Source organism: Sarcophilus harrisii, chromosome 6 (assembly GCF_902635505.1).
Source record: "Sarcophilus harrisii chromosome 6, mSarHar1.11, whole genome shotgun sequence".
Lineage (NCBI taxonomy): Eukaryota > Metazoa > Chordata > Mammalia > Dasyuromorphia > Dasyuridae > Sarcophilus > Sarcophilus harrisii.
The window spans coordinates 206,839,179-206,911,267 of record NC_045431.1 but is presented as its reverse complement, the minus strand read 5'-3'; the positions used below and the strand labels follow the sequence as shown (position 1 = coordinate 206,911,267).

Below are 72,089 nucleotides of genomic sequence, written 5' to 3'. Positions count from 1 at the left end.
ATGTATTTACATTATATTTCAAAGAGTATATCTAATCAAGTATTTTATCATATTATGAGAAGCAATGCCTTATAGTGTCAGGCCTTTGGAGTAAGGTATACTTCTGTTATATACTGACTAAACCACTTTATCAGAGTAGCAATGAAATCATAGATCTTGGGAAGTATTTTAAAGTAGATGAGGTTCACATATCTAGAACTAAAAATGACTTCAAAGACCATTTAGTATAAACCCGTTATTTTCCAAATAAGGAAGCTGAGGCTCAGGAAGTTTAAGTGATATAATTATGGTCACACAACTAACCACTGTCTAAGAAAAAATTTGAACTCAGGTCTTCCTCACTTCAAATCCAGTTTTCTACCATACTGCCTTTCATGAGTGCAACATATGGGCTATCCATTTTTTAAATAGCTGGAACTTAAATCATCCCTTGTTTTCATTCCATAATTGAACAAATTACTTTTCTGGTAGCAAAACTTCTTGATGATATCTTTTGTTAAGGCTAGTAATTTTTTAAAATATGTGATTCAGAAATATTTAATTAAATAAATAGTTTTTTTTAATGGGTTTTTGTTTGAGAGAGAAGTTTGGAGTCATGAAATATATTGCACAATTTCTCAAATCCAATTCAGCTTGCTTGATTTCTCCTATTCATTTCTGGGTCCAGCTAATTATCCATCTAGATTGTTCATTCTTATAAAATTCATGTAAATAATGAGAATAATAGCAACAAAACTCAGATAAATAGGCAAAAAAAAAAAAGTTCAGAACAAGATACAGAAACAAATGGAATGGTTTTCTTACCACTTCATTAAAATAAATAGAAAAATTTTGAAAACAAACTATAAATAATGGAAGCTTACTATTCCAGGCATGATTTTTTTAAACTTTACTTTTGTTTATGTAAGTGAATATTTATAATTTTGAAGAGATATTCTTACTAATTTTTTTAAAGTAACTGAATTGTAACAGCTGTGCTTATTTCTTATTTCCTATGCTTAGAGAAAGGCAAAATCCTGAAAGGGAAAGCTTGGGAGCAGTTTAGAAAGGGAAGTGGAGTTCACTATGAGTCTACATAGAATCAATAAGTCATGCCAAACTAACCTCATTTCCTTCTTTTAAGACAGATGGGGGAATGCAATAAACATTACATGCCTATATTTCAGTGAGGCCTTTGACAGCATCTTGTGAACAAGATGGAGAGCTATGAACTATACAAAAAATGGGAATCATTTTTTGGTAAAAAAAAAAAAAAAAAAAAAAAAACTTTACACCCCACACCCCATGATAGTAGTTGTACTATTAATATCCACTGATTGAGAATATACATTATATCCTCATACATTATGACCAAAGAAATCGCTAAGAATTCAACCAATGCTTTTATCTGAATTTATATTTTATTGATCCCAACACTAGCCTAAATGCATTGAAATAAATAATAATACATACATATGAGGCATGATTTATTCAATTCTGGGAAAGTTTGGTAGTTATTTACTGGTCTACCTAATGATTTATGATAAATATGTGATTGTATGATTAATGGGATTTGTGATTAATGAAGGAAGGCAAGGATAAGTGAATAAAATAGTTGATATAAAGAACAAAAATTCTAAGTGCAAAGTCTATGGTTTAAAATTGGGAATCATGAGACTAGCTGATCGAACAAGATAGAATTAGAGTTAATTGGGACTCTTAACTTAACTCTTAACTTAACTCTTAACTCTTAACTCTTAATTTTAGTGCTTTCTCTCTGTTTAATACTTTTTATTTATCCTGTATATAGTTTGCTTTGTATAAATTTGTATGTTTTCTCCCTCATTGGATTGTAAGCTCTTTGAGGGCAGGGGCTATCTTTTGCCTTTCTTTGTATTCTCAGCACTTAGCACAGAGGGAGAAAATGTCCAAAGCTAAGAGATAGGGTGTCTTAATCATGTAACAAGTAGGAGACCAGACATTGGGGATACAAAGAAATATGTATATTGAATGAATGAATGACATAATGAAATTATTTCCCTGCTCTATGAAATAATCCCTGCTCTATTACAGTGTGTAGTAGGCACTTAATATATGTTTATTGATTGATTGGCATAAAATATATACACTTGACAGATACTTGTTTGATTGTTAAGAGAAACTGTTGAGAGCATAATTGCCAGTATGTGCTCTATTTACTAATAAATGTCAGTCTGTTCATGTAGCCCTTAAAACACTTAAGTAAATAAATATTTAAACCATTTATCCTTGGAAGAAGAACAGAAAAAGAATCTGAAGGCCTGGAAGAATGAGGTAAAGTTTCCAAGAAAGGACCAAAGGTAAACTTTTACACTGCTTCACTTCTCATGGTCAAAGTACCTTGAAGTTTAAATTTCCATGATTATATACCCCTGGCTAGTACCCCCACTAAGATTAATGTCTCAGAGATGAATCTCAGAGTGACAAGGATGCTGTCAACTAAGATTCTGTCCTTGCTCTTCAACCAGGACAATTGGCAGCTCTATTAATCACAAAGAAGGCGTGAAATGAACAACTTCTAGCAACGAGGACAGGCTGATGACTCTGTGTCCTCTCCTTTTTCCTTCTGAGTCTATTAATTGTACTTGGGATCCTTATTAAATGATGTAGAAAAAAGATGAACAAATCAGTCTCTGTTTGTTGCTTTTTAAATCAGCAAATGGCAGCAAGTCAAAATGGATTTGCTGAGCTCTAATCAGTGATTGTTTTCTCTCCAGAAGAAAACCTCCCTGTGATCCTAAGTATGATTTTAGCTTTTATAGAAGAGAGATGGCATAATGAAAGAATATTGAATTTGGCGTTCCAGGACCTGGGTTTAAATTCTGCCTCTATGATTATCTGTATGATCTTGGGCCAAGCCAGTTAAGTTTTCTGGGCCTCCATTTCTTCAAGCGTACAATGAGGAAGTTGGACTAGATGGCCTCTTGCATAACTTTCAGCTTAATTGTAAATCTCTAATCTTAGAAAGTGAAGCCTTTTACCAGAACAGATTGTAAACCATTCATGCTTTTCCATCTTATTCAATCCTTGCTTAATTCATCCCTTTCATAATAGGTTGGAGGCCTTTTTAGTATGTCTTTTGATATTTCACGGATGCCATATTGATGAAAAGAAAGGTATAACATTTACTAAAATACATTTACTTTGTTTTGGGAGGCAATCAGGGTTAAATGACTTTCCTAAGGTCACCCAGCTTATAAGTGTCAAGTTTCTGAGACTGGATTTGAACTTAGGCTCTCCTGATTCCAGGGAGTCTATATCAAAGCTTCCTAAACTGTGGGTCATGACTTCATTTGGGGTCATGTAACTGGATGTGGAAGTCATGAAATTGTGATTTGTTATCAGTAAATATTTGATTTGTACACCTATTTTATATACCCATATGCCCAAGGCTGCATAAAAATTTCTCAGATAAAAAGGGGTCACAAGTGGAAAAAGTTTAAGAACCCCTGGTCTTTATATAGTCTATATATTTATAGAAGCTCTTTTTGTTATTTAAAAGAAAGAATTATAACTAAAGTAGATGCTTATCAACTTGAGGAATGGCTAAACAAATTGTGGTACATGAGTGGAATGGTATACCACTTGCTGTACTGTATGAAATGATGAATGTGATAAATACAGGGAAGCATGGAAAGATATATATGAAGTGATACAAAATGAAATAAGCAGAGCCAGGAAAATAGTCCATGCAATGCCTATAACAATATATATATATATATATATATATATATATATATATATATATACAGAACCAAAAATAATTGAAATTAAATGCTGTAAAATTATAACAGGGGCCACTAAGTGACTCAGTGGAAGAAGTGCTGAACCTGAAATCAGGAAGACATCATTTTCCTGAGTTCAAATCTGGCCTCAGATACTTAAACTAGATACTTCATATTAGCTGTGCAACTCTGAGAAAGATACTTATTAACAACTTAATAAATGCTTGTTGACTTACTTGACCAAATTCATGTGGGAAATAGGTAGTAGAAATGGTATTTGACTCCCAATCCACTGCTTGTTCCACAAAAGTAATAGGGGTGTCTTCTCATGGATAGGAGAATATCATTTCTATGACCAGCTAACTTGCCTATTTCTCTGTATATCCATTTATCTATCAATCCTTTTTTCCATCCATCTATCCTTTTTTCTATCTTTTTTTTAACATAAATATTCTCCAAGTGATAATATAGCAGCAATTTTTGATTGTTAATGAATGAACTTGGGGTAAGAAACCAATTCAATACAGTGAAAAGTAGGCTGGTTTTAGCATCACAGAACCTGCATTCAAATCCATAAGGAGATTATAGTTTATGTCATTAACATTCTGTGCTATGGAAGGGGGTGTCTAAAAAGACAAAATGAAATCCTTGCTCTCAAGAACCTCTTGATCTAGTTGGAAGAGAGAGTAACAATCCTTACACCCTCTGAACCTCTCCACAGTGATCAGATCTAGCAATTTCTCTCAAATGAGTAACAATTTGGTTCTGCATTTTTAGGACTAGAGTTCCCATCCCTCCAAAAAAGTATCCTAAAATACATGTACAGTGACTGGCAAACCAAATAGCAATGAGGAAGTCATGATATTGTGGAAAGAACCCTTTTTTCTGTATTTATATTTCCAGCATGTAGCATGATGCCCGTCATATAATAAGTTTAATTTATTTAATAATATGCTTTAATAAATGCTTGCTGCCTTGCTTTGGGATGAGCAAATCTGGGTTCAAATTTTATCTCCTGCAGGATTCTGGAAAAGTCACTCCCCATCTAATTTTCCTTCTCTCTAAAATTAAGGGTATTGTATTAGACTTGGGATGCTTGGGTATCATCGACCCCAGGGGAAGTCAATTGGAATCTATGGACCCCTTCTCTCAGTGAAATTTTTAAAAGCACAAAATACATGGCATGATAAAGAAAACCAATTATATCAAAATTGTTATTAAAATTTTAAAAAACCCAAAATGATAAATTCAGACTTCAGGATTAAGAACCCCTGTATTGAGATGATTTTAAAATTCCATTCCGGCTGGATTAAATCCTAAATGAGGGTGATATTTGTGATTTCATTGCACCAAACAATAGAAAGCATAAAAAATATATATTGCTCTCCATGGCACGGAACAAGCACCCCAATGAGTTCATTTATCAGTAAACTTAAGCTGGGGTAATAGCGGCTTGTTGTTAAAATCCCCTAGTACTCTAGTTTCATTTTAACCTACCCTTCCTGGAGACAGATTGCCTTATTAGCCCAAAGTAATTATTCAAAAAGTAGAATTTCAGGCACCCCAGCTTTTCAGGCCTTGAGCTATTTTGGGGGGCCTTTCTGTGCTCCTCAATTCACATGCCCATGTGGAGGAGCAGCCCTTGCTAGCTGCCTATGGTTTCAGAGAATTGGGCTGTTATAAAGCTGGTGTTTAGATGACTAACCGACCTCCTCCAGTATAAGGTAACAATAGCAGAGTAGGAGTGTTTGGGTATTTTTCCCCCGAATGGCCAAATCTTCACTGAAAATACCCCAGCCATGAAAGTTCTTATTTTCTCTATTTTATGGTGTGACTGCATACTTGAGTGTCTGCCCAGCCCTCTGTCACTTTAATAGACAACTTTCCATTGAACCTAAGTGCTTTGAAGCTCCTTTAGGGAAAAGAGAACAGCAACTACAGAATCTCCTCCTCCCTCCCTTTTCTCCCTTCTCTGTGTGTGTGTGTGTGTGTGTGTGTGTGTGTGTGTGTCTTTCTCTCTCTCTCTCTCTCTCTCTCTCTCTCTCTCTCTCTCTCTCTCTCTCTCTGCATGTACCTGCATGAAAGACTGCCTCCTGGACCAAAGCCAGAGAAATGTTCACTAGATAAATGTACAGTTAATCATAATCTTGGGCAGCTGTAACATTATTCCAAAAAGGCTGGAGTGGGAGGTGGGGTTGCTGTTAGAAAGTTGGACACTTTCTTCTATTCTTACAGAAAAGGGGAAAAAAAAGAAAACAACTAAAGATTGATGGCATAGAAAAGAATAGCCATAGATTGTATTCTGATTTTTTTTCTTTTCCATCAAATAGGAATTTGTTTTGAGGAAAGCCTGTGGAAGCAGTTGGAACTCTATTATACTTAATCAGCAATTTAGCAAGGCACTTTATGCTTATCTCCATTGACCATCACATCAACCCAGGCGAATGTTATGGGAATATTATTGTCCTCATTTAAAAGATGAGGAAGTGTGACTTGCCCACAGTCACATAGCTAGTTAGTTTCAAGGCAAGACCTATTGATTTCTACATGTGTTGACCCGTCTTAGGAATACTTAGCTATCTCTTAGAACCTCATTTTATAAATGAGGAACCAAGGTACTTAAAGTGTGAGTGATTTGCCTAAAAATATCTAGGTAGTGATTGGCAAAGTTGAGTTTTTAATTTAGATTCCACTATTCTGCCCTGTTTCTAGAACTAAAGTAGAAAGTCTGTGAATCAATTACTAGGTTGGTAAAGAAAACCTAAGTAGACGTTCATTATGCTATAATCACTGCTGATATAAGATCCCATTAAATTGTTGATTTGGGGGGAGAAAGAGAACTGTCCTCAGCCTAGATATTCATAGTAAGGGAGTTACCTTGTAAAGACAAGGTTCTGTTCTGGCCACAGAAACCACTGACCAATCCAGGTCCTTTTCTGAGCATGTGCCAGTTTGTTATTGTCCTTCCTCAAATGTGGAATCCACTTTGTGTGACCTCATGTCATATTAAGAATCATTGAAGGACCTTGGGGCTATTTAACTTGAAGAAGAGAGAATTTGGAGGGTCATGGTAGATGTTTGCAAATATCCAAATGGTGGTCAACTAAAAGGTTTTTGCTGAAGTTACCAAATGGTAGAATGATGACCAATGTATAAAAGTTACAGGGAGTCAGATTTTAGTCCATTACAAGGAAGAACTGCCTTGGAAATAGAATTGTCCCTCAACTCAAAAGAGAATTCACCAACATGAAAGACAGCAGTGGAAACATTTGAGCAGAGGATAGATGGTGTACCTTCTGTCAGTCTTGTCAACTGGAAACTTACTCTCATAAGAGTGTTGATCTAGGTCCCAATTTCCAATCATGAGATTCTATGATTCTAATTTGTAAGGGACACATGAAAGGCCAAAATAAAATAGATTATTTCCAAAGTAAGAAGCCATTGAAGAACATTTTATTGTATTTAGGTGTAACTTGTAAAAGAGCCATAGAACCTTCTACATCTTATGCTATTGAATTTATTCTAAAAGTTATTTAAGACATAGATAAAATTTTAAATTGAATGTAAGTCGATTGGTGGAATGTTTCAATTTGTAGTAAGGAAAAAGACAAAAGTTTTAGTAGCTCTCTGGGCTCTCTCTCAAATATGTGAAATATTACTGTGACAAGATCAGAGCACTTTAAAAAAATTTAAGATGGTTCCTCTTTAACTCACATAGGCTGAAAATACAGGGCTTATTCGGGGGACTGATTCCACTCAGATTAGCACAGGAAGTTTGACCTGCTCAGTTTCAGATCTGCACCAGTTCAGTTCTCCTTAGAAAACCTGGTGACCTGCATTTAAGGGAAAGGAGTCACCATATTAATACTGAAATTAGTGTGATCATCTGACCACAGCTTAGTGTAGCTCAATATCAGGAGCTCAACAGATCAACTAGCTTCAGTCTTCTGGATAATCTCTGACTCAGTTTCCTCATTTGTAAAATGGGAATAATAATAGCATTTATCTTCCAGGGTTCTTGTGAGAATAAAATAATGCTTATAAAGTACTTAGCACAGCCTGTAGCAGGATTTATATAAATTTAACTATTATTATTATCATTATTATTTGAGACTACAGGAATGCACAACCACACCCAATCCACTAACTTAATTTTCACACATTTGCAGCAGCAGAACAAAATGCCACTCCCCAAATTGTTCTTTGCATCTTCAGTATTTAGCACAGGACCGGATACAAACAAATGCTTGTTGACTGATTGATGTGGAGTTAGAGAACCTGAGTTCAGATACTAGTCTTTCTACTTTCTATTTGTGTGACTTCATAAAGGTGTCTTTATCTCTCTGAGCCTGTCTACCAATTTGTAAAATAAAGAAGCTGGATCTAAGAGTTTTTCTTTTTTTTTTTTTTTTTTCTTTGCAAGACAATCAGGGCTAAATGACTTGCCCACGGTCAAGCAGCTACCAACATCAAAATCTAATGTTGAATTTGAACTTGAGACCTCCTGCTTCCAGGGCTGATTCTCCCCCCCCCCCCCCCCCCAGATGCACTTTTCCAAAGTCCCTTTTAGCTCTGAATCTATGAATCCCTGGCAAGAAACTTTTTGTGAAGAAGAGCAAATCAGCCCTGACTATGCCTAATCCTGAATCTTGTGACCTGGCTAAAATGACAGTTATGAACAGGAGGGTTTGTTTTAACAGAGACAGTGCTACAAATGGAAGTGACAGGTGCAAATAAACTTAATTTGGGTCCTGTGAGTTTTACAATGGGAGATTTATTACAGCTGAGTGAATGAGTCTTTAAGGAAAAAGGAAAAAAAGAGAAGCCTGAATCACAATATCTTATTGAATATCTAGGGAAGAACGAAAATATCTAGGGAGAAAAGGTGGTATAAAGACAATTTTAAAAGTCACTGATTGGCAACCTGGTCAAAAGGTATTAAGAAAATGTTATATTGGCTTGCACCAATATGCTATTTCCCAAATGAGGTGGTCCACAAAAATGCCCGAGGTGTTCCCTAGACTAGAACTTCTGAAAGTTTTCCCACTCTCGATTACTTTTCACCCAGAAATTTTTACATGATCCCAGGTGTGTGTGTGTGCACGCATACGCACGCACACACACACACACACATATAGGAATACAAATCAAACATTTATTGATAATAAATCATAATTTCATGCCTCCCCCCCATGGGGGTTATGAGACCCCATTTGGGATCAAGACTCATAATTTAAGAAGCTTTGCCTTAAGCAAACCTTCCTTAGTGCCATTGTTATATTTCAAAACCAAATGGTTTACAATGGCCAAATTATTTGAATAAACATGACCCTAAGGAATTAGGATTAAAATATGAGAGAGAAATTAATTGTCTGAGGTAAAAAAAAAAAAATTAACTAACAGAAGCAATAATTTCAAAAAAATTAAGGATAGATGGATGATGCCTTGGTAGATAGAACAGAATTACATATGGCTGCTATTATTATTTCCGGGTTAAATATCATCCGAGGCTGATGAAAGATATCTGCCCTTTAAATCCAAGCCCTTGTCACCCTGTAGGCTGTAGGAGCAGTGTACAACAGTCCCGTGGTATCTTTCAGCTTGGTTTCCCCATTGCCAACAAAGGCCCGAAGTCTGACAACTCAGATTGAATGTAAATCACAATCATTTCTGTTTTGGTCAGAAACACTGAGGGTCTTCCCCTCTCAGATTTATTTAATTTAGATTTTAGGTTTTTTGGACTAGGTGAAAGAGGCTATTCTTTGCTTTGATTGCTACCTATCCTTAATCACTGAATGGGTTTTGCCTCAGTCAAACTGAGACCTGTTGAAGACCTGTGCTTAAAAAGGCTGGGGTCTCCTATTGCATCCAGGGCCATTTCCAATTATCCTAATCTATGGTCACTGGACCCAGATGGTTCTGGAGGGAAAAGTGAGGCAGGTGACCTTTGCACATCCTCCCTCACTTAAATCCAAATCACTTGCATATCATGGCATCATCTCCCTGATGTCATAATCCTCTTGGAGAACAAAGGACAAATAACAATAAAACTATCATTTTGCCCAATTTGCTTTTTGTTTTCTTACTCATAATAAGAAATCTATTTGGACAGGCAGGATCTGGTGGTGTGTGATTCCCATCAAAGTCCTTACCTCTGCAAAATACTTTATTGTTTACAAAATATTTTATATACATCATTTCTTGGAACCTCTCGGCATCCCAATGAACTAAGCTAGGTTTTTATCTTTATTTCAAGATGGCAAAACCAAGGCTTAGGGAGAAACGACTTATTTAAGGTCACATAGCAAGCTGGTGACAAATTCGGATGTGGAACTCAGTTATTCTGATATTCTGTCCAGTCTTCTCTTCCCCATCACCAGCTGCCTTCTGTAACAGCACTAAATTTCCTCGAACACCAATGATGTCTCAGTAAGACAAAAATTGAATCTTCCCTTGAAAGTTCCTTCTGCTCTATTTGATATATTATTACAAAAATATCTCAGCAACCCATTACATACACTGCCTCTATTACCTGATCAGCTGCTGACCTGCTCTTCTTTTCATTTTGTAGTTCTCTTCCCCTATCATGTTAGAAAATGTGCAACGGTAAGGAAAAGGAAAATGAGTTTTGATGGGAACCTCTACAGTCTTTTCCTGATATAAAATGATGATCCTATGATAATCATAAAATGATTATCCTATGAAGATGATGTTTATAATAATTTTTTCCTAATAATTAGGACACTGTTTGGGTTCCTTAAGAAAGGAAAGGGGAGGAAAAAAGGAGAACAGAAGAGAATAAAGGAGAGAAGGGAAGGGGAGGAAGAAAGAAGAAAAAAGATAATAGAAAGAAAGGAGGAAAGAAAGAAGGAAGAAAGGAAGGATAGTGGATGGGAAGGAAGGAAAGAAACAAAGAGGAGGATGGGAGGGTAAGAGGGAGAAAGGGAAAGAGACAGAGGGAGAAAAAAAGGAGAGAAAGAATAAGAGAGGGTGAGAAGGGAGGGAATATTAATTAGTCACATGGGTTATGAAACCAATGAAAGAAAGAAAAAAAAACATTTTTAAAGGAGAAAGTAAAGTAAAATTAGCAGCTCCCTATGTCTCCAGGTTGGTCTGGAAGGGCTAAATTTTAGGGAGCCGATCCTTTTCACTGGCTGTCCCCCATGCTTGGAATGTGCATCCTACTTTGCTTTGTCTTCCCTGGCCTCCTCCAAGATTCAGCTCAAATTTCACCTTCTATAAAGGATCATTTCCTTTTCCCAACTCTCTCACTATCACTGTTTTCCTTCTGAGCTTATCTCCCATTTGCACTGTATATACTTGTGTATACCACTTGCTTGCATATAGACTCATTGAGAACAGGGATCTTGCTTTTCATTTCCTTTGTATTCTCTGGGTTTGGCAAGTGCCTGGCACTTATTTAAAAGGGCTTAAAAATGCCTAATTTACTGATTGTACAGGATCACAGGTTCCAATGCCTTTTTTTTTAACCCACCTTGCAAAGAATTTATGGGGATGACTCTCATAGTATAGGAACTCTAGAGGACTTTATGCAGTGAAGAAAGGGTTAAAAGGCTGATTCCTTGATTTTCCTTTCCCATTCTCCCAGTCCAGTTTCTGTGTTTGTACTAACTTTTAATTAGCATTTCCTCTGGAAAAAAAAAAAAGCTAGAATCCTATTACTAACCACTGGAGGTGTTAATTTGCTTAGGAATCTCAAATATTAGAATGTATTTTTCTCTTGTATCAGAAAGCCTCAACACAAATTGATTTAATCTGACCATTTTCAGAAGAGCATGTAACAATTAAAGGTAAATAAATGGAATTAAAATAAAATTGAATCCTGCCTTTCAATAATATGACTTCTGATTTAATTTTAAGTGACCTAATGAATAAAAAATGAAGCCTCAGTGGCTGACTGACACCAAATGAGGCTGAGAGCGCCACTTACTGGTCAAAAGTTGCTATTTATCCATCTTCAGTCTTTTGGAAGTTTTCTTTTTGCTTTCTTATTTGTAATTATTGATTATTTTAAAAATAATTATAATATATTATGATATACTACATATGATCTTTATCATTAGCTAATTTTTTCTACCTTGTTTCCCAAATCATCTTGAAAATATGATAATCTTTGGCTCAGGTAAAATCCCCTTTATTGTAATAATCCTCCAAGTAAATAGCTGTTAGAGTCCACAATTAAAACTCAAACTCAAATATGTTTTTCATGGACTCCTATGCCAGATTTTGACTAAAAAGCAACCTAAAATGGGTTTATCACTTCTCTAGGCTGACCAGTCACTTCAAAGGTTCAGAGAAAATAATAATATGTCACACACCCATATTGGAGTCATCATTCCAAAATAATGGGGATATTGGCTAGATGGTCTCTATGGTGTCTTTCTACTATAAATCTATGAACCTATGATCGTTATCAATATTTTAAAAATGATAAGTGCCTACTAGGTGCAGAGCCTTGTGATATACTCAGGCAGATCTTTAGAGCTTTGTGAAGTTGGAAAAGTCACTCGTTCCTCTAGGTATCCATTTTGTTGTTGTTCAGTCATTTCAGTCATATCTGATCCTTCATGTCCCCATTTGGGGTTTTCTTGGCAAAGATACTAGGGTGGTTTGCCATTTTCTTCTCCAGCTCATTTTACAGATGAGGAAACTGAGCCAAGCAGAGTTAAGTGACTGTATCTGAGTACCAGTATCTGAGGTCAAATTTGAACTCAGATCCTCTTGATTCCAGGTCTACAGGATACACTCAATCCACCACATCATCTTGATGTCCTTTTATTTTTAACATAAAGGGATTGAACATTATAACATAAGGATTCTAAAACATCTATACCAATGGAATGAAAACCAGAATATCTTTTTTTTTTATTTTAATAACCTTTTATTTATAGGTTATATGTATGGGTAACTTTACAGCATTGACAATTGCCAAATCTCTTGTTCCAGTTTTTCCCCTCCTTCCCCCCACTCCCTCCCCCAGATGTCAGGATGGCCAGTAGATGTTAAATATATTAAAATATAAATTAACTACACAATAAGTATACATGACCAAACCGTTATTTTGCTGTACAAAAAGAATCGGACTCTGAAATATTGTACAATTAGCCTGTGAAGGAAATCCAAAATGCAGGTGGGCAAAAATATAGGGATTGGGAATTCAATGTAATGGTTCTTAGTCATCTCCCAGAGTTCTTTCACTGGGCATAGCTGGTTCAGTTCATTACTGCTCCATTGGAACTGATTTGGTTCATCTCATTGCTGAAGATGGCCAGGTCCATCAGAATTGATTATCATATAGTATTGTTGTTGAAGTATATAATGATCTCCTGGTCCTGCTCGGAAAACCAGAATATCAAGCTCACTTATCAAGTATGTTGTAGGGGAGGATTCCAGTTCAGATATGAATTGACTCTCTGAAGTCCCTTCCAACTGAGATTCAGTGACTGGATGATCTCTAATATACAAGGCTAGGATCAAATAGCATATTATCCTGGTGAGGAAATAAAAATTGTGTAGATGAAGAAGTGTGGTAGAAAGTAGTACTCCTCTGAAGTAGAAAAAGTACTTGCTCTAGAGTCAGTCAATAACATTTATTGAGGAACCTAGAGGAGACTTTGGGTATCAGGATTGTTCAAGGAGAAGTTGCTTCTCTGGTGTGAGGGCTGCTCATAGGCCTTTGGAGTCCACTCGATTCATCCAACTCTCACCTGTGGCTCCAAGAAGCTGTAGCATGCCCAGTGGCCACAAACCTCTCTCAGAAGATGGGATAAACTCAAACACTTCAGTGGGTTATTAGGGGAAGATCTACTCCAAGCCCGTGAAAACTTCCCCAGCAGAATGGGCAGATGAGAACAACTTGTTCCAATGGCCACGAAGGCAGCTGAAGCAGACCTGTGGAGGATTAGGGCTTGGTCAGACATGGTGGATGCCAAAGTCATTCACTGCATCCTGGACCATCACCAATCATCCTGGCTTTTGCCTCACGATTACACTTGAATGACTCTGGAAGAGAGAGGTTGATGACCTTGTACAACTCTGCTTCACTTAAATACAATTCATGAGGAAGTCAAGATATCACCTGTGAAGTCATTGGTCCTCTTAGAAAAGGAAGGATAAACCACTCCAACTAGATCCTAGACACTTGGCTAAAACTAGGCAAAAGTCAGGCCCTGCCCTCAGGGAGCTCATAATCTAAGGGGGAACAGGAAGCAAACAACTATGTACAACAAGCTACATAAAGAATTGATTAGAGATAATTCTAAGGGGGAAGGAACTGGAATTAAAAGGACTTGGGAGTCCTTAAAAGTTCTCAGGGGAAGGTGGGGTTTTAAATGAGACTGGAAGGAAGCCAAGGAAGGCTGGAGATGGAGATGAGGTGAGAGAACACTTCAAGCATGAGGGATAGCCAGGAAACATGCCTGGAGTCCAGAGATGGAATGTCTTATTTGAAAAATAGCCAGGAGGCCAGTGTCACTCGATCCAAATATATGTTGGAGGGAGCTTGGTGTAGACTGTTAGAAGATTGGAAAGGTGTATGGGGAGGTTATGAAGGAATAAAAAGATATGGGTTCAAATTTCACTTCTGATACTTATATCTGGATGCCCTTAGATAGATCTGTTTTCTTATCTATAAAAGAGCTAGATTAGATGGCTTTAGAGCCCCTTCCAAGTCTACACTAATAATCCCTTGTAAAACAAAATAAAACAAAACATAATACAGCTTGTCCCAAGTAAGTATAACTATAGGCTTTAATAGCTTGATATTATTTATGTTTATTTACTAATATTAATTTTCAAGTATGCTTTATGAAACTGCACTAAAGCATTTGAGAAAGTCTATATAGTGTAATAAAATGCCAAATATGGGTGCACCTCAACAAGAACTGGAAGAAATATCATGTTAGGAAGAAAAATTGATGCTATTATCAAATTTATTTTAACATAATACATAATGCATATGATATAATATATAAAATACATATGATGTCTATGAAATAATATATATAATATGTATGATGTCTATGAAATACATATGATGTCTGTGAAAGCAACAGTACCAAAAGTGTCTACTTTAGCAATCATGTTAGCCCGACTGGAGAGGTGGTTTTTAAGAGGCAGCTAGATGTCACAATGCATAGAGCACCAACCTTGGAGTCAGGAGGCGGTTTTCAGTCATATTTGTCCATTGCTGGTTTTTGAACAGCTTCATTTTAGAAAAAGGCCATTTGCAAAAGTGGTTTGTGATCATTCAAGTGCAGCAAGTCTTTCAGAGCTGTTCCTATGTTAGGAAAAGTTACTTGCACATTATTTGTCAAGGTGGCTGGCTGTGAGAGAAATTGGATCCTGTGAACCTGTCAGTTGTTGGCAGGTCTTGACAGATATCATGTCAGCCTTTCTATTTTATACCATGTTAAGGTACTTCCATGATGGGCCCCCTGTTATGTGGAAAGCCCAGGGCAGCTGCCCCTGTTTTCTCCCAGATGAATTTCCCCAGAATGGCTTAGCCTCTGGCAAGACTCTATCCACAGAGATGCCCCCCTCCTTCAGTCTCTGTAAAGAAGCATAGCTTCAGGCTTGCTCATGCAACCCTCTCTCTTTACAGAAGAGGCATGTTAGCCAGAAAAAAAGCCCTAGATTTGGAATCAAAGAAAAGTGAATTTGAATCTGACACTGCCACTCATTATCTGAATGACCTTAGATATTTCTCTGGTCCTGTTTCCTTGTCTGTAAAATGAAAGAGTGGACTGGAGGACCTTTATGGTTACTTGATTTTATTTCTAGTGATTAAGAGGAATAATGTATTATATTATAAATTTTAAAAATAGGTCCCTTAAAGTGCTATGTGATCAAGTAGTTTCAGAGCAGAATTATATATGTGCTACATATATAATTGTAATATTCTTCATAATTGCAAAAAAACAATAATAATCACCTAGAATTGATGATAGGGGAATAATGAGATAAATTACATTGCACTAATGTAACAGAATTTTATAATGCAATTAAGATCTACAAGAAATCTAGAAAAACCTTCATAAAATAATGTAAAGCAAAACAAGACAGGATTAAAAGAATGGAGTACATACTCACTACAACAATATTAAATGAAAAATGAATGAGAATGGCTGGATAAAGAAGCCTGATGAAGTCTGAGTGAGAGTGATTGAAAAAAGCATACACTCACTTCATTGTTGAAATTAATTAACTTAAATCTGAATGGTAATTGAGTTTAGTTGATTGTATCAATATTTGATGTTGAATTTTTAATAAAATGCTTATTGAAATATACTCCCATGGTTTTGGCAAAATTACAGAAGCACTTAGCAAACCAAATACAGTAGCTTTAAAATCAAAATTCTTGAAATTTTAAAATATAAATATGATGAACTGAAATGATCTCCGTAAGTGCTGGCTTATATAAATGTGGGGGGGGGGGGAATGAAAATTGTTTTTGAAGCATCTCACAAGCGTGCCCTTCACAATATAGCCCCAGTCTATCTTTCCAAGAAAACTACATATTACTCCTCCTAACACACTCAGGGCCCAGCTAAGTTGGCTTAATTGCTATTTCCCAAATATGACATTCCATCTTCTGCTTTGGAGCTTTTGTTTGCAGAGGTTATCCTAGTTTAGAATACTATCCTTCTTTAGCTTTATCTCTTAGAATACTGATTTCCTTTTAAAACTTAGTTCAATTACCCTATTTTTTAAGAGGCCATTTCTGATTTGGCAGTGTTGAGCCCTGTCAATCACCTTGTATGTATTTTATGCATCTTGTCTTTATGTATCTGTGAGCATACTGTATTTTTCCTAGTACCTCCAATTATAATGGAACTTTTTTGAGAAAACCTTATTGTATTTGCACCCCCTATCTTGGTACATAGTAACTGCTTCATAAATGTTTGCTGACTAATTGATAATATTATTTCTAAGTACCTTTTCATTATTTAACTTGTTTATATGAATGCTAGATTTGACATTGATCTAAAAATATTTTTTAAAAAGTCAATCTCATTATTTAGTGCTATGAAATGACAAATTTTCAAAGTAGTTAATGCAAATGTTCAACCAAAGTTTTATTGAATTTTCATTTTTAAGTGAAAGTTTCTGCCAGGTATGTGGTACATGCCTATAATACCTACTGCTGTGGAGATAGAAGCTGGTAGATTGCTTAATTTCAGGAGTTTTGAGGTACAGTGGGGTTAAAGTTGATACTGTGTCTATAGTAATTACGGCAATAATATGGTACTTGGGGAACTGGAAGTTACCGGACTGCCTAAGGAGGAGAAAACAAGGCGTGGTCTAGAATACTATCCTTCTTTAGCTTTACCTCTTGGAACACTGATTTCCTTTTAAAACTTAGTTTACTTGCCCTATTTTTTAAGAGGCTATTTCTGATTTGGTAGTGCTGACCTCTGTCAATCACCTTGTATGTATTTTATGCATCTTGTCTTGTCAGAAAATCAAAGTTAAAGTTTTGTGCTGATCAATATCTACATTTCTGGCTTGAACAAGCTAGAGCGACCCAGTCTCAAAAATCCTATTCCCTGAGAAATACAAAGGAGGCACCATCTTTTTCCCTGACTGATGACGATACAACCTCTCCACTTGAACCACTTAATGATGAGGAGTGCTGTAGTCCATTTTATTGAAAATGTTCATTCTTTAATATATGGATCTAAAATAGGGAGGGGAAAACTTTTTTTTTTAATTAATCACTTACTATGTACCAGACATTGTATTAAGTGATTTACAAATTCACAAAAATTGTAAATTTACAAATTTACAAAATTGTCTCCTTTGATCTTTACAACAATCCTGAGAGATAAGTGCTATTCTTATTTCCATTTTACAGATGAGGAATAGTCCAGGAATGAGAGGATAGGGCTTGTACCAAGATGGCAGCTATATGAGTGGTATAATTATAGTTGGGCAAGAGTATGGGAATATAGATGAAGATCCAGCAAGGAGTTTGAGAAAGAATGTCTTGGACAAGCAGAAAGGGTAAAAGGAGAATAGAATATTACTAAAACCCAGAGATTAGAGGACAGCCAGGAGGTAGTTATAGTTAACAGTATCAAATTCTGCAGAAGTCAAGAAGAATGAAGAATGAGAAATCCACTGGTTTTGACATTTGAAAGATCACATAAAAATAATTTCAGTTGAATGATGAGGTTGGAAGTCAGATCACAAAGATTACTGAGGAAGAGAAAGGAAAAGAAGATGAAACTTCATTTTTCTCATCTGTACCATGGAAAAACTTGGGTATGTTTTTAGCATATATTCCTTTTGGGTATGTGTTGGATTAAACGGCCTTTAAGGTCCCCTTCAATTCTCAAATTCTTTGTTTCTGTGAAGATTTAACTTAAAAGCCTGTATAAAGTTTCAGCTCCAACCTTCCATGATTTTAAAGCCATGCACGAATCATTATAAGATTTAATGTACAAAAACAAACTGCATAAACATGAACGTATGAAGTCTGCCATCTGATGATTAAATTCAAAATAACTTGTGCAATTAGCCAAGGATGTTGATCATAAAATATGTGACTCGTCGGGGCACACTTGAATCTTCGCTAAATTAGATAAATATGGACTGCTATCACTGAAATGCGCAGATTGAATTATAAAGTTAAGGAAAATATAAAAGTTAATTATAAAACAGAAATGGTAATATAGTTTATGAATGCTAGACTGATTATAATTATTGCCAAAATAATCACATATCTCGAAAAATTATAGTGTTAGGCGTATTCTAATCCACAAACTCATGGATGCTGGTAGGTCAGGAAGAGGTATGATGGCACCAGCTAGTATATTGGAACGTGGCAGAGAGTAAGGGGTCACATAGAACTATCATAAAAAATCAAGGCCAGGTGAGATCAGTGACATCGGATATGTAATCATTTCACTAGCTCTCAAGGTAGCATTCTCCTATCCAGTTTAGCCCTCCTGGATTCTAAATCTTTGCATCAATCCATGGTTTTTTCACTTTCATTTCAGTCCCTTATATAATTCTGAAAAATCTTCTCTCTTGGTGTGACCTTGCCCTTACATGCTTAAATCCAGATTTTAAATACCGATGCACTTTTCCTCAGAAGAATCTACACTCATTCTGAGTGACCATCCTTTAAATCACCCTCTTGTCCTATCCCCACCCTCAGGAAAACTTTCAGATGCAGAATCATAATTAAGAATTACAGCACTTTGGGCCAATTCAGTTGAGGAGCTAGAGGTGTGAGAATATCCTCCTATTCATGATTACCATCTCTTAATCATCTCTTAATAATAAAGTTTAATGACTTGCCCTATATTACATAGTTAATAAGTGCTAAATCAGGATCTGAACCCAGTCCTTTCTTACCCCAAGTTCTCTTTTTTCAAGAACTTTAAGTACCTTATTTATAGTTTCCTTCTCTGTTCCAATTACTGCTCTCAAACTGGAGCAAATGTGGAAAGGAAGCAAAAGCCTCTGTTACTGTTACTGTAAACATTCAGTCTTCTCTTTGACACACTACCCTGACTGGCTGGCTCTCTTATCTTCAGCTTCCTCCTCTTGTCACTCTAGGCTGCTATCTGAAAGTTGGAGAAATTTAGCAGAGGGAAAGTAAAGGCCCCCATGGGAGGAACAGAGGCATCCACAGGGAGGTATGGCCTGAAGCTCTCTTTCTCTTCCCCAACTTTGCTTTAGCTGAAAGACTCTGATCTGGCCTCAGATAGTTGCAAGGCAGTTCCTGAAGGACCTCTGTCTCTGGGGATAGATTTGGGTGGGTGGGCTGCTCTCCAGATCCCTATTGGTGCCTAGGCTACCTAAGAACTGGGCAGCTCTTGTCTCCCAGAATCACCTAATCTAATGAAGTCCTTACTCCATCTTAAGAAAGCCAGCTCTCATTTTCTGGAATCCCAAGCACCTTGAGAAACAAGTGTTTCTTGTCCTCTTCCTCTTTCCCTCTTACATCCAAACCTTCCCTTCCATTGATTAATATCCTTGACCTCTGCCTAGAGAAGACCTCTGTCTTCTTCTTAACCATATTGGGTGGTAGCAACAGTTGTCTTCCCCACCCAACTTTCTATTAAACCTGCCTTTTAGGGATATCTTCTTCATAAATTCCCCTGGAAGTAAATCAGAGGTCAGTTTTCTAACACTCCTGTCCCAGTTGCCACCAGAAAACTTGAAAGGAGCTGGCCTTCTTGGGTCTGGTTATATTTTGAGGTGAATTTGAAATAGTATGGGGGAGGGAAGTAATGGCTTGGGATCTGTCTTAACCTAAGCACTGAGACCCTCTCCATTTTTTTTTCATTAAGAGGACCTCATACTCTAGTTCATGGACATCAGCCCCCAGACTCTCCACAACCCAAATCAAAATTGCCTTGATATGATATACATTGTGGGATTGGTTGCCTTTCAACCTTTATCTCATAGGAAATAGCCTGCCTGGTGACATGGAGACTTTTGACAATCTCTTTAATAGCTAAGGTTGTCAACCAATTAATTTGTTGGCTTCAGGAAGGGCAAGAGGCTGTGATGGGATCTACCAGCTCCTTCAGGATTATGTCAAGATTTGGCATGAATTTAGGGTTAGGGTTAGTGAACTGGTTTTTTTTTTAATTTATTTTTTATTTATTTAATAGCCTTTTATTTACAGGATATATACATGGGTAACTTTACAGCATTAACAATTGCCAAACCTCTTGTTCCAATTTTTCACCTCTTAACCCCCCCACCCCTTCCCCTAGATGGCAGGATGACCAGTAGATGTTAAATATATTAAAATAAATTAGATACACAATAAGTATACCTGACCAAAACGTTATTTTGCTGTACAAAAAGAATCAGACTCTGAAATATTGTACAATTAGCTTGTGAAGGAAATCAAAAATGCAGGTGTGCATAAATATAGGGATTGGGAATTCAATGTAATGGTTTTTAGTCATCTCCCAGAGTTCTTTTTCTGGGCATAGCTAGTTCAGTTCATTACTGCTCCATTAGAAATGATTTGGTTGATCTCGTTGCTGAGGATGGCCTGATCCATCAGAACTGGTCATCATATAGTATTGTTGTTGAAGTATATAATGATCTCCTGGTCCTGCTCATTTCACTCAGCATCAGTTCGTGTAAGTCTCTCCAGGCCTTTCTGAAATTATCCTGTTGGAGTGAACTGGTTTTTAAAGGGATTAATTACACTTCATAATGATAAATTCATTTAGGCAAACATGGCTAGTGATCTGCCCAAGTTGGTATGAAAGGTGAATATCCTAAGACCCATCTTCAATTAGAGCTGAAGAGAGTACACAAGGGTGGATCCTCTTCCTTCCATTCATCTATCTATAAGGGAGGAACTGGTTCCATCTAGGGTAGTTAGATCAAGCCCACCTTTTTTTACTTCATCATGGAGTTCTATCTGAGTAAGAAGTCACCTTGAACTCAACTCTATCATATACAGATGTTCTCTTTGTCATGCATTTCTAGACCCTCCAATTGTCACACTCCATTTCATACCCTGCCTATTCATAAACCTTGAAATCAATTTGCCAGATTCACTTATTCACTATGAAATACTTAGGATTTTTTTGAAAATTTCATGAAATTGATGAAAGGGAAATAACCCTCCAGAAAGTCCATGCTGCTCCAATGGGAGTCAAAACCACTAAGAGGTACCCATTTGACCCAGACCAATGACTTGGGACATCAAGCCCTTATAGGTCTGAATGATGAAACATAAAAAGATATTGAGCCTGATAATAAACCCATCCTTTCTCTTCTTAGTGCTGAGATTAGCTGACTGGTTTTATACAATCCTCCAGTTGTGCTCCCTGGTACTTCTGCAGGGTGCAACAGATAGATACATGCCATATTCATAAAGTGAAAAATTTCCTGTTCCATTTCAATACTATTGGAACATGGTTAGCATAGCCAAGGTTAAAAAAACATATCCTCACTAAACCATAAGTTTATGTTATTCCTCATTTTGTAAGTTAAAATCCCAACTAACTAGATGTAAATAATGGTCAAACTAAGGAAGGTCATCCTGGGGAACTTCTTGGAAGAGAACCAAAGTCTAGAGACATCAAACACATAGCCTGCAACAGATTAAAATGTAATTGAGAATTTTTTGACAAAATAAAATTGAAACTTGGATGTTACATTTTAAAACTAAATCAATATGTAGTGAACCTGTATATGGATTGGTGGCCCCCATTTCAATTTATTCTTCTAGCTTTTAACTTCAATTTATTCAATTATATTATTAAATTTTGAATTCAATTTATTCTACACTATTCTTCTAGCTTTTGACTTTCTTTACCATAGTATTGCTGCTAGTCATTAAAAAAGCAAGGAAGGATAGTTCTGACATATCTGTAAGAGCCTTGAATACCATTACCACTCATTGATGAACCAGGCAATAGAGTCATTATTCACCATTCTGAACCAATATGAAGTATAGAAACTAATCCAGATTTAAAAAAAAAAAAAAACTATCTGAAAGGTGTAAATAGAAGACTAATTTTGAGATTAGGAAGGCCATGTTATAGGATTAGAGGCAGCAAGATGGCACAGTAGAAAGAGTACGGACCCACAGTCAGAAAGCCAAGATTTCAAGAAACCACCTCATTCACTTACTGGCTGTAGCTGTGTGACCCTAGAAAAGTCACTTAACTTCTGTCTGTCTCAGTTTCCTCAACTGTAAAATGGGAATAATAGCACATCTTTCATAGAGTTGTTGTGAGAATGACTGTGCCTGACACTTAGTAGGTCTTTAATAAATGCTTATTCCCTTTTATAAGCACATTAGATTGTGAATTCCATGAGACTGAGGACTGTCTCTTTCCTTTGTAGCTCTAGCACTTAGCCCAGAGCCTAACACATAGTATGTGCTTAACTAAATGTTTCTTGACTATGCAAGTACCAGGTTGTACTGTTTGGTTTGTCAAATATTCTTATGCTGGATTTCCTTTTATATTTCTGCTGTTTATACAGTGTCCCAATAATTTTAATCTATCAAAGTTTCCATATATCGGTCTTCTTGATTAGAATGTAAATCTAACAGAAAGAAGGGTTTCTTTCCCAGGGTCTGGTAGAGTGCCAGTGCATTGTGGGTGTTTATCAAATTTTTATTGGTTGTCTGCTCCAGAAGGCAATTTTCTGCTCCAGTCTCCTTTCTCACACTATGTCTAATTAGGATCCTTTAATATTTTCACATTTCTGGACTGTACTCCCTCTAGTTAAATATTTACTTTTTTGTGTTGCATTACCTTAAATCTGAAGGCTAGAGTATACAAACTAAACCCTGGAACAGCATCCTTAGTAACATTGCTCCATCACCAGAATGACCATTTTCCTGGTGCAACCCATAGAATGTTGTCATAACCCAATTTAGCTTGACTAGGTAACCAGATTTATTGAACAGGGCTTCTTAATTTTTTTTTCCACTCGTGACTCCTTTTCACCCAAGACATTTTTATGTGACCCCAGGTATATGGATATATAAAGCAGGTATACAAAACAAACATTTACTGATAATAAATCATAATTTTATGACCCCCCCCCCCCACATTCAGTTATGTGATTCCAAATGGTCACAAATCACAGTTTAAGAAGCTTTACATAATATTCAATCTTTCCTCTCTGTGCTTATACTGAGATATCCCCAGGGCCAGTAAGGTACTCCACCTCTCAGGTCCCCTAGCTCCTACCAGAGCTCAGCCCATGTAAGCTCCTCCTACATGAGTCAGTCTTTCCTCAAGCTCCCTCCATCCAGCTGCTAGCACTTCCTGAAATTACTCGTATGCATTTTTGCACTTACTTATCGGTTCCCTCCCTCTTCTGGGGATAGAAACTGTTTTTATTTTGTGTCCTTAGCATCTACCACAATGCTTTGGTACAATCACTATTGTCCTTGTAATTGTCATCAATGAACATTTATAAGGTCTTTAACAACTGCAAAGCACTTTACTTGTGTTTTCCCCTCCATTATTTAGTACTCTTATTTCCCCCCCAGTTACATGTAAAAACAATTTTTAACATTAGTTTTTAAAATGTTTTAGTTCTAGATTCTTTCCTTTCCTCCCTCTCTACTCCCCCCCCCCCCCCCCCCCCCCCCCCCACTGAGAAGTCAAGCAAAATGTTTGCATAATAGTGTTTACTTTCTCAAAAATACTAGTAAGTAGGGGATATAGGTGCTATTGACAGGAAAATTATGGCTGAGAAGAGGTTAGAAATTTGCCCGGGGGTTATCCAGCTATTGGCAGAAGCTGCTGGTCTGGCAGAGGCTGCTAGTCCTGCGTGTTACACACCATCCCACCTACTAGCCTCAGAAATGTTTCTTGCTTGATTAGTTGATAAAGAGCTGAATTTTGATTGTGTTCAGCCCCTCCTGTAATTTCCACTGCCTAACACCAGAGGGCAGTTTGGGGGTAACCACCAATATTCTCTGTTACCTGTCTCATTGCTCTCAGAGCACATCTATCGCTCATTTTGGCTCTGCTTCCTGTTGGATAGTATCACTTTCTCACATTGTCCAGGGATGTCATGGGTTGACATCTACTCCCATTAAATCTCATAATTTAGCCCCATCCTGTTTAGAACTTTCCTGATGTACTTAATGTCGATTATAAGACATACTATTTAAAATTTAAACCAAATGGTAAAAATAAATCAAAACTGGCTGATATCAATATACTCCACCTAAGGAGCCTCAATCAGAACTGGATCCAACTACTCTAGAGGGAATAAAACCTAGAATCCAGGAGCTAGGTAAAGAGAATTTTGCTATTTAAAGCACAAGAAGCTAGACTTCTCTCTTGAAGTTCTAAGAACTACAGGGAATCTAATTCTATGGAGAGACTTCTTTTTCACAGGGCTGAATGGAACCTCCCTCAATGGGCTAACTGGGGGAGGGGGGGTTGGTTTGTTTCGTTTTTTACTCACTTCCACTAGGATCGATCAGGAATCCAAAACAGTGTCTCATTTCTGGCTGTCCCCCACCACTCTTAGCATTGAAATGGGAAGCAGGTAAAATATTCTAAAGGTCATGCCCAGTTGCCCTAGGATGCCAGTCAAGTCAGGAAGAGAGCTGGGATCTCAAAAGCCATCACTCCCCTCCACTCCCTCCTTTCACCTTGTACCTTCTCTCTGACATTAGCCATATGGGTGAGTCACAGAGGGCAACATCTCAGCCTAGCACACACCCACTGCATCTCCCATCAGAGTCAGCACTTATTCTTTGTTCCTTTGTCACACTCCTGACTCACTGGGTTGGTACTCCCCTAAAATCTCATTACCTTTTTCATTCATATAGAGAACATAATGAGGTAGCTGATTTTTTAAAATTCAAGTGTAGGGTTTTATAATTATGAATTTCACAGAGTTCTAGCTGATTTTTATGACACTTTCACATTTTACAGATGTTTTATTGTTTTTGTTTTTACATCACAGTTGTTTTTGAGGAAAAAACCCTCCCCCCCATTTGAAATTATAATGAAAAACAATTAAAATACAAGGTGCTATAGAAACCACATCTCCCAGTGGACCTAAGCACTGGCCCTTACAAATCCCTGCCTCTCAGTCATGAGAAATATCCTAGTTCATGATGAACCATAAATGGATTTTCAATACTGAGTTTGATTACCTTCAAGTTCTCAAAATATATCATTTCATTTGATTGTCATGAAGGCCTGTGAGGGATCTACATTATCTCCATTTTATTGATGAGGAAACTGGGTTTTCTGACTTCCTCAGATTCAGGAGCAGGATTTAAAGTCAAATCCTTTTTTGGATTTTGACTCTTCAGTTACTCATCTTTTCCACAGCTTCATGTCATCCATAAATTTGAGAAAACTGGCTCTTGAGCTTTCTCCTCACAGGCCTAGCAGCAGCATGATAGTGGGAGCAGGGGGGGATGGCTGCTGGGTAACATCACTCTCCTACTCAGCCATCAGTGAGCAGCAGGCTTTGCTCCTTGTCAAGAAGGAGGGGGAAATAGGCTAGGTGTCTGGACTCCTAGGTGGCAGAGATCCTTCTCTACGAACAAACAGTCACTTTTGGTAGAAGACTGCTGAAGGTTCTCAGGGAATCCTACAGGTTCCAAAGGAATCTTTTTCAAGCAACATAAACTTCTGGGAGGGACAAATCTCAGGTATACTAAAGACTCTGACCACAAATGGCAAGGCCGGACCCTACTGGCAATGTAGAACACTCCAGAGGCTTCCAGATTCACTCATCTGATTGAAAATCCCAACCACTCTCATAAAACAGTCCTCTGTTACACCTGAGGACCACACTAGTGGTGGCAGGCCAGATCCTATTTGAAAAGTCCTCCCTAACTTTCCAAGAGGATCCATATATCTATAGGATTCAACTATTTATGGTCAGGTCCTGTTGGCACTACAACCGGCAGCAATCTCTTTTTATGATTGTTATCTCTGAAAATCCTTTTTTTCTTCCTTTCATATAGCCCAGAGGAAGGGAGAGACCCGTGCATCTAGGAACTACTAATCTGTATTTCTGGTGCCCAGGAAATTGCAAAATGTATTTAGGATCCCAACAATTGTTTCTATTTTCCCACCTAACTTTATTTTGCGGCCTTGGAAATAAATATCCAATCATTAAACCCTTGCCATCCCTGGACTTTTTTTTTTTTTGCTGAGGCAATTGGGGTTAAGTGACTTGCCCAGGGTCACACAGCCAGACAGTGTTAAGTGTCTGAGGTCAAATTTGAACTCAGGTTCTCCAGACTTCAGGACTGGTACTCTATCTACTGCACCACCCAGATGCCTGGGACCTAATTTTAATCATCTCTCTCCCCTGTGGAGAATTATGTCTAGGTAGATAGACAGATATTCCATTAAAATAACATTTTTTGTAGTTTGTCAATTACTCCTTTGTCCAAGTTACTGATAAAAATTGGGAACAGAACAGGGTCCAAGACTAATTTTTGTGGAACTCTTGAAGAGACTTACCTCTACATGGGTTATCGTCAACCTGTTTATCACAATTTTTTAATATTGCCATTCAGTGAATTCCAAATTGAGGTGATTAAACTCATAGCCAACATCTCTCCAACTTGTCTGAAAGGAAATCGTGACGGATATTGTCAAATGCCTTGTTTAATCTTCTTATCAATGGCAGGACCAGGAGTACCCAAATCAGTGAAATTATGGGTTCAAAACATCTACCCATAAACCTCTCCTGAGTTAAAAATGCATTTTTCTATAAAAGGAAATGGAGTTTATCCAGAACAGTGAGTTCTTGATGAATGCAAACAGATGCTACAGTTCTCCAGTTCTCACAGCCCCCCGGGGGGAGGCCACTTGTCCAGGCCTGGTTTTGGAGTTCACTGAGAATAGGTTGGCATTCTCTTCCATCTTATCATGTGCCTGGGGTTTCCGATTTCTCAGCCATCTCTTTTCAGCCTGAAGTCCTTCTCCTTGAGTGGGGAGGCTAAGAATGAGAAGTTTAGTCATCTGCCATCCTGCAACTAGATTCCAAAAATTCAACTGCATAAATCCCAATGGGACTCATAGATAAGGTCACACACATTTGGGGTTGGGAGAGATTTTAGAAACCATCTAGTATGATCCAGAGCCCAATTTCAAGATCTAAGCCAAGGAAGATAATCCCCAGATAAAGAAACGCACACAAGATTTAAGACCCAGACTGACAAATTGATAAACATACATTAAACACATTCTATGAGCCCTAGACTTTACAGATACAAAAAAATAAAAAGTAAAAAATTTGAAAGGCAAAAGACAGTTCTTGCCCTCAAAGAGTTTATAATGTAAAGGGGAAGAAAACATCTAAAACAACTATATAAAAAGCAAATTATATGCAAGATAAATAGGAAATAATTAATAGAGGGAAGGCATTCAACAAAACAAACATGAATCATGTTAAGATTGGACCAGATTGGCCTCTTTAAAAATTCAAAACTGCCTTCTCCCAGAGCCTGAGCTAAATGTTCCTCCCAGGCCAGACATGCTTGTCAAATGCCAACATCCACTGCTTCCATGGGCTGATTCATCTATTCTTTTTGCTGTGCAAGAGAATCTAGGTTAAAGAGTGATTTTCTTTTGTTCCTGTACAACTCTGTAGTGTAAACATAACATTTTTGGATTATTAGCCTGGTTGCAAAGAGTAAGGTAGATCTGGGCAGAGATCAAAGGTGAGGAGATCAGTAAAAAGTCTATTATGGTAGTCTAATAGGGTAGCAGAAGAAAACTAAGAATAAAAAAAAAAAAAATTCACATGATATTGATATGGGTAAGGAAGGAATAGAATCATTATTCTATAGTTTGGGTTTTTAGGGTCACAGTCTGAGAACATAATATTCTTTATAAATCAAATATTCTGATTAATATAGTCACCAAATTATTTTTAAAAATGAAAATATAAGAAAAAAATTTCATCAATGCAAACTGATAGCTCATCTGTAATGTCAAGTCTTAGAGTGCAACCCAATGTCCTGAGAGGCTACTTGATTTTTGTCAGAGAGCTAGTCTTTTTTCAAGGTGAGATATGAACTCAGGTCTTCTTGCTTCTAAGGCCAGCCCTCTCTATGCTGCTGCCTCTCTGCAGTAAATATGCTCAGATGGTTTATAATTTCTCCCTCCAACAACTTAACTCATTCTTTCTGCCTACCTGGTTTGGGGAATTTACACAACATGCTGGAGGCCTTCTTGGCTTTCTTCTTACCTTGAGGGGACACTAGGACAACCCTCCCTGTCCATCTTTTCCTCTATATATGGAATACATACATATATATATATACACACACACACACACACACACACACACACACACATACATATATATGGGATGTATCTACACATACAAATATGTAAGTATGTGATCTCTGGTATATATGGAATATATACACATATATGGGATGTATATAGACACATGCACATATATGGAATATACACATACATATATAAATTTGTATGAAATCTGATATATATGGAATACACATCCATATGTGGAATGCACACACATACGCACATATGTATGGAATATACATGCACATGTATATTCCACAATACATATATGTGCATATATGTATATCACATATATGTGTGAGTGAAATATAGTACATATAGTATATAAACATCCATGTGTATATATATTCCATATATGTGTGAGTGTATATAGATAGATATATTAACTTATCACAGAGAATATATGTATACATATTTATATACATGTGAAATCATATATGTGGGATTATATCCATGCGTACACACATATATATATATATATATATAGAACACATATATGTGTATATACACACATACATATAGAACATATGTATACATATCCGTGTGTATTTCACATACGAAGTTTCAATCCAGGCTTACGACACTTAGTAGCTTTGTGACTCTGGGCAAATTACTTAACCTCTGTCTGCCTCAGTTTCGTCATCTGTATGATAAGGATAATAATAGCACCTAACTTCCAAGGATTTTGTGAGGGTCAAATGAGATATTTATAAAGCATCTGTTCATATACACTGAGATGTGGTAGACAAAATGTTTATTGGGTTAGAATGATGGATAGAATGCTGAACTGAGAGTCAGGAAGACTTGAGTTTCCTACTTCAGTTTCCTCATCTGTATTATAAGGATAATAATTGCTCCTATTCCCCAGAGTTGTTGTGAAGATCAAGTGAGATATTTATAAATGCTTTGTAAACCTTAAAGTGCTAAACAAAAGTTTGTTATTGTTCAGTAGTGTTTGACTCTGTGATCCCATTTAGGAATTTTTTGGCAAAGATACTGGAGTAGTATGCCATTTCTTTCTTCAGCTCATTTTACAGATGAGAAAACTGAGACAAACAGGGCTAAGTGACTTATCCAGGATCATACAGATAGTTCTGAGATCAGATTTGTATTCAGAAAGATGCTTCTTTCTGACTCCAGGCCCTGTACTGTATCCACTGTGCTACCTAACTGCTCCATATAAATGCTTGCTGTTATTTTTAGAGATAGCTAAATGGTATAGTAGAATGTTGGGCCTGGACTCAGGAATACAGGAGTTCAAATCCAACCTCAGTCACTTACTAGTCATGTGACCCTTGGCAAATAATTTGTCCACCTCAGATTCCTCTACTGTAGATAATAATACTGGGTCTCACAGAGACAACATATGGAGTGAAACAATATTTGTAAAGTGCTTAACATAGTATTAGGACATAATAGGTATCTAATAAATACTTATTCCCACCTTCTTCCTTCCCTCCTTTTTGTCCTCCATCCTTTAAAGTTTTCTAGAAACCAGAAGAAAGAAGTTTCAACTAAAAGGAAGACTGACTAATAGGAGCAAGAGAAAATACAATATCAATTTTCCTTAACATATTTTAATCTTTTGAAATGAAGCCAAAAGCATGTTAGGATTTCACAATACCTCTGCATCAGTTCTATGTTAATTATTCCTAGAATACAGATCACAGAATTTAAAAGTGGAGAAGGCTTTAAAAGGAAACTCTCCAGAGCTTCTGTTCTTTAATATTGCAGCACAGGAAACTGGTTCATTGAGAATGAGACTTGCCCTAAAGCACACAGGTTACCCATCAGCAGCAGTGCTGGGACTGGAACTCAGCTCCTCTGGCTCCAGATTCAGTTGTCTTAGATGGAAGTGCTGATTAGAAGAAACTCTGCTTTTTACAGAATATTGATTCCAAGAGTTTTTTTTTTTTTCCACAGGCCTCCTGAATCAGTGGGACCCAGGACCCCAGTTTTCTCATCAGTTAGACTTGCTTTTTCATGTCTCTTCATGCATTTGACCTCTGAAAGGTCAAGTTAGATTAAATTTTCCATAAAGTTGCCCCAAATTTACATCAGAAACCCTGATCCTGCTGGGATCTTTCCAATGGGATTTACTTTTTCTTCCAATTTTCATAGTCTGTTTCTTATTTCTGCCACTGTAGGATGGGGGCTAAAGATGAGAAGAGCTTAGTTCCAATAGATAAGACTGGGCTGCAAATCTGGGATTGACAGTCTAATTTCAAATGACTGTTCAAACTAACATTTACCAATTATACCCTCAGAGTAATAAAAAATTTTGCAATATTAGAATTCTGAAAACACAGGAGCAAAGACTTAGAGCTAGAAGAGATCAAGGAGGCCAACATCTAACCCTTTCATTTTATAGATAAGGAAAATGAGTCTTAGAAAGCTTAAGGGACTAGCTGGGGTCAGATAGCGTAAGGATCTGGGACAGATTTTGAACTCGGGTTTTTCCAAAGCCTTTGCCCTTTGTACTCGGTCATGTTGCCTTTCAAAAATCATCTCTTAGAGCAGGGCTTCTTAAACTTTTTCTACTTGAGAACCCTTTCATGACCCCAGTATGTAGGTATATAAAATAGCTATACAAATCAAACATTTACTGATAATAAATGATAATTTTGCAACCCCCACATTCAGTTCCAAGGCCCAATATAGGGTGGTGACCCACAGTATCAGAAAAGATGGGTCTTAAGAGCACTGGACTTTGTCCAAAGAAAATATAAAATGAAAGAACAAACCATATGGAGCTACTTATAACTTAAATAGTCTATTCACACTGAATCTGTCTTCCTGTGTAGATGGATCCCTGCTCCCAATGGTTTACTTATCATAGGCAAAATTGCTACACAGCAGAATTGTTTTTAGATTTCCTTTTTTTAAAAAAATTTTTTTTTCTGAGGCAATTGAGCTAGGATGTGTTGTGTCTAAGGGCAGATTTGAATTCAGGTCCTCTTGACTTAAGAGTTGGTGCTCTAACCACTGTACCACCTAGCTGCCCCTGTTTTAAGATTTAAAAGGCATCTTGAATATTGAGAAAATTTCAGAGAGTCAGTTTATCTGATTTTATGTAAACCACAGAATTTAATGCTAATTTCACTGTAGGTCCCTTATATGTAGGTCCTGACTTTGACAGCTTTCTCTTCTCATATGTAATGGAACTTGGCAGATATAATAGAATTTTATAATGAATAATGATACCTCATATTTAGTATTTAATGCTCTATGATTTACAATTGGCTTCATGGTTGAGAGTTCACACATAAATCTATAAATATGTGAATTCAGCATAATCAAATTCAGTCTTCTGTCATGTACCATTGACTTTTGTTGGATATTATTTAGAGAAGAGGCTGGCCCTTCATTTGGAAGCTTTAAAGTGATTTGTAAATGAAACAAAGTCATAAAGTTCCAGTTTCAATCTATTACACATAGCAACAACAACAACAAAATGGATACAATAAGAGTATAAGGACAATGCACAACAGTATGTAAAATAATATACACATCACATTCTGCAAACCTCTATTTTAATTTTAAAAGTCAGCTATTGTTACAGAATCTCTTAAAACATTAAAATCAAACATGAAATAGACTTTAAGTCAAATATCCATTAAGTTCCCAGATCCTGGTTATATGCAAGGATTTCCATTATAATTTTACTTCACTTTTCTTTAAGGTTATAAATAGAACCTTAATCATCCTTATAACATGCCCATAATATGGACAAGGATTGTTGTTTTCTTTCCATTTTCAACAAAGGGAAGCTGATAAAGATTTCCCCAGGCAAGAGGTAAAAGTCTAGTTAGACTCCAGGAGTGCTGAATTAAGCTCAGGTGAGCTTTCTTTCAGGAGGATTGAACTTTCATTCTGAGCACTGTAAGGCAAATTTCTGACTGATATAAGAATAGTACCAAAGTGGTTAGGTCACAGTGATGACTAACAGTTTATATCATTAGCACAAGTCAGCCCATGTTCCCCTATCTCCTTTCTCTCCTCTATAAAACTTTCCAGAATCATATGCCTATAAAGTGACCTAGACTTTTAGTTAAGACAGGATGGGAGTAGTGAAATGGGAAAGGCTATTACTTGTGGCCCCAATATATAGATTTTGTTCCTCTAGCTATTTAGAGGAGGGGACAGTGTGAGAGTTTTGCAGAGGACCTGGATTCAAACTGTAGTTTTGCTGTTTACTATCTGTATGACCACGGGCAAATCATAACATGTGTATGGACCTCAGTTTCTTCATCTGTAAAATGACCAAAATTAAGTTCCCTATTGAAGATGAGATGTGTTTCCCCTTCTTATTCTAGGCATATCTTCTATAATTATTTATCTGATACTGAGTTATTTTGCATGTTTTTATTTTATGGAAATACTCAGAACATGAATGCTTTGCAATGAATGGGACAGTTTAATTTCAGTAAGACAGAAAAATGCCACCTGGAATATTCTAAATAGATACAGTTTATCTTCTTTGTATTTTTTCCCCTACTCACTGGATACTTTACTCCCTTTTGGATACCGTTTCAGGTTTCATACATCTGCCCACTTACATTTCACAAATAATTGTAGCATCAGTATGTTGAACAAAGGTCTGGCTTAGAAATACAAAGGACAGCTCTGAATTATCTACATGGGGAAGTCGCTTTTTACTTAAGATCCTAAGATCTTAAAGGTCATTCTTTAGTCTGCTCTCTTCCAGAAAACTGGAAACTGAGGCTGGGAATTTAAGTGGATTATGCAAGATCATGCAGGAAGTAAATAGCAGATCCAGGATTGCACCAGATCCCCAGTTCCAAATCCAGTCTTGATACTTGATACCATATTCAAGCTTTCTCTACCACAAAATGAGACATGGAGTAGATAATCTCTTTTTCCTTATAGCCTTGAAGATTTAAGATTCTTTGCAGTTAAATTTTTTTTCTGGGTTCCAAATACCAATGAAAAGAAAATCCAACTAAATTTCCATGATTTGAATTTGTCCTAATTGGGACAGAAAAAAAGCATTAGGTCTCCACAAGTAAAACCAATTTAACCCTTATTTAAAAACTGTTTTATCCCTTTGGATTTACAATGCATAATACTGTGTCAGAAAATGGTTACTAGAAGAAAAATACATATGCAACCTGGTCTTTCCTGTTTCTTGCTAAATGATTCAAAGAAGTATGATGTGGTGAAAGGGGCCTGGAGCAATGAATCTAAACTTTTGGGTTTTAGATCTGGTTTTTCCATGATTAAACAAGTTCCTACCTTTCCGTGTCTTAGTTTCCTCTTCTGTGAAACAGAGATACTATCTACCTTCCCTGCCATTTAGGATTGTAGTAAGATTATAATGAAAGTACTTTGGTAAGTCAAAAGTCCAAAACAAATTCAAGGCAATATTAGGAACATTAATTCTGTGTTTAATTGAGAGGCAAATCCTATCTATATTGTACCTGTTGCACAATATATTTGTAATTTCTACACCATGAGTTTTAAACTCTTTACCTAGTTACAGAAAAACTCATTAAAATTTAGAAAGTATCAAAAACTATAGAAAAAAGGTTAAAATTCAGATTTATTCCTATGTAGTAAAGATCAAAAACATACACATATATTTAAGTCTGGATTGGGGCACCAGAAAAAATTGTTCCATTAGGTGTACTAAATGTAATTACTGTAAAACTACATACTAAGTCTGCCAAAAAAAAAAAAAAAAAAGCCAATTACTGCATTCTGCTTATAGATAATGTTTCATTAGCATATAACCCACTGACCTTTTCTTTTTTAATCAGACTGCCAGGGGAATGTATTTAAAACACAAATCCTGCATAACCTGACGTTGTGCTGAAGTCCAGTAAAATATCACCCAATCAGGTTATATATTTTCCACAAATCCATGACAATGTTTTGGACAGTCCAAGTAAATGGAGTGGAAACAATCTTGAAAAAATCAGAAAAGACAGAAAGTGTGTCCAGAACAAGATCTAAGGCTGAGCAAAAGTGGTATAACCTCTTCTCTATATTTGAGATGTTTCTTGGCCCTTATCTTATGGGGGACAATATAAGAATGTGTTTGGTTTAAAGCAAGTAACTAGTGATTCATTGCCACATAAAGTAAGCCAATTGGACTAGAGTAGCAAGGCCAGGGAGACTTTAGGTGGCTTACTGAGAAGAGATAACAAAAAAGGGAGGGTTACAGAATAAGAGGAAGAGATCAAACTAAACAACGTAAAATGGATGGCTGCTCTGATCCTGGGGGAGTTGGGCAATAGGAACTGTCTAGCAAAACCAGAAACACCAGCCATTTGAAGAGAAACAGGGGAAGAAAAAGGAGGGAAACAAAGAGGAGAGAGGAAAAGAGAGGGAAAGAGGAAGGGAGAGGGATAAAAAGAGGAGAGTGAGAGAGAGAGGGAGAGGGAGAGAGACAGAGACAGACAGAGAGAGACAGACAGAGAGAGAGACAGAAAGAGACATAGAGACACACAGGAGAGAGACACAGAGAAAGAGAGGGAAAGGAAGGGAGAGAGGAAAAGAGAGGGAAAAAGGAAGGGGAGGAAGGGAGAGGGATAAAAAGAGGAGAGGATAAACAGAGAGAGACAGAGAGACAGAGAGAGACATAGAAACAGACACACACACACACATATACACACACACCAAGAGAGAGAGACAGAGAAAGAGAGGGAAAGGAAGGGGAGAGAGGAAAAGAGAGGGAAAAAGGAAGGGGAGGGAGAGGAATAAAAAGAAGAGAGAAGAGGGAAAGAGAAGTGAGAGGAAGAAAGAGAGAAACAGAGACACAGAGAGATACAGTGAGGGAAGAAAAGACAGACAGGGAAACACAGAGACAGACAGGGACAGAGATTCAGAGATAGACACACACACACACACACACAGACAGCAAGGAGAGGGAAAAAAGCAGATTAGGAGAAGAGGGAGACAGCCGGGGCAGGGAAAGAAATAAATTGCAGTTTTTATGCACATCCGGCTCTAAAAGCTCCTTCTTGATTCTGAGACTCGGGTTCCCCATTTGTACAAGGGGGGAGGGGGTGGCCAGATGACCTTCAAGGTCTACCTCGGGACTTAGGCAGCAGAGAAGGGGGAGGGGAGGATGCAAGTTAGGCAGGAGGAGGGAAATCGGCAGGAGTTGGCGGGTTTTCAACTTTAAATTCCCTCCCCACCTAACTCCTCATCTTTTGGACAAAGCTCCTCAGGCCCCGTTTCTGGCAGCGGGGGTCGGATTTCCAGGCCATCCGCAGTCTGATTTTCAGAACCGGGGATAGGGCGCTTATTTTGGGGCAAAGCCTCCCGAGCCCACTTCTGGCAGCGGGGGTTCCGAGCCATAAATACCCCGATTTCGGGCCGGGAGCGGACCTCCGCCCCACCTCCTCTGAGATTTCCAGGGTAAGAGGGCAGGTGGGGCACCCCCAGGGTGGAAGGGACCTGGCCCGGCCACCGGAGGAGAGGCCGAGGGACGGGAGCGGGGGTCGCGGACCCAGCCCGCTCTCAGGTACCCGGCGAATCCTGAGTGGAGCCAAAAAAAAAAAAAAAAAAAAAAAGTTTCTTAACTTTTTGCCCAACTTGGCGGGGAGGGAGGCGCCGGCTTCTGATTGGCTCGCGGCTCTTGGCGGGAGATTCGGATTGGCCGAGAAGGGTCCGAACGGGACGGGGCGGGTCCGGGGGGGGGGGAGCGGCCCTCCCAGATCCAACCCGTCCTAGCTGCTCGCGCCGACAGCGGGTTAATTTCAAATCGGGGGCTCCGGGGAGGTCACGCGCCCGCCGTTCCGCCACCCTCCCGCCGGGCCACCGACGGACACTCCCGCTCCGCCTTCCGCACCCACCTCCAAGTGACACCTGGACAGACGGACGGGCGGCGGCGCCGGCCGCGGGATCCCGAGGCTCGGGCGGGACGCGGGGACTAAGAAGAGGAGGAGGAGCAGCAGGAGCAGCAGAGGCGGCCTCCTTCCCTCCCGCCGGGGGCCGCCCACCCCGACAGGTGAGGGGGCTCCCGGGCCCAGTCGGACGGCCGCGGCCCCTGCAGGGATCCCGGACACCGGGCATTCCCTGGCCCGGCGGCCCAGCCCAGTAGAGCCCGGGCGGCCCGAGGGGGCGGGAAGGCGGCCCGGCGGTTTCCCGCCTCCCCCTCCGGCGCCCGCGGAAGGAGGAGCCGAGCTCCCGCGCTGAGGGGGGTGGGGCAGGGGCCGGGGGCTTCCCGGGGAGGTCTGGGGGGATGGGAAGGGGGCTGCTGGCGCTGGCCACGGCGCGGGGTCGCCGGCCGACCTGCCCGCCTTCCAGCTCGCAATCCCCGCGCTCGGCTGGGCGGCACCCGCCGCGGCCCGGGTTTTCCCCGCCAAATTTTTAAATCGAAGTCTGAAGGTTGGGGCCCGCCCCCTGCCCAGACAACCAATGGCGGGCGGGTGACAGGGCCTCTCATTGGTCTGCGCCTGTTACCCTGGAGACCACGAGGAAGCTGTCAAGGAACTGTCCTCAAGGTGGGCGGAGGGGAGGGGCAGTTAGGCGAGGGGGAAGTTCCTCGGACCCGCGCTATTGGCACTCAGAACCCTGGGGCTCTGAGCGGGACTCCTTGTGGTTTTCCCGGGTAAATAAAAGACTGGCCCAGAGAAAGGAAAAAACGTATTTGAAAAAATAGTAATGAGTCCTTAGCAACAAATTATCAAATTGTATATGTAGCTGTAGCAGGGAGGACTTTCCCTGTTGAGAATTCCTTACATTGTTGCAATTGTGCTTACTATGGCCATCATTCATATATATATATATATATATATATATATATATATATATATATATATATATATATATACACACACATACACGCCTAATTTAAAATTATTTAAGCTGCCTGATTACTTATCATTGGGTTATAGCCATAATTTGAAATCCTTTCCATCATTTGCTGTTTAATTCATATCTCCATCAGAATTCTGAAAAGTTGTCATTGGTTATCATAGCTACACCAGTAATAAACTGTAGCCCATTTCCTTTGGGTTTTCATATTTCTTTCAGAGAGCTGGGTGACGGACAAAGGCTCCGTTAGAATTTCCAAGAAATAATCTTCTCTTGTGCGTTATATTTTCCCTTTTTTAAAAATTAACTTTTTTTCTTTTTGTCTTGAAGGATATTACAAATTTATTTTTAAAAATTATATATGCTGGCATGTATGAGCCATCAGAATTTCTAAGAGAAAATCAACATCTTTAATTTTTAAGAAAATATATGAAGAGTTTACAAAATGGAGAATGAAAAGGTATGGTGATTTCCATATCCGTATATTTCTACAATTCTAAAGTGTAATGCCTCTTATCTTTACTCTGACTTTCAGGGTATGTTTCTTTGTTGTTTTTTTTTTTTTTTTTTTTTTTTTTTTTTTTTTTTTTTTTTTTTTTTTTTTTTTTTTTTCTTTTCAAGAAAATGGTGCCTAAACTTATTAAATAAAGCTAGGGTTTGGGGGTTTGGTTTTGGGTTTTTTTTTTTTTGTTTGTTTTTTTGTTTTTTTTTTTTGGAGGGGTACTTTACTGAGACCACATCCTCTTCTATGAATTTCTCTGTGAAGACAGAGGGGTTAAAAAAAAACCAAACTAATTTGTTTGTACCAATGCAAAAGAAAAAAAAAAGGGAAGTTCTATGCAGTTGATCCTAGATCTATGAAATTATTCTACAATTTTCAGTAGTTTGGGTCAAAGACTGACCATCAAAAATCAGATGAAAAAATGCTGTAAGAATGGAATATGAACACATCTATCGTACAAAAGGAGTAAATAATATACATAGTGTCCTAATGGTCTTGTTAAGCTGTTAAAATTGAAAAATATAGTGTCCCAAAAGTTTTAGTGCAGTTCTAAGTCGAACAGTGTTTTCATTTTCACTTTGACAATTCTGAAGGTAATAATATCACCAAGATTTTGCTGGGTACTCTACAATGAATCTGTCTCCCAAGATTTCAGAGTTGATTTCCTTTACCAAGGATGATCTTTCCCCCCTCCCCCCAGCAGCTCTCATATATTATCCAGATGACTGTACGACAAACCATAAAAATATTCAAATTAGCTGTACCCCTTTGTTCCCAGAAGTTAAATGTACCTATAAAACAGGAAGATTAAGAATGCCTTTCATTACTGTTAGTTGAAATAGAATAGCAACCATCCAGTTCCTTCTAATTCCCAGAGTTCGAATTGAGGAAATCAAAGCCACGTGATTTGTCTCCATTATGAAAAATCTTATTTGGGCAACATCTTTAATGTGGATGCTAACAATGATTGCTGTTAATTCCAACTAAAGTTGTATGGATTCTCTTTAATACAAGAATATAAAGTTATTGAGGAGTAAGAACAGACTTGTTTCTGCATTGTCAATGAAAATTAATCAGTAATCATTTATTAAGCTCCTCTTTTGTACATAGCATTGTATTAGGTCCTGAGAGATACAAAGTCATAAGTGAAACAGCCTCTGATCCCAAGGAGGTTACATTCTATTTTATACATTTTATCTTATACATAGATTATCAAACAGAATAAATCCAAGGTAAACCAGAGGGGATGGAAGGAAGGGAATAGAAGAGAGAAGCATCTGGGAAAACTTTGTATAGAAGGTGGTACCTGGGCAGAATTTTGAAGGAAAAAAACATTCCCTAAGAGGAGGGAGTGTGTTCCAGATCTGGAGAGGACAGCGATCCAGGCATTGTCTTGGAGATGGGAGATGGAGTATCCCATGTAAAGAAGAATAAGGCCAGTTGGGCTAGAGTAGAGTGTGGGAGGGCATGTAATATATAATAAAATTACAAAAGCAGGGCTACAGTCAGGTTGTAAAGGGCTTTCAAAGTTAAACAAAAGAGCTTCTTTTTGTTCCTAGAGACAATGGGAGCCCTTGGAGTTTACTGAGTAGGAGAACCACACAGTCCTTTCTTACTCCTTAGAAAATCACTTTGGTGATTGAGGAGGATGGATTGCTATAGGGAGAGAGATTTGAGACTGGGACACCAATTAGGAGGCTATTGGTATAGGCCATGCAGGAGATGATGGCCTGAGTTGGTATGGTGGCAGTGAGAATGGAGAAAATGGAAAATATAAGAGAGAATGTGGCTGTAGAGAGGATAAGATACGGCGGCTGATTGGATATATTGGACAAGGGAAAAGAACCAAATCTGAATGTCTGGAAGGAGGGTGGTGCCCGTGACAGAAATAAAGAGCCTGAATTGGCAATCTGATGAGCTAGGTGCTAATCTCCCCTTGGTGGCTAGTTGTTGTCTCTCCCCCTGTACCATTTCTCTGTAAAGCAAAGGACCTGGAGAGGGTCATACACAGACTTTATGTTCAAAGGCACTAGAGGAGGCTATCCCTCTTATTTTACAGTTGAGAAACCTGAAGCCCCCAGTTGTCCAAGAACTTGCTCAATGTCATACAGTTAGTGACTCAGCTAGGAGTTAATCCCTGGCCCCTGCTTCCAGATCTAAGTCTTCTTCCCACTCCACCAAAGCCTCTTCCAGCTCTAAAGTGCTGTGAATCTATGATCATCAGGAACATGCACTATTTTAGGGCTTTGCAACCTACAATTTTAAGTTTAAAATAGATACTTTGATGAGTCTTTGATCTCTCCTCTTACCTGTGCAGATTATAACCCATTCATACCTTAGCCTGTGTAATTCTTGTCCTTATTCTTCAATAAATTGTACTTGGGGGACACACTCATTGTGCTGGAAGCTATACTCTGGTATTTAATGTTTCACGGACACTAATGCACGATCAGATTCATCTTTCACTTTTATTACATGACCAGCCCATCTTCTTTCAGTCACACGTGTCATTGATGAAACTTTAGTACTACTTCAGTTAATCAATTGACAAGCATTTTTTATGTGCCTTATATGTATGTAATGCTAAGCTTTGGAGATAACAAAGACAGAAATAAACAGTCCTTGAGCCTCAGAAAGCTTACATTTCTACCAAGGAAGAAAGCATGTATTAATAAATGAATGCTTTTTAAAATAAGTTTTTTGTTGCTATCTCCTTTTTCTTACATGATTATGGTTATTACAAGTACCCCTTTCTTTTCCCCATCCCAGAGAACTATCCTATAGAACAAACAGTCATTTTTTTTTTTGAAAGGAAAAAACATTAGCACAAAACTGATCATTACACTGAAAAAAATCTAAGAATATGCTCAAGGTGTAGAGCCTGTGAACCTCCCACAAAGGAGTGGATTGAGAGAGCTTTTTTATACCTCTTCAATTGAGTGATTTTATGCTTGATCTGTATAATTTGGCTTCATTTACTGATTTGGGGGCAGCTGGTAATGCAGCGGACTGAAATCAGGAAGACCTGGATTGAAATCTGGCCCCAGATATTTCCCAGCTGTGTGATCCTGAACAAGTCACTTATCCCTGGAGAAGGAAATGACAAACCACTATCTCTCCAAGAAACCCAAAAAGGAATCACAAAGAGCCTGCCGTGACTGAACAACAATTGATTTTTTAGTGTATAGCTCTATACATTTTAGTTATTGAGTACATTTTTTCTTGGCTCTGCTTACTTCCCTCTGCATCAATACTTGAATTGAATTATGAAAGATTCTGAGAGATGGCAATGTCTTTCAGTGCAAAAGAATAAAGAGGAAAGATGGAGTGTTTTATGTGAGGAACAGGAAGGAGGGCCATTTGACTGGACTGGAGAGAGCATCAAGGGGAGAATATCTGATAAAATTAAAAAACTGGGTTGTAAAGTTTTAATCTTTAAATGCCAAAAAGAAGAATTGATATTTCATTCTGAAGGTAAAAGGGAATTGCTGATATTGATTGAGTAGGGGAGTGACATGGTTTCTTTTTTGGGGAAATCATTTGGATTCCCAAGTCACCCATTCGTGATGTCTTTGCACTTCTTTTGGGGCGCCAGCATTTTTAGTTCTGATGATGTCATGGTGTTCCGCGTTGGAAGGGAGAAAGGTAGAAATTGCTCAAAGCAGGAATCTGGGAAACTACCAGTGTTAGTTGTGGATAGGATGCAAATGGTGGAACATGAGATAGCCCAGAGTTAGCCATTGTCCTATACTCCAGTCAGGAGCTCTGCTGCCCTCTACTGGTCAGGAATGGTTTTGTGCTCCCAAGTGTGACCATGAGCCAGCCTTAATTCATTCCATATCTCCATTGCCCCATGGGCCTGGTGCTTGTTTGATATGGTGAATAACCATTGAGTTTTATCTCATCATGAAGTGCACTATATTAGCTTTGAATCTTTTCAAACTAAAAAGACTTAAAAATGGGTCAAAACATTAGATATAGAAGGTTTGGGGCAATGTTTGATTCCTGGGTAATTAATGGTAATATTAAATGGTCATCTTGTTACTGTAATGAGAGAGGCAGAATGGCTGAGCTCTGGGAGCAGGAAGCCAGCAACTGCTGTCAGTATGCCAAATAAGGGCATTAATCTCTCCTACAGCAAGGCTTCCTGCCTATAGGCCGATGTACAAAAATAGAGATAGCTCCGGCTTCTCCAGGGTCATATTACCTAACCAGGCCCTTAGCCTGTGCCTGGAGAGCTTATTGTATCGACAGCAAAGTGATTCAGCTCCAGGGAGTCTGGTTTCCTTCGTGACTTTTTCTATATTTTGAACCTATCTGTCCTTGTGGAAAATCTTAAGCATTGCTCTATTCTAAGAGCTGTTTTTGAAGTATAACATACAGACTTTAGCAACAGATTGTCCAGCAAGCCGGGTTACAAGATCAATAACAGCTACATTCTTCCTTAACAATATCTTGGGGTCCTAGGATTTAGGGCTGGAGAAGGCCTAATCCAAAGCCTTAATTTTATAGATGAGTAAATGAAGGCTTAGAGGGTAAATGACTTACCCAGGTTGTACAATACAGAGTTGGATTTAGATTCAAGTCCTTTGACTCCAAACCTTGTTTGGCCCTTCCCTGTTTTTTGCACAGGTTATTAGACATCATAGGAGCGTAACACCTAGGCAGATTGCTGATGGATATTTTCATTTCTACTTGTTTTTCTTATTCTTTTCCTTTTTATAATCTTTCTGAGTTTTCTTTTCTGACAATATTTATAAACCTAAAGATGAATAAAGTTTAAAGTTGGAAGAGACCTCAGACAAGAAATGGATACAGGCTCACTGGTAGCAGTAAGCCCCTTCACTGTATGTTCTTACTCCTCAGTAACTTTATATTCTTGTATTAAAGAGAATCCATACAACTGTAGTTGGAATTAACAGCAATCATTGTTAGCATCCACATTAAAGTCAATTGAAGCTTGATGGCTGCTTCCTGAGAATATGGAAGAATACGTGTTGAACTAAATAGCCTCTGAAGTCCCTTCCATCTCAGATTCTACAACTTTATCAAGTTCATCTCATTTTGCAAATAGATAAACTGAGCTAAGCAAAGAGAAATGAAGGACCTCTCGAAGGTTATACAAGGAATGATAGAACTAGACGTGAATTCACATCTCCTTTTGTAAATTAATTAAGATGAAGATATTTATTATATCATGAATGTAATTTTTTTTCTGATTACAGGAAAATCATTTCTTTGAGCCACATAAAAGGATATTGATAAAAACTCCACAGAAGGAGTCAGCTACTCCAAATTCAGTATTAGCAGAGATTCAGCCCAACTTTGGACCATTAACAACACCCACAAAGCCTAAGGAAATCTCTCCAGGTGAACCATGGACGCCAACAGCGAACCTTAAAATGTTGATCAGTGCTGCTAGTCCTGAAATCCGAAACAGAGATCAGAAAAGAGGATTGTCTGACAATAGGACTGGAATCCTTGAGGCCAAAGATTGTTTACATGTAGGTTTTTAAAGGGCTCAGGATACTGTTTGACCAATGAAGATTCTGAAAGAATGGCAGCAGGAACAATTTTGAGAGATCATTGTCATTCGTCTAATTTAAAATAAGACAAACGGTTTTAGCCAAAAAATTTTAGGAATTCTGGGATGCCGGTATTTTTAGAACTAGATTGCTTTTCAAATCTGCCAAGTAAGGTTTACTACTATATTTCTTTTTTTCAAAGCTTTGCAGCTGTTGAAACTATAGCACATGGTATAAGTATTAGTCATTAAGGGCAGGTGCCCCTAATAAATCTGTCAAGCTTTACATTTCTATATTTAAAATAATTTTTATCTTCTTGTGCAGGAACATTTATCTGGAGATGAATATGAGAAATCTCAACCAAGTCGTAAAGAAAAAAGTTTAGGATTATTGTGTCATAAATTCTTAGCACGATATCCTAACTATCCTAACCCTGCTGTGAATAATGACATTTGTCTTGATGAAGTAGCAGAAGAGCTCAGTAAGTATATGAATGTGTGTGTATGTGAATGTATTAGAGTGACTACATATACATGTATATATATGGGGCAGCTACATGGTATAGAGTGCTGGGCCTGGAGTCAGGAAGACTCATCTTCCTGAGTTCAAACCTGGCCTCAGACACTTACTAGCTATGTGACCCTGGGCAAGTCACTTAACCCTGTTTTCCTCAGTTTCCTCATCTGGAAAATGAGCTGGAGAAGGAAATTGCAAACCACTCCAGTATCTTTGCCAAGAAACCCCTGAATGGGGTTATGAAGAGTCGGACATGACTGAACAACAAATATATACTCATGGCGATCTGTCCTAATCTAATAATCTTTTATCAGTTGAATATGGCCCAACTGGTATGGTAAGTTTCTAAAGTAAGAATTGAATCGTTTTTATTTATTTGAGAATATGTTCTTGCTGGTCTTGCATACTTAATCCTTTCAAAGCTTGAAAGTAGCATATAATTAGGTTAAATTAGTGTTTGTAGATAATCTTAGAATTGTGTGAATTTTGTGTGATTTTCTGCCTACTTTTCTGATCGAGGAAAAATTCCTTGGAATTCTGATGAGAGACTTCTCTGTATTTAGAGACAGCTTTGGACCCTATTTACTTGGTTGATTGCCAGAACTAGTGTCTATTCACTATTGTCTACATATGCATGTACTCCGTGCATATAGCTTTGGAGAATACAACATAAACTCTCTCCCTATGTCTTGATATGAGGCAAATGGAATAAGATATTTGTGAAGGTACAAGTATATTCCAAAAACATTTCTATGGTATGTGATTTTTAAAAGAAAGATTTGAAACATTCAAAGGCAAAAAATAGTTTCATGGAGAAGGTGATATGGTGGAAAATAAGGGATCTGTAGTCATGGGATCTAGATTCAAATGGTATCCATGCTACTTATTAATTCATCTAAAATGAGAGGGTTAGATTAGTGCATTCCAGCTCTCAAGTCTAGGATCTTCTGAATGTCTAACTATGAAAATTCGTATTTTGAATCTGTTATTCAGGCTCAGCCTCTGGCTTACTGTGTTCACAACTGATTTCTTTCCCTCTGCTTTCCTCTCTGTACCTGCTTATCTGCTTTTTAAAGTGAAAATTAACCAAACTTCAGTGTTATCATGAAGACTAATGGGTTTGTTAAGTTCATTAACTTTGGCACAATAGTGCTAAGGAAGGTTGTTGGGGTTGTAGCTTTGTCTCTTTTTACATCCTGTCCTCCCATATCCCCTTCCTTAAACATGTACTGTACTTAGTCATATAAATGCAAAACTATTAAATCATATTTTAAAACCAAAACTGGGTATGTGGCCATATTTTGAGCTACTGAAGTGAATCAAAAAATCTGCATGTAATAGACATACAAATCAATGTAACTATGATTTCGATAATATAATAATAATATAATTTATCAACCTATAGAGAAAATACCTCAAATCTTAAGGGTTTTTAAGTTTTTAAATCTATTTTAAACATACTAGCAGATAAAATGTCACATTTAAAGATTATACAACTTGGATTGGTCTATTTTGTCCATAATATCATTTCATATTAAAAAGATGGACCTTTGTTTCAGGGAGAAGTTTGGGATCATTAAAAGAACTTGCCATTTTCCAAAGGCAGTCCAGCCTGCTTTCCTCCTCCTGTTCAGTTATGAGTTCAACTCATTGTCCACTTGCAGTGTTTGTACAGTATGTATTTGTATATGTATGTATATATCTTCTGATGGATGAGTTCTATAGATTGTCCATCCAACTGCATATCATAATCAGGACAATAAGCATTCTTCATCCACTTGGTTTTCCTGTGTGGATAGTTAGATCACTCTTTTTAAACAATTATGGATGGTATGCGGGAAGCTCTACCGTGTTCTGGGACTTGAAACAGTCGATCTTTTTAATGTTACTATCCTTCTGGTATTACTCTCTGACTACAAATTATGGAATATTAGAGGCTACAAAGAATTAAAATTGAAAATCACTCAAAAGGCAATGGAAATGCACATGGTGGACAGGAACAGGCTTATAGCACATTAAAAATAAGGAACTACAAAGGAGTTAAGGGTGCCATCAAAGAAATATGTGAGAGAAAAAGAAGATGGGCTGGTCACATGGTGATAGTGAGGGATGACCATCGGACTATACTCCTTTGACCTCCTTGCAAGGTCAAGACAAAGTGAGGAAGGCTGCAACACATAGGTGGACTTTTTGTGATGAACATATGGGAGGAAGTGGACAAAACTTTCGTAGGAATGACATGCGTAGATGGTTTGCTTTCATCATCATTGAAGGGAATATCTATGAATATATTCATGGATTGTTTGTAATGCCATTAGTTGTAGTGCCATTATTGGCATTCTTGAAGCAGTGGTTTTTTTGAATTTTTTTTTTTTTTAATTTTTGCCATTTAGAATTTACCATTTAGAATTAAGAATAGCAGCCATTGCGTCTGAATGAAAGGTACTGAACATGTGAATTCTAAGTTCTTTATGACATTCCAAAATATGGAATAGTCTAAATATATTAATATCACAGAATTATTTATACCCATAATTGTCAAAAATGGGCTGAAAATATGACCTATCAATGTCTATTTTGTTTTCCCAGATATATTATCAATGTGCTTGAAGTTAACATTTTTATTAGTTAAAACTTCATCAAAACTACAGTTATATTGATAGAAAAAAAATCCAATTTAAAGTATCCTAAAGAATCTTCTTAAGATAATTTGAAAGTAATAGTCAATTGTCCTTTTTTTTGTAGATGTGGAGCGTAGACGTATTTATGATATTGTAAATGTCCTAGAAAGTTTGCATATGGTCAGTCGCCTGGCAAAGAACAGATATACTTGGCATGGACGTCATAATCTCAACAAAACCCTTGGAACTTTGAAAAGTGTTGGTATGGAAAACAAATATGCAGAACAGATCATGATGATCAAGAAGAGAGAATATGAGCAAGAGTTTGATTTCAATAGTGACAAAAATGAAGAGGCCACAGTGAAACCTGGCTCTGGTCAAAATGGACATTCTGATATGTGCTTTGTGGAACTTCCTGGAGTAGAATTTCGAGCAGGTGAGACCTTTTTTTTTGAAAAGAGTTGTTTGTATGTTTAATTTTTCTTTAAAGAAAATGTTGGTCTTTTTCAAAATTTTATAGTTGTCATGCATGTGTCATTTTCAACTTTTTTTTAACCATATATATTTTATCTTCTCAGTGATTTTAATTTTTTAATCCCCTCTCTCTTTTTTTGCATAGCCTCTGTAAATAGTCGAAAAGACAAGTCCTTAAGAGTGATGAGCCAGAAATTTGTGATGCTGTTTCTCGTATCCACCCCTCAAATAGTAAGCCTTGAAGTTGCCGCCAAAATTTTAATTGGTGAGGACCATGTAGAAGACTTGGATAAAAGCAAGTTTAAAAGTAAGTGTGCTGCTAATATTGTTTAGATTTACTAAAGTTCAAATCCAGCTTGAGAGTTTACTAATAAAGACTTGGTATATAATTGCATCCTCTCAGGCTGTGTTTTTAAATTCCTTTGGAAGCTGTGATATAGTGCTCTAAATCAGATAGGATTCATTTTGTCAGAGATAATTATATTTGATGCCAAAAATAGCTCTCTAAATTGTTTTCCACAGTGCTCGAAAACATAGTAGGTCTTATTTCTAGAAAAGGCATTTAGGTCAGAATATTTAACATTTAAAGTAAAAACAAAGAACGATATTTGTTAATTTCTTCTAAACCCAGGAAGCTTTCAGGAGAGGAGAGAGTTCAAGCATTTTTGGGAAGCCTTAGCTCCTACCTCCATCCTCACCAGCACTTCTACTCCAAGAATCCCTTTTGTTGAGGAACTATTTTCATTTTACTGAAGCCTTAAAATGGACTAGAAGAGGACATAGTTATTGTTGGGAGAGTCCTTGAGCAGAGGAAGGAGGGAGAGGGTCCCCTGCTACATGCATTCTTCGCTTTATTGGGTATCCAAGCAAACTCTAGAGAAGGGAGCTTAGCAAAGAAAGAAACATGGGAGCAACAGCTTAGTCACGTCTCTCCTCTCAGATGGGGCTTTGACATTGACCAGAGATCCCATTCTACCTATGGTGTCATCCTGCTTCCAGTTTCCTTAACTAGCATATAGAACATCACCTGAAATCAAGCATACATAAATCTTATAGGATCATAGGGTCTTGAATCCAACTCCTTGATATTTCAAAGGTGGAGAGTGAGACCCAGAGAGACTGTGACCTGGCCAAGGTCTCACAAGTACCAAAAAGTGGGGATAGACTTTGAAGCCATATCATGATAGTAAATCCAGTGTTCTTTTTGCTGTACCATGACTGAAGAAACTGAGGAAGTTAGAAACTGGAAGGTAGAATTTAGTTCTATCTCCTAATTTTTCACCTAAGGAAATTGTTCCAAGAGAAGTTAACAGACCAAGCTGGCACGGTAGAAGCAGAATAGTTGAGATTAGAACATTGTCCTCCTGACTCCTAGTTAAGTGCTATTTCTGCCTTTTGTCTATATTCACTGCCTATGGGAAATACACTTTTGAAAATAAAAAAGACTAGTTACTGTCTTATATACTGTGACATGGAATACAGGAAACGAGGGAGGGATACGTTCTTGGGTCCTAGCCAAGAATGGGAGCCCAAAGCTGGTGGGCCCTGATAGGGCAAGCAAGGCTGAAGCTGTGCTTCCTGTTTCCCTTCTAGTTCTCAACAGCTTCGGAATTTTAAGAGACATAAAACAGAACTGTTAAAGCAAGCTTGAACATACTTTTTTTCTCTCAACATTCTAAGGACAAATCTTTTTGTTTATTTTTGTTATCCTTCTTCTGATGATACTTTGAGACACACTCACATTTTTGTGACTAAAAGCATTAAAAGCATTATTAGCATCTTTAAGTTGCTCAGATTGATTCTTGGTACAGTGGAAAGAATGACTGACTCTGCAGTCAGAAGGCTGGGTTCAAATCCTGCTTCTGACTCTAATTAAATGTATGACCTTGGACAAGCATGTCACTTTACTTCTTTCGTCTCCAATACTTTATAGTAGCTAGCCTCTGAGGATCCCTTTCATCTATTGATCATCAATCCTGTCTCTTATTCTATAAAACTGGGATAGCAACAGCCCCTCCCTCTTCGGAGGATCGAAAGAAGGAGCTGTGCAAAAATTAAGAAACAATGTAAATGTTAGCAGTTACTTTTACTTCTCAGTAAGGCACCCAACAGCCCTTTTATCTTTGACAGCTTAGCAAGAAACATTATCACATAAATGAACTGTTTGTATAGAATATCTCTACTGTGCTAGGGATAAACCAAGTTGTTATCGTCATAATAACAACTTACATTATACAGCTTTGTTAAGGTTTGCAAAGCATCATCTTCTTCAAAACCCTGTGAGCTAAGAAGTACAGAGATTTCCTTACCTGTCAATGTACCTATGAAGACAGAAGGAAATGGAAAATCAAGGCAATAATCCACATCATTTGGGTTGGAAAATCTGCCATTTCCACAAGGGAAAATTGTCTGTATTATGCATTTGGGTTACAACAGACAATGTTCCACTCTCCATTTCATTTTATTTGTCTAGACACAGCTTTAGATTCATCCTTTACTTCTGAAATCAATATAATTCGCTAAAACCCCAGGGAGTTAAGAACCCTCTGGCTCGGCTATGAAGACACAGCTAAATTTATAAATGGTTACCATTTGCTATGATGGCACATCACTGGGGAGATATATACAGGCCTTTTCAATAATATATATGCCAGTGTAGGCTGGCTTTTCAAAACTACAGAATGTAGCTCAGTCTTTAATTTGGTCATGTTATATATCATTGTTAGAAATGACCAAGAAGGAGCTTAGTATGTTAGAGAGAAAGCTGATGTCAGCAGACAGAAATTCAAATCCCATACCTAGCTGTCTATCCTTATGTCATCTAAGTTTTCTGAATCTCAGTTCCTTTATCTTGTGAAATTTTGCCTTAGGGTTCCATAAGCCCTTTGCAAATCTTAAAGCTGTATTCAAATGTGAGTTATAACTACAAAGAAAAGCCAAAAGTAGATTCTGCTTTGTACCTCTATTACCTTCTATAAAATTCTGCACAATATATTGAAAGACTTAAGCCATTGAAATATATATAATAATTCTTGATGGGATTACCTCAATGCCAATTTCTTTAATCAAGATGTGTTTCTATTCATTCAAAATTTAAGGCTTCAACAAATTCTTATGTTTAAAATGAATGACAGGTTCATGACATTGCGATTGCTACTCGGAGGAAAATGCCATGCTGTGCTCCCACCATGATTAACTCCGATTAGGTCAAAGAAAAATTAATTTTAGAATAGATTGTATGACATGAACAGGACCACCCAGCATGGTGTGCCCTTGTCAGAGAAGGTGCTATACTTTGTGAGCAAAGCAGAATTGCATTAGCTCAGAAGAAATGCAAGATGTGCAGAGTTAAACATTCCACCTCAAATGTTCATAGGAATTGTTTGTGTCTGATCTGTGGCTGAGCATTCTAAGCTTGTATTGGTCTGATCAGCCACAGTTGGACATACTTACTTGACTCTAACATAGTACTATCTTTTTGGTCCTCAAGAACAAAAAATAATAACCAATGTTTAAAAGACTTGCCTGTTATTTTCTCATTCCTGGAAAATTAGCTACTAGGTAATGAATTTGGTGGTAAGAGGAGCCTAGAAGTATTGCCATCTGCATCATAGAATATAAATATCAACCTAAAAGGGATTATAGGCTATCCACTCCATGCTTCTTATTTTATAGGTTCATGGAAACTGAGGCTTAAAAAAAGTTAAATGATTTGCTCAAATTTACATTGGTAATAAGTGACAGTGGCAGGATTTAAACCTGGAGTCTGTAATTCTTCAAACAGTGTTCTTTCTCCTGTACTATCCTGTCTTACTAGAGGGACTATCTGATGCGATCACCAATCTTTTGAGATGGCTTGAAAAAACCAACAAGTAAATATTGTCACTGGAATAATTTAGAAAAGTAGACTCACTTTTTTACTTATTTGACAGTTTGGTTATATTAAATAAATATAGTATTTATTTTCATGTGAAAATGTTTGGGAAAACAGACTAAAGGAATCTTCAATTAATTGTTCCATTTATTTGATTCCAGCTAAAATTAGAAGGCTATATGATATAGCAAATGTTCTAAGTAGTCTGGAGCTTATCAAAAAAGTTCATGTTACAGAGGAAAGAGGCCGAAAACCAGCTTTTAAATGGACGGGACCAGAAATCTGTCCAAATTCCACAGGTGTGTATTTTTTTCTTCCTTTTCTTGGCTCTATTGTTTTGATTTAATATACATATAGAGAATTTCTCATTCACCCTACCCCCACCCCACCAAGAGATTGTGAAAACATACCTCAAATATGCTTCCTTAGAACCATCTGTACTAGTCAGGACTGTGGGGGCCGAGTGTGGACCACAAATACCATAGTATTTTTACTTTTTTTTGTTAATTTGCTTGTATTTTGTTTTCTCATTTTTTTTCCTTTTTGATCTGGTTTTTCTTTTGCAGCATGGTAATTGTGGAAATATGTATAGAAGAACTGCACGTATTTAACATAGATTGGATTACTTACTGCCTAGGGAAAGGGGTAGAGGGAAGGGAGGGAGAAAAAAATTTGGAACACAAGATTTTGCAAGGGTGTATGTTGAAAATTATCCCTGCATATATTTTGAAAATAAAAAGCTTTAAAAAACAATTCTTCCTCCCATCCTCTGTCAGCTCAGTTTCCTTGTTTCACATCTCACCAAGAATATAGAAGCTCTTAACCTGTGAGCGCCTTCTTTTCCCTTTCTCTACATCTCTTCATGATATCCTCCATTCCCCTCTTTTTTACTTTTAGTCTCTTATAAAAAAATGGCTCTTTTCCTTACTTACTAAGACCAACTTTGATCCCATCCTCTCCTACTTTCTTTGGCAGATTGGTCCCAAAACAATTCTGTTTCTCATCTTAATGATCTCCCTATTATAAGATTACTTTTTTGCTGCTAGCAAACATGCTTTCAATTTTGCCATCCCCTCAAACTTTATCACTTATCCACCCTTGCTGTCACTGTCAGACTTGTTAAAGAAAACTTGATTCATTTGTTGCCTCTATTTCCTCTCCTTTTACTCACTTCTCAACCCTTTTAAAGCTGGCTCCCGACCTTATGACTCAATTGCTTTCTCCAAAGTTGCCAATAATCTAGGCTGTTTTTCCATGCTGGGAATGTGTTTCTTATCTCAATCTCTTGGAATCCTTAATTTCCTTCAAAACTCAGCTGAGCTGACAACTTGTCAACGGACTCTTTCCTGATCTTCCCATATCCTAGTGGAGTTTTGTTGTGTGTTTTTTTGGATATGTTTGTTTAGTTATGTTTTGTTTTTGCTTCCTTTGTATTACTTTGATTTATTTGGCATGTATTCTGTATATCCTATACCTTGTTTCTCTGAATAGAATTTAAGCCCCTTGAGAGTAGGTCCGGTTTCATTTTTTTTTTTGTGCTTAATGTATGGTTTTTGATTGATTAGCTTTTGCAAATCTCAGTCCTCCCTATAGCTCTTTTCTTATTTTTCTTAGGAACATCTTTTATAAATCCACTATTGAGTTTCCAGATATCACAACTGAAGATTACTTCTATACTTTCACTGCCTTAAATATACCAGTATGATATTCAGACTGTTTAATTTCTTATCGATAATATATGATTACATATGTTATGTAATCATATATTACCTATTGTGTTTTGTTTTCTTATTTTTCCTTCTTGATTTGTGCAGCTTGATAATTGTGGAAAAATGTATGAAAGAATGGCACATATTTAACATATATTGGATTACTTGCTGTCTAGGGGAAGGAGTAGGAGGAAAAACATTTGAAACACAATCTCCTTTTTTTTTAAAGTCACACGCATCTTCTCATCATATCTCTTCCATCACTTGGACATGGCATTGTTGATAATATATTATAGTCTTTTTATTCTTATTAGTGCACTTTGCAAGTTTCTTATAATTTAAAGATTGTGGTAGTCTATAATTCTCAACAATAGCTTCCGTAGGAGAACAGTGGTTTTAAAAAGGGAGGCTTATAGGATAGTGATCATTGAAATCAGTGCTCATTTTCCTAAATTCCAAACAACAGGATCTTTTCCTCGATTATTCTGAGCTCAGGGGACTGTCCCTACAGCTATACATCTTCACCTGGGCCATATCCACTTTATAATTTATAATTATAATTTATAACCACATGAAGTGGTTGAAAAACATTGAATCGTTCAACAAGCACCTCTTCTTAAGGTGTCTCCTAGTCAATGCCTACTTCAACAAAATTATTTCTAGACAATCAAAGGAAAACAAACATAATTTAAAAATACAACTCCACCTTCAGAGAATGAAATGTCATCATGAAATTACTTGAGAAAAGTGTAAAAAAACTCTGTGGATAGATGGAAGGCATCATCAGTGTTATTATTTTGCAGCTCAGTGACCTTTGAAACTGTGGCTGACTTTTTTTTCCATCATGCAGCCAACTTGACTCCACTGTTAACATCTAAATTTTTAGTCTGTAGCTCTCCATTGATGACAACTTTTTGATTTCTTCTTTTTTGAGATGTTAGTAATTATTACTTAAAAGATGCTCAGAGGAACATATTTAATTTAAATACATATGTATTTAATCCACTGTATACATTGAAATGCATTGATCTCTTGTGTTTCAGTTCTGAGCCCTGTAACTACCTTTGACTCATGTGATTTGGAGCCATCTCATTCTTCTAAAGAACAGTGTGCTAAGAATCTTTTCTCTACTGGGAAACCAAACTTTACTAGGCATCCATCTCTAATAAAACTAGTAAAGAGTATAGAAAATGACCGGAGAAAGATTAATTCAGCTCCCAGTAGCCCCATCAAGACCAGTAAAGGTAGGTATTTGACAAAGAAGACTTTAGGTTGTTCCACTAACATTTGCCTATTACTATAGGCTGTTTCTACCCCAAAGCATTTTTATTGAATTGCTTTAGAATCTATTAAATTAATTCAGTAAATTAGAGAATTATAATAACCTTTATTCACTCAAATGTTCTCAGCTTCTAAATCATGCATGAAGCAAAGTGGTACGAATAGAATTTTATGGAGTTTAATTTGCTTAATGACTTTGGGACAAAAACATTAAATGTTTTCATACAACTCCCCTCATGGTGATTTTGTATGGAAAAATGTCTGTTCTTTGCCTTAATCTACATCATTCTATTTTACCAGCTGAGAGTTCTCTGAAGTCAGCGCCCTTCCCAAGTAAAATGGCTCAACTTGCAGCTATTTGCAAAATGCAATTAGAAGAGCAATCGAGGTAGGTTGGGTTTTAATAATGTGCTGAATTAATTCCCTCTGATTTACTTGGTTTGCTTTATCTTACCCGAGAATATTGATTAGACTTAGGAACTGGTATGATTTTTTTTATTATTACTCAGCTTTCAAATTATTGGGATTTTACATACGCTCCCATAAAAAACTAATTTTTTTTAACCTAAAAATTTGAAACGAAAGAATGTTTCATAGTTGTTATTATTGGTTTTTCAATGGGTGGATTTTTATTTTGTTTTTTAGTGAACTAAAAAAGAAGGTGAAAATGCAATTGACAAGACCTACTGTGCACTGTCAATCTCTTGACTTCATAGCAAATCCTGAGCCTAACCGAAGCTTGGCTTCCTCCCAGACACCATCTCTCATTCAGCCGCTAGGTGTCCTACCTCTGATCCACAGCCCCTTATCTTCTGCAGTGCCTGTAATTATGCCTCATGCCCATTCGGGCGCCTCCTATGCAATCTATCTGCATCCTTCCCAGGCCCAAACTGTGACACCCCAAAACCTGAATTCCACAGTACACCCTGTTCCCTGTACTAATATAACTGGAATTAAAGGTTCTGCTGAGAGTACTGCAAAAGTGACCACAGAAAAAATCACTAATGACGTGGTCAAATCTGATGTCACTACTAAGCCTGGGAAAGCGTTGCCCACCTCTGAAGGACAAATCTCAAGGAACGAGGAAAGAGAACCAACTGTCGAAAGATGTTTGAAGAGGCAGAATGTGCTGGAGGACAACAGTTCCAAAAAAAAACTTAAAGAGGACCTAAAAGGACTGGAAAATGTCCCAGCAGTAAGTGAAATCCTTCATTGTTCAGACCCAGAAGCTCCCTTAGGGAGTTAGTCCAGTAGTTAGCAGTTTATGAACCTGCCAGCGTCAGAAGCAGCTTCTCAGAAGTAGACGCCCTTCTCGGCATCCTAAACTGAGCTCCAGGCATCACATACAGTTAATCTCCTGCCTAGGATCACCGCTCAGCGTCTTTTAACCTTTGCAGGCAGGGATTACTTGAAGAACTTTCAAGCAATCCCAGTACTGGCTCTTAAGTTAAGTGTTCCTGGCAGTTATATGGTACACGAACACCTGTTCTAATAGGTTGAAGGAATTTATGACTTAAGGTAGCGCCAAATGAATATGCACTTCCAACAACAGTCTTTATAAAAGCTATTCTCTGAGTCACACACTACAGAGTCACTTAAATATTTAGTGATTGGGAGAGAAATCCTAAAATCTCTTCTTCCCTCCCTTTAAAATTTTTTTCACTATCAAGTCACTTGAAATACATTTACAAAGAAACATGTAAATAGAAAATTTAAAGTGATCATTGGTAGTTTTAAGAAATGGGATATGTGGATTTTGTAAGGACCTTGATATGTTAACTTCTCATATATAAATAAATTAAATTCTGTGTGGAAGATGATACAATCCATGGAAATAGAATTGGCTTTCAGTTTTTGCTTTGTTAGCAATTTCTTATTTGACCTTGGGCAAATTAATCTCACTATCTGAGTTTCTGTGTTTAGTGAGTATTGTACTTCTATTGTAGATATATTTCCAGGAATTTTCTGAAGATATATAAGTAATTGTGGAAAAGGGTCTATGTAAATAAGTTTGAGATTTTCTAAAACACACAAACTGTTGGATATTATCTATTGTTAGTACAGTTCTAGCTAATGAGTTGTTTTACTTTAGGCTGACTATAGGCCTTGCAATTACCATTCCCAATATGGATTTTTTTTCTGATATTATAATAGTAATATCATTTTTAAGAAAGAGAAGTAGAAAAGGAACTACACTGGTGATCTCTTTGCCTAGTATATTCTTTTAAGCTCCTAGGATTTATGTGACAGTGGTCCGAAATATTTCAATGAACTTCAAAGACCTTATCATGAGGTCATAGGACCCTAAAACATTGCTAAATAGCTTAAGGATTTTATCACTTCTATTTCATAATCTTATGAGATTTTACTGTTCTTTCAGCATTTATAAACCTGAAATCTTGTAAAGCTTTAGGACGAGAGGCCTTTAGAGGAGAAAGACAGGGAGGCAATAAGCCTTTATAGAATGACTACTCTGTGCCAGGCACTGGACTAAAAGTGCTTTACAAAGATGCCATTTGATCCTTATAAAGCCTCCGGGAGGCAGGAGCTCCTGGTGGTATTATCCACATTTTACACTTGAAGAAACTGAGGGAAATGGGTACATCACTTGTCCAGTGTCACACAACTACTAAGTGTCTGAAGGGAAGTTAAGCTCAGGTCTTCTTGATCTCATGCTCAGCACTCTATCCATTGTGCCCCCTAACTGCCTCTAATTAGGAATACACTCTTGTCTAGCAGTAATGGGTTTGCTTTCAGGGGAGATTTGAAAGTGGTTGAATGAGCACTTATTAAAAATGGTGCAGGTCCAGGTTGGATAAGGTACTCTCCAAGGCCTTTCCAACTCTGAGATTCTGTGATTTTAATGTGGTTGCAATAATATGGATACTGCCTCCAGTCATATAGATTGCAATCCCTTCATGTTTTAGTAGACAGTCTTTATAAGTTGTTGTGGCTGAAAAATAACAGCCATTCATTGTCCAACCTTTTGGCTAGAGTGGTCCTCAGGTGAACAAGGAAACAGATCAAATTTCAATTCTGCCCTTAACTAACTGAGATCATGTGCAAGTCATTTCTTTTCAATGACTTGTTTCTTCCTCTGTAAAATTAGGTACTTGGACTAGATGACTTCAGGTTCCTTCTAGTTTTAATTATGTTAATTATAGTAATAGCTAACATTTATATAGTTCTGTCTATGTGCCAAGCCCTTTGCTAAGCATTTTATAAATATTATCTCCTTTCATCCTCATAACCATCCTGGGAGGTAGGTGCTATTATCTCTATATTCAAGATGGGCAAACTGAGGCAAGCAGAAATTACTTTCTCAGTTACTCAGCTAGTAGGCATCTAAGGCTAGATTTGAATTTGAATCTCAGAGTAGTATTCTATCCACTGCACCACCTCGCTGCTCCCCAAAATTAAACATTATCTAACTCTAGGAGTCAAGAAATTGCCTTTGGGGAGCATAGTATCATAGAAAGTCAGTAGCATCTCTGCAAAGATGAAGCATTATAGTAAACTGACAACTTAGAGACAGCTTCATTGTCCAAGAGTGAATTACTCGGTGGACATATTATAGAATCATAATCAGTCAGAAGCACTTACTTTGTACTAACCAGCGATACAAAGAAAGGTAAAAACCCAATCTCTGCCCCAATGGCCTTTCAAGCTGGAAAAGTTCTAGTAGACCTTAGAGATTTAAACTAATCCTTTCATTTTGTGAGGAAACAGTCCTAAAAAAGTAACTGATTTCCCAATTTCACTGAGCTAGAATGGGGAATGGAAGAGCAAGGACTCTCAGATCTTCAGACTCTAATCCCTGGGTGCTACTTCTATTTCTATGATTATCTTGAAAAAGAAAAGGGTTTTATGGCAGATAAAATTTAGAAAAAATGCCTTTAATTGTTGCTGGTTTTCTCATGTTCAGGTTGAAATGGACTTTTTAAGCTTTGATTTCCTCATGAATGTTTTCTCCTTCTTGCATGGTGGAATGATAAGGCAGATATACGTGAGAAGATGTGATGATCAGGACTTTCCATGTTCAGAAAGAATTTGACAAGTTTGGGGGAATTTGGAGGTTTTTATCCAGAGCTATACTGTTTCACAGAGTGATCCCATTTTAAAAAATACATTTTTTCTTTTCCATCTTCTATCAAATCTTTTTAACTCATGTTAGTAAATTCCAGGATTAAGAACATGATTATAATCATTATCCATTTACCGTCCCTTGTAGCATCTTGAGAATCTTTTAAATAGATGATTTGATAAGTCTAGCTGCCACCTTCATTTAAATCTGATTTGGTCCTTTGATAATTCTCCTTACGTCTGAGAGGTCAAAACAAGATTTTACCATTTTGTGGTAATGAGCTTCTCTGGTTTTTCAGGAAACCCATATTTCTATTCCATAAACATGGTACCTCAGGCAGTTGTTATTTTCATTCTTTATGACCCCTTTTGGGGTTTACTTGACAACAATACTAGAGAGTGGTTTGCCATTTTCTTCTCCAGCTCATTTTACAAAGGTAACTAAGGCAAAAGGTGAAGTGACACACAAATAGTAAATATATGAAGTCAGATTTGAACTCAGAAAGATGAGTCTTCTGACTTCAAACCTGGCACACTATCCACTGAGCCACAAGGCCACTCATCTTGTGGATAGATAGCATCATCCTTTTTTGAAACTGCAGGAAAAATTTCTAAGAACCATTTCATGACCTCTAAGAGTTGATTTCCTCAGGAAGCCACCAGAAGACTAAGAAACAATTCCAAAATAATTGTTTTCCTATAAACTGTGCATGATAAATAACTGAATCCCATCAGCCTAAGAAGAAAGCAGACATGTTTTTCTGTTTTTTTTTTTTTCACTTTGTTTGTGTAGCAAAACCACCTCTCCTTGTTTTCCAGACCTTGTTTCCATCAGGATACCTCATTCCTCTCACACAGTGCCCGTCGCTTAGTACAGAGTCCATTTTGTCTCACAAAGAAAATGCAGGTGCTTGTTCTCCAAATAATAGGATCTACAACTCGCCAATTACAGGTGTGTTTGCTTTAAAACTTCCAGCTTGGAAAAAAAAAATGTAAACTTTTTTTTTTGCATGTAGTTGGGGAAAAAATAAAATATTAAAAAACCCAAAAAACTTGTTCATAGATGAGTGGCTCTCATATACTTGAGCTATATCAACCTTTCAGTCACTTACCTCTTCTTTTCATATTTTGTTTTCTGCTTTTGCCTTGTAGGTGTTATTCCTGTGACAACATCTGACCTCACTGCTGTGAATTTTCCCACTTTTCATGTTACACCTTTGAAACTGATGGTCTCACCAACCTCTGTAGGAACCGTACCTGTTGTGAACAGCCCATCCCTTCCTTCTTCGAGCCATTCCATTCCTGTCCAAAACCCAAGTTCAGCCATCGTGAACTTTACCCTGCAACATTTAGGGCTCATATCTCCCGGTGTGCAGGTGTCTGCAAATGCTGGTGCTGCCTCCGTTCCAGCATCTCCAAGAACAGAGCCCGTTAGCGCTCCATCTGAGACCACAGGCATGCAGCAAGGGAAGGTCACCAAGCACGAGTCACCTGTGCCAGGGCGTGGTCAGGTGAATGGACAATCCATCACTGTGACTACAGGCCAGCAGGTAGGACTGTTCACTAATTAAGCCATTTAAATTTAATTTGATATGTGAATCATTGTTTGCTATGCTAATAAGATCCAAATGTCATTTTCATGATGGAACATTCTGATTCCCCTTTTGATCATGTCATAAATAAAGAATGGTTAATAACCTAGTATCCACCGTACAATGGAACAGTGAATTAGCTCCATTTCGAACTGCTGAATTTTTTTCCCCCATTTGAGTATGAGAAGAGCTACTTATGGTATAAAGGATGTCTTCTTCACAAAAAGTCTAAAAAAAAAAGCTACATTTGAGAAGATTTATACAATATTCCCACTAGATTATTCTATATGGTTTCTTGAAAATACATTCTAATCAGCCTTTTGACAAAATGGCAAGCAGTCATTTGCATTTCTTGGCTACACTTCAAACATAGGTCTACATGTGATGATCTAAGAGACATGGTGAACATAGAGAGGTCCTTCTCCTTTACAAAGTCCCCTCGGATACATTGTCATCGGAACTTAAGGCTCCAGTGAATAGCATGCTCATACCTAGCTATTGTTTATCATCTTGCCTTAATGAAAACTAGTATGAAAACCAAGTGAACAACTTGTTGTGATTTGCATAGCAGGTATCTAGATATGCGGTATTTTCAACATGTTAAATGTTAGACTAGGCCAATTTTTATGCTCCCATTAAACATATATTTAGTCTTGACATTTTTTTTTTCCATTTCTCTTTCAATTAGCCTGTCCCAGTGACACCCAAAGGATCACAATTAATGACTGAAAACTTCTTTCGAACACCAGGAGGACCAACTAAACTGGCTCCAACTTGTGACGATTTGGATGGTGCTCGTAAAACCTCTCTGGGACCTCTCTTTGTCCCACAGCGAAAGCTTGAAGTGTCTACAGAAGATGTTCACTAATGATGTCAGTCAAACCTTGATGCTTAATAAATATTTGAATTAATAGGAAGAGAGCTTAACACAAAAAAATTTAACATGCTTATTTGGAAAACAGGTACTACCCCAGAAAAGTTGTAAATATGTTTAACGACTGCTTAATGCAGAGCAGACTCTTACTTTAATGTGTGTGTATATGTATACATATATATATATTTGTATAAGTACAGTCTTTAATACTACAAAATTAATGAAAGAATATTGAACTCAGGTACATTACCTTCTGGGAAAGATTCATTATTTCAACGAAATACTCTGTACCTGTGATATTCCACAGAGTAACTGTTCTTAGTTACAATTTACTCTAGAAAACTAAATTATATTGGCATATCAGAACAACATTCTACTGCACTTTGCACAAGAAGTGCAATGTATAATATTGTATTTCTAAATAGGTGGGACTATAGCTATATTTTTTAATGTCTTTGATCCCATGTTCTTACAGTAATGTCTTTTGTAAAGGTAGGAATGAATCTTAATCAAGTCTATGAAAGAAGGAATTATTTATATAATGTATTTTTAATCATAAATTGTTCAAATTAAAACTTTTTCTAAAACATCTTAATGTTTTCATTTGGACCTTATGGAAAGTAGTTTTGTTAATGATGTGATCTGTAGTACCAGTGACTGAAAGGCGGTGTAAAGTGTTAGTTTGTATCCTAATACTACAGTGAGAAGAGTAGTTGTAAGCATTGGGAAGTTCTTCTATCCTATATGATAAAGCCTCTGAGAGAAAGGAATAAGTCAATGGTAAGATGATGGAAGATCATGAATTCTTTGGAGGGGAAATGAAACAGAGAGCAGATACAAAGTTGTTCACCTGGTACATTAGCCATAGACTATATGGCAAAAGAAGAAGCTGCTGATTCTCCAGTCTTCACCCTGGTTCTTCAATGCCCCAGGGGAAGACTTCTGCAAAGTGTTCATACTACTCCTGGACGTGGATGTGGAATTGAATAGCAGGAAACTCCCTTCATGCCCAAGAGATAATGCTTTCTGGAAACCTCTGTGGGCTCCAGGAAGAATTAAGCTGAAATTTTTAAGAGCATGCCTACCTAAGCCCTTAGCAGTAGAAGGCCTGCACTTTAGTAATCATACAAATTCTGCAGCAGTTTTTGAACCTTCTTATTAGGTTCAAACCAAGAATAAAGAATATTTATTCCACAAACATTTAAAATGTACTTTTGAATGGCACTTTGAAAGATGCAAAATTTATTCTCTCCTCGGTATTCCCTTTAGTGAGAGGCCATAATCCTTCCAATCTTCATTTTATGCCTTTCTTATCCAGGTTTTCTCATGCCTCCTAGTTCCTTCAAGTGACTCTTGATGTGGAATAGTCATGAATCATTTGAGTTGTCTCTTGTCTTCCATTCTCTATAATCAACCCATCTCCTCTGGCTGCCAATAAAATAATCCTAATACATACTCTTCCACTTTTTGCATACAAGCCATATTGGGTAATCTACTGCAATTTTTTTATCTCTATAATGTGGCTTTCCATTGTCCTTTGGGTTATTTGTCATTTTAACTCTTAAGATCATGATGCTCCATGATTTTTATTCAAAATAGCATTACTGGGAGAATTTCATGAGAAAAAGATGGTTTTTGTTGGGGCTTTTTTGATTGTTGGGGGTTTTGTTTATTTGTTTGTTGGTTTTGGTAAAGCAGGACAACTTTGAGATTGTTAAAAAAAACAAAACAAAACAAAATTTAGTTTCCCAAATTTCCTACCCCATTCCAGATCTAACTCATTCATCTTCTAGGATTGTTGAAAATCTATTAATAGTGGGGGCAGCTGGGTGGCGCAATGGATAGAGCACCAGCCCTGAAGTCAGGAGGACTGAGTTCAAATCTAGTCTCAGACACTTAATGCTTCCTAACTGTGTGACCCTGGGCAAGTCACTTAACCCCATTTGCATCAGGGGGATCAGGGGGAAAAAAGTAATGAAAATCTATTAATAGGTTGCCTATGCAGCTATATGTCATCAACTATATGTATTTTTCAATCACTTTATTTCCCCAGTGTGGATGGTTAAATCCATCTTCATGATATTCTCCATTTCTTTTAAAGATGTAGTTTTCTAAGGTTTGATGCAATTATGATTTCATCTGAAAATAGGAGAATTTGCAGAATTTCATCATCAAGAGGAAAGCCTTCTTTGGGCTCATCGAGGATATTTTCTATAATGCTAGTGCCCACTTTTAGTGAATATGTTTCTCGACCTGTGAATTTCTTTATGTGAAAAGCAGTTTGGAGCAGTGAAAAGAGAACAAGATTTGGATTCAGAGGTTCTACCTCTGCCTCATACTATCTATGTGATTTTGAGTATATCATTCAATCTTCAGGCAAGGAAATAAAGAAGATAGGAAGGTTCTTTTTCTGAAACTCATATAATGCCAGTACTCAACCAGTCACTAAAAATCATCTCTATGTGGTTATATTTGTCATGTGTAATTTAAATGTATAATTTAAGAAACACCTCTCAGGGAAGCTTACAAGACTGAATATTGTACTCAGTCGAGGCTTATAAAAAATTTTAAGTAGAATATTATTTCTTGACATTTCCATTCCTGAAACCCATGTGACTATTCAGATATGGCCTACTAAAGTAAGTCATCTTTGAATAGGTCTGCCTATTCCTATGGTTTTGCCCAAAATGTACTCAATTGGAACATTCTCAAAAGATTTTATGAAGATGAAAAAAGTCTTATGATGCATTATTTTATTTGCCTTGCCGGGAAAAGCCAAGGCCATGCACCAGCTGTTGGATATAAAGGGAATTGTGTGGGATGGTTAAATTTTATTATTCTTTCCAGCTTTGAGATTGTAGGATTCTATCAGCTCAGAACAGCTGATATTTGGGTTGTCTAGCTAGCTAAATAGTAGCTGAAATTTACATTATACATTGTGTTTTATCTATAATACCTCATTTGACCCTCAAATAACTGAAAATAACTAAGATCCCAATTCACAAATAAGAAAACTGAGGCTCAGCAAGATTGAATGACTTCCCCATAGTCACATAACTAGTAAAGGTTAGGGGCAGCATTTGAATAAAAGGTGATTTTTACAAACTTTATTCTTATTGCAGATAGCCCCTAGTATATCAATCACTACATGCAAGCTGAGGCAGTATGACATAAAGGACAGAACCCCGAATTTGGACTCAGAAGGCCTAGGAAGCTGAATTTTAGCTTTGCCACTGCTTCCGCCCCTAAATCCTGTGAACAAAAGCTTACTGAGCACAGTAAGTATTAGTATAATAGTCTAGTCACATCAGTTGTTGGGAGGTGCACGAAGATACAGGTGTATTAGATAGTCTCTGTCTTTATAAATGACACATTCAAGTTAGGAGGATAGAGATCATTAGTTTAAGGGACTTCCTAAGGAGAAAACTACTTCAACTAATGCAAGTTAGTACTTTCACTGCAGCTAGGAGCAGCTAGGTGGTACAATAGAGCCCTGAGGCTGGAATTAGGAAGACTGCAGTTCAAATTCAGCCTCAGACATTTACTAGCTATGTGCTAGTAGACCCTGGGCGCCTCTCTTTGCCTTTATCCACTGAAGAAGGAAATGGCAAACCACCAGAATCTTTGCCAAGAAAGTCCTGTGAACAGAGTAGTTCACAGTGTCGTGAAGAGTCAGAAACTATTAAACAACAGCAACCTTCATTGAAACTAATAGTCTTAAAATTTTGGGAAACCAAAGGACTGAAGGAAGTTTGAGGCATAAAACCCAGAGTCAGGAAAATTTGCCACACAACCATGTACTTTTCAATCCAGTGACACTGACCAATCTCCTTGCTGTTCCTTAGAAGATGCTCCATCTCCTTTTTCTCTTGTTTCCCATTCCTAGAATGTTTTCTCTCTTTTTGCCTCCAGTCTGACTTGGCTTCCTAAAGATCTCAGCTGAAATCTCACCTTCCATCAGAAGCCCTCTTCTAGTGCTTCCCCTGTGGTAATTTCTGACTTAGCATACATATAGTTTGTTTGCACATGCTTGTTTTCAGGTTGTCTCCCCCATTAATTAAACTGTGAACTAACTCCTTAATAGTCGATACTTATTTCTATCTCTTGCTGCTGAACTTTGTTGGTTACAGAAATGTTGATTATTTCTGTGGGTTTATTTTATATCCTGCAACTTTGCTAAAGTTATTGTTTCTAATAGTTTTTAGTTGATTTTCCAGTATTCTCTAAGTATATCATATCATCTACAAAGAGTGATAGTTTTGCTTTCCTCATTGCCTACTCTAATTCCTTCTGTTTATTTTTCTTCTCTTATCACTAAAGCTAACATAGCCAGTACTTTATTTTTCTTTGTATCCTCAGATGCATAGAAGATAATAGCCACTTAATAAATATTTATGGATGAACTGACTGGCTTGAATTCAAATCCTACCTCAAAAACTTGCTTGTTATGGAAACCTGAGCAAATCACTTAACATTTCAACCTCAATTTTCCATCTGTAAAATGGGAATAGTATCTATCTCCTAAGATCATTGTGAGGATCAAATGAGATAAAAAACTTTAAAGTACTATATCAATATATTAGTAACATAATCATTGTAGCAAAATTATAAATGACAACTGAGCCAATATTTATCAGAGACATGAATTGAACCTATATCATGCTAATTTCTAACTCTCAATGCTACTTCTCTAGTTAGAAACAGAGCAAACATAGTAAATGATTTAACAGAAGCTAATAGTTCAAAATTAGAAATATCAGAAGGCATCCAAATGAATAATACAGGGGTTTAGTAGGAGAGATCACCATGGGCTAGGGTGAATATAGGATGGCATCCTGGAGGAAGCCACTATCCTTTTCACTTTGGGTATATAGACTTAGCTGGCCCATCTCTCAAAGTTGGTAACAAAATTCTTGCCCAGAATGCAAATCGTTTACCTATGTGAAAATAACTATAAAGTGGCTAGCAAAGCACTTTATGATGCCATTGAAAATATAAAATGTGGAGAGCTGTGATCAGAATACAGAGTGGAAGGCAGGAAGTAATTGAAAATGGAAGCTGTATTCTTTGAGAAATAAAACAATTTTAAAATAAGTTCCCTTAGGCTCAAATCCTGCTTCTGATACTTCCTGTGCAGCCTTGAACAAATTGGTTAACTTTTCTAGGTTTCCATGTCTTCACCTATAAAGCAAAGGATTTAGACTAGCTGATATCTAAAGTCTCTCCCAATCCCCACCCCAGCTCCAAATATTGTGAATAATCCCGTAATATGAATTCTAATTTAGTCTTTTCAAGTGATTAATGTTCTTGCAAGTGGAAGATAATAAGATTTTAGAAACTTAAATAGATAAGTATTTTGGTAATAATCCTGTTAATGATATAAAAGAAGTATAGCTTGATTTTAGATTCTTACAATGTTCTTCACTTCCTGATAGTTTTCTGATCTGGGGCCTAAAAAGGTAAGGTGGAAATTAAAATGCCATTGTTCTGGAGGGAAAAAAATAACGATCAATTATTAAAGAATTGGTTTTAACTTTTATGTCTCAAAACTCAATTTAAATTCATTTAAGTTTATGATATGAATGAACTAAATGCTCATGGCAAATACAGGATTCTAATAAATAAAAATTTAGTATTTGGGAAATATTGGTAAATCTTTGATTTGTTATGTATATTTTATGTATATTTGAAAGACTAGAAGGCAAAGTATGTGACTTTTTTTAAACACATACTTAGTCCGTATGCTTCATTTAATTCAACCAAATATTTTTTTAAGCAAATGCCATATATAATGCTTCATTCTAATTATAATAATATCTCATTTATCCAACACCACTATGTCCTGTAGGATATAAGGCCGTTGGATTCTACCAGTCTTTTTTCTGAATTAAATGAAATGTGCTCTTACCAAATCTGGAATGTATATCGATGACATCAGTATTTCCTTTGCTTCCTTTTGAATTCTATGATCAAGTGGTCAATTGCCCCCAAGATGCCCATTATTTTTCTTTCAGGATGTAGATGATGTTGATAATTTCTGGAAATGATGTAGTTGATTTCTCTTTTAAGATGTAGATCCCTACACATACATTGTATCTAGGATATACTAGGACATATTCAACATATATAGGACTGCTTGCCATCTAGGGGAGGGGGTGGAGGGTGGGAGGGAAAAATCGGAACAGAAGTGAGTGCAAGGGATAATGTTGTAAAAAAAATTAACCTAGCATGGATTCTGTCAATAAAAAGTTACTATAATAATAATTAAAAGAAAAAAAAAAGATGTAGATCCCTGTTGATGAGACTTGGATCACCACTGTATTTCCCCTTGTCTCAAATACACTTTTTGAAGTATAAAAGTATCATTAAAGCAGGTCACTAACTTCTCTACTTTTTGGCTCTGTCAAGAGAGAAAGCTCCATCAGATATCCAGATAATTAAGGTCCCTCATAATAGTATATACAAGCCTCCATGCCAAATTTGTAACCCATTTCTCTAAATTTTCATTTGATTTTTCTTCCTGCCTGTCTATATTGCTTCTGTTTCTGAATTCACTGATCCTTCACCAAATGTTATTCACCATGCTCATTCATTAAGTTCCTAAATTTGCTCACATATCTTATTATACAAATAAGATTATTGATCTGATGCCCCTTTTTCCTAACCTCATCCTATTGAGTCAACTTCAACACTTAAGTCTGTCTCATCACATTTCAATGATATCTACGAGAGAAAATTTGTCCTTTTGAATTGGAACACATTTCTAGATTCTATAGGGCTCATGATTAAGGATAGGGAAAAAATACCTCTTTATTTCACTAAGCTTTTATTGAAATTTAGCATTTCTTTCAATTGTTTAAAAACATTCTGAAAAAGTAGCACTGGACTGCCAAAGAGTGACATCAAATTGAATGAGAACTCTTGCATTAGAAGTTCATCTTTTGTAACTATACTTTGGATATTTGACTGAGCTCATGTCCTCACTCCAAGTTCATCTATCAATCTACTATTCTATTCTGTGTCTCATTCTCTTCCCCTCCCTTTTCAGCTTAAATGCCCCTTGATCAAATTTTCAAAACTCTGGACAAGGATGATTTTAATGGGCCCTCATATGTACACTCCATTCCTTGCCAAATGTCTATCATTTGTGTCTTTTAAGTAATGATTCTTGAATCTACATGCTGTCTCAGACAACACTTGTTAACCATTTCCCTAAATCCACATTTTTCTTCTGAATTCTCAACTTCTAATTGTCAATAGTGAGGAATATATATATATAATGTGTTTTAAAATCAAGTCTTTTTAAGCCCAAAACTCAATTATACTTAGCAATTAAAGGAATGAAATCAGCTCTAACAAATCACACAAGATTTCCTATGAAGTCAATCATGGAATAAGAATGTACTTTGTGTCTCAAATTGTACGACATGTTGAGATGAGAGAGGTGGAATAATCCTAGTCAGTTAATAAACATTTATCACACTTCTACTATATGCCAGACACATTATTACTAATAGCATTTGATTTACTAAGTATTAATGATGCCAAAAAAGCAAATAAAATTATTTTAAAAATAGTCCTGCTTTCAAGAAACTCATGGTCTATTAAATGTAAATGTGTACAAAATCTACACAAATATGAGATGATTTGGGGGAGGAGGCAGTGCTGGAAAATCACAAAAAGCTTCTAGGAGGTAGAGCTTGAGCTATTTTGAAGAAGGCAGGTGGGAGAACGAATTATAGGCACAAAGGACAGCTTATGCTAAAACACAGGGGTAGAAGGTGGAATATAGAGTTAAGGGAAGAGCAAGGAGATCAGTTTGACTGGATTATAAAGTACATGAAAGAAAGTAATGTGTAATCAAGTTGTAAAGGATTAATAATGAAAGGACTTTAAATGGAAAACAGAGGAATGTGTTTTTGATCTTAAAGAAAATAATCAAGCTTTTACTAAGTGCCTACTATATACCAGATCAGAACTATTGGATATATATATATATATATGGAAACAGTTCTTATCCTCAAGGCATTGGGAGAAACATATGTATTTCATGTATCTAAACATACAAGATTTAACAAATATACAGTAATTTGGTGAGAATAGATTCTAGAAACTGGAGAAAGTTGGAAAATCATTTTGTAAGAAGTCATGCTTTGAGCTAAGTCAATGCTGTTTTTCAATATAATTAATTTTGTTATAATTAATTTAACTGGATGAATACAAATTAAACAAAATGATGCAAATTATAATGAAAAAGAGCTATTTCTGGTATTCTGTAGAGTAGAGCTCCGAGTAGATGTTTATGTAAATTCATACAATGTATGGAATTGAAAATGATCTGCTGATGGTAAAAAGATGAAAAACTGGATTATCTATGAAAGATTTATAGCCTAGACAAAGTCAGAAGCAATGAACATTTTTAATTTAATTAACTTTTGTTTATATTTTTGTTATATTTTGTTATGGGTCTTCCTTTCTTCCTCTCCACTATGTACTAAAGATGACCACCATTTCATACAGACTTAGGCATATAGATATGCATGCACACGCATATATACACACACATAAGTACATACATAGAAGCAATGACCTGGAAATTTTTAACAAGCAATTATTATTCCCCATAATCAAGATAGGAAAGCCTTATGATGTAGTTCATACCCAATGCACTCTGGGAATGTCTGATGTCTTTCATGAGCACAAAGCTGACTGTTTTGAACTATCAACACTCAAAACTTTGTACCTATCAAAGGTTTTTACTCATCTTTCTTGGAATTCAATGAAGAAGGCATCAAAGCATCTCTAGTCACTGTAGAAGCAGAAATGTCAGCATCTACAAGGAGAAAAGAAGGACTTAAGACTCTTGGCTTATTTCTTTTCTTTACCTACAGCCATGAAATTAAGAGCATCCTGTCTGTCCTGTGGCAGAATTTTTACTCCCTAAAGAAATAGTCGCTCTCCCCAAAGCACTGTTGCTTAAAAATTAATTCCCTCCTCATCTCTGCTTCTTAGGATTGTTCATTTCCTGATATGAGGGACAGCCAGCTCAAAGGCCTAAGGACATGAGATGGGATGTCATGTTTGAAGAATAGCAAGATAGTCTAGCAGCACCTTAGAGTATGGAAACAGAAAGCTCAGAGTCAGAGCTTTAAATGCCAAACAGAGTTCATATTCTTTCTTCCTCTTCTAATTAATTAGATGCCCTGGGTTTTTTTTTTTTTTTTTAATACTCTACTATTAGCTCTTCATGTGATTTTAAATCACTTAACTTTCCATTTTTTTCTCATCTGTAAATGAAGAAATCAGATTAGTTGTTTCAATTATCATTGAAAGTAATTATTAACATCTACATTTTTGAGGTGCCTTCCAGATATATATTTTTCTTCCAGATATATTTTGAGGTGTTAAATACTAAATTACTCCTGATCCCTGTCATCAACAATCATATGGTCCAGCGGGAGAGACAATACATATACATAAATAATCAGACAGGTGCATAGAAGAGATAAGAATTACTATGAGAAAACCAAGGAAAGATAAAAAACTTCCGAGAGTGAGATAGAGGTCTTGAATCTACATGCTATTCTCAGACAATACTTGTTAACCATTATACATTTCCTAAACTTACATTTTTCTTCTAAATCAATACAAATTTCGTAGAGCACATGAACTTATGGTATTTATTTTGAAATAAGGATATGACTTTAATAACTATAACTTAATGGAGATAAGTGTAAGTTGATACCAACAAGTGAATGGAATAGTTTGAGTGAAAGTATATATATATATATATATATATATATATATATGGAGAGAGAGAGAGAGAGAGAGACAGACAGACAGACATAGAATGTGATGATAGGGGACAGAACCTTTCCAGCTCTAAAATTCTCTCATTTAATGATAAGCTGATACTTCATTAAACTCTTACTCATTGTAGAATGGAAGTGACTTTGGGTTATCAAAGGTTATCTCTATGGAATGCAAGCTCTGGAAAATCTTACTAAGCTAAAGTATTTTATGTAAAGGCCCCAGTCACAAACTCCTTCTGTTATCTGAGAACTAGTTTAGCTAACCTGGAAAAATGGAGGGATTGACAATCTGACAATTGGCTCCCCTATGCTGAATTTTGAGTTCTACTAGTTTAGTGAAGTTGATATATTAATGAAATCATAATTTATTAAATCTGTTGGATTTTGAATACTGAAGTATGAAAAGTTGATACCTTGGATTCATAATAGTGTAGCAGGCATGTGCTAATCCCCATGGAGCAATTTCATAAACTTAATTCAACATGAAGGGAGAGGTGGGTAGATGTGATGGAAGCTATGAAGGAACAAGACCTTCCAGGTGCTTTCAGGAATAATACGTCCAACCCCTTTCCTTAAGCATGCTATTGACATGTTACTTTTTTTCCAGATAAGTAAAGTGCAAAATCTTTTTCACTGATTAGATATGAGACTTTATCCCAAAGGGCAACTAGGTGGCACAAGGTACCAGATCTGAAGTCAGGACGACTCATCTTCCTGAGTTAAAATCTGACCTCAGACACTTACTAGCTATATGATCCCAGACAATTCACTTAACTCTCTTTGCCTTAGTTTCCTCATCTGTAAAAGGAGCTGGAGAAGGAAATGGCAAGCTATTCCCAGTATCTTTGACAAGCAATGTCCAAATGGGTTCATGAAGAGTCACATAAGACTGAAAAACTAAAAACAACTCTACCCCAGTATGTATACTATAGATGTATATATGAAAAACCTTGCATTAGCTTCCTCTTTTTCCTCACTCTCAACCTCTGAACTCATAATTTCAGAGAAATGTTAATGTTTCTATTGATGTAATTGTTTATATTTTCTTTTTATAATTTTATGAACTTTTCAAACATCAAAGAACAGGATCAGTAGGAGGAAAAAGAATGACCTATAAAACAGTGGGTCTCTATTGCATTTGGAATTTCTGAAAATGTATTTTTCAACCAAAGGACTTATACCAAAAAAGGCTATGCACATCCAGAGAAAGAACTTGTAGAGTTTGAATGTGAATTGAAGCATACTTTTTTAAATTGTGTTTTTCTTGGGGTTTTTTGCCTGTTTTTTCTTTCACAACATGACTAATATGGAAATATGTTTTGGATGACTGCACATGTATAATCTATATCAAATTACTTGCCTTCCTGAGATGGATGAAGGGAGAGGGAAAAAATAATTTGGAGCTCATGATTTTAAAAAGATAAATGTTACAAATTGTAATAAATGTAACTTGAAAGTTTTAAATATAAAAAAATTTAAATAAAGTACTTATCAAATGTAATACAATATTTTCATATATGTTCTGCTTATCTTTGTCTTTCTTTAAAGCTTTCTGGTCTCTTCTTTCCATTTTAAAATATTTTATTGATATGCTTTTCTTTTCTTTTTTTTTTTTTTAACATTTTCATTACTTCTCCTCTTTCCCCATCCCCACAAATAAAAATTCTACCCTGTAACAAGCATATTCAAGTAATACAAATGTATGCATGACCATACATATCTCAATCTACACCTCTAGTCCATCACCTCTCTGAAATTAGTCATTACAATGATCAGAGTTCTTAAGTCTTTAAAATCTGCTTTTCTTTGCATTGCTATAGTCACTGTATAAACTATTCTCTTAGTTCTTATTTCACTATGCATAAGTTCATATAGATCTTCTCAGATTTCTCTACATAT

The 72,089-nt window shown here is 36.9% G+C and overlaps 1 protein-coding gene across 2 annotated transcripts; it reads left to right on the top strand.

Moving 5' to 3' along the window:
* Positions 1 to 36,437: 36,437 nt before the first annotated feature.
* On the top strand, positions 36,438 to 60,967 carry E2F8 (E2F transcription factor 8). Of its 2 annotated transcripts, XM_031941359.1 has the most exons (13): positions 36,438 to 36,518; positions 37,658 to 37,787; positions 43,055 to 43,333; positions 43,679 to 43,835; positions 46,616 to 46,927; positions 47,111 to 47,272; positions 51,001 to 51,138; positions 53,592 to 53,792; positions 54,130 to 54,217; positions 54,475 to 55,024; positions 58,732 to 58,864; positions 59,065 to 59,462; positions 60,193 to 60,967. In XM_031941359.1, the coding sequence occupies exons 2-13, from the start codon at positions 37,773 to 37,775 to the stop codon at positions 60,370 to 60,372; spliced, it is 2,613 nt and encodes an 870-aa protein (XP_031797219.1). In that variant the 5' UTR covers positions 36,438 to 36,518; positions 37,658 to 37,772; the 3' UTR covers positions 60,373 to 60,967. The 2 variants fall into 2 exon arrangements, with proteins under 2 accessions (XP_031797219.1, XP_031797220.1); XM_031941360.1 differs by lacking the exons at positions 36,438 to 36,518; positions 37,658 to 37,787; positions 43,055 to 43,333; positions 43,679 to 43,835 and adding an exon at positions 44,101 to 45,544.
* Positions 60,968 to 72,089: the final 11,122 nt, after the last annotated feature.

Bases quoted from the DNA above. Each gene is read 5' to 3' on its own strand.
- E2F8 (XM_031941359.1), top strand. The intron at 53,793-54,129 runs GTAGGTATTTGA...CTATTTTACCAG, and splicing joins CCCCATCAAGACCAGTAAAG to CTGAGAGTTCTCTGAAGTCA. The intron at 55,025-58,731 runs GTAAGTGAAATC...CTTGTTTTCCAG, and splicing joins GACTGGAAAATGTCCCAGCA to ACCTTGTTTCCATCAGGATA.